This window comes from Chelon labrosus, assembly GCF_963514085.1.
Source record: "Chelon labrosus genome assembly, chromosome: 19".
In the NCBI taxonomy this organism is placed as follows: Eukaryota; Metazoa; Chordata; class Actinopteri; order Mugiliformes; family Mugilidae; genus Chelon; species Chelon labrosus.
Window position 1 is genome coordinate 4,939,209 of NC_140352.1, and position 72,089 is coordinate 5,011,297.

Sequence of the window (72,089 nt, forward strand, 5' to 3'; positions counted from 1 at the left end):
CGACCAGAGCAATGCCGTCCATCATTACTAACTAATCACCCTTCAACACAGCTGTGTTGTGTCCCGTCTGACAGCGTGGCTGCCAGCCGCCACACCTGACTGCGCGCACGCCACCAAGGGTTAACACGTCTCCAAGACACCATTACTGAGAGGAGACAGGAGCACACGGCCCGCACACAGCAAGGTGCTGCAGGGTCCACAGCTCCATCACTGATCACTTCTGCTCCCCACAAGGACAACCTGCATGGCTGCACACTTGATGGCTTATTTCTGGGGCCGCGTGCTGCTGCACTGTACATGCTAACCAGAGCTCTCAATAGCAGGTATTGAGGTTAGTATACTGAACAATACAGTGATGAGTACTTTAGGAGAATCCCTTTCATTTGGTGATGTTCTCTCTACGCTGTTAAATGTCCAGCAGCACCATCCAACAGCCATAACAATTAACAGTATTACACTGTGTAGGGTGTGACCATTCAGCTAGCCAATTAAAGGTGACTAGAGGTTAGTAAGACAGGTCAGGAAATTATGCTAATATCGTGACTTGGATTAAATGTCACACAATAACAATAACCTTCAGCAAATGACTTGTTAGGTTTTCACAAGAGGGGCTAACGCTCTAGCGGGAGGACACAGGCTTTGGCCTTTTAATTTGATATAGAGTGATGGTGGGATATGGGAGCAGGCCAGGGCACAGATGATATTTTATCCCCACCTGCCCTGGACTCAGAGGTGCCCCTGGCATAGCCACCTAAATTAATGTCAAGTTGATTTAGCAAAAATTATAGCCTGGTGACTCTGGTCCCATTTGCGGCACCGCTTAGACGGCGGACAATCAAATATTTATTTTCAACATACGTACTCAGAGCCTTAAGTAGGAGGTCGGCTTCCTTCTTCTTAACACTCTGTTAGGACTTAATGTTCATAGTATAACGTTTATGATCGGCACATGGTGCGATCAATCTGCATATGTCTTCTCATTTCTCATGCAAACTCTGCTTTCAATCTCCTAATGCTAATACATGTCCAAACAGCGTCCAGCTTGGCACGCGTTTACGTGCACGCATGTCTGGCAAGAGCTTCACCTCGCGCTCCGTGTCACTGGTCACTTCAGCAGATGCTCAGAACGGTTTAATAATACAATAACGTGGAGCCGAGCCAGTATTCCTCTGCATCAAAGCATAACCTAGTTTAGCTACTCCTGTCATGTAGGTCAGGCTTCATGCAAAAATGATTCTCTCTCATTCCTTGTCCATCTCAAATTAACGTTACAACGGGAGAAATAAAGGAGGCGCGTTGAAATTTAATGCGGGCTCATAAATAGGTAGCGCGCCCTGGACTCTTGATGAAAGGGAAGTCTGTTTTGCGAAGCAGATCGCTGTAACCCAAAATCTATGAGGAGCTTCTTTTGACAACTAACCAGCCTATTTTACATTATTCATCGCTTCAGAGGGTATGTGTACGCCCAATAACCTATTTTAACTTCCACTGTGTGAGTCCTGGATGCCTTGTTTCTTTGGATTTTTCCACTCAGTATTCAAATCCAAACCCTTTTACCCTCCCCAGTGGACACTGCAACGTGAGTAAAAACCGTTTGTGCCGTCTGACTTTGCTGAAGCCAAGGACAATAACTCCAGTTCTTGCATGAATATCTATACTGAAATGAGTTGTTGAAAGTATAAACAATCAAATGTGCACTAAAACGCTTACTTCTGTTCTTCCGTACCACCGTTCTTGCTTGAAAATAGCGAATATATTTCGGGAACTGAATCATATTCAGTAGATTTAGGACAATCATACGCACCGCTTGCAAGAAGCACACGATGAGTAACTTCATCTGCTTTGCAGAGACTCTGATCTGTACTTTAAAAATGCATTCCAACAAATTTCAGGCTGATGTTTCTTGTGCAAAATACTGAATATTCTCAAACTCTAAAAGCTCATTTCCCACAACGGCGGCGGTTTAAAGTTGCGTTGATTGTGAAACGTTCCGCTGGGAAACGCGCAGTTCAAGCATTAAAAGCAAATTTCAGCGTTTAACTCTTTAAAAGCGAACACGTCGCCGGCAGCAAGTTTGTGCGAGCGCACTTTGGATTACCGTAATTACTTCACAGTTTGTGCTTTTAGAAAATTTCTAACCGCCTCTAAAAGCTGAGACATTGCACTTTGCAGCCAACATGGTGTCACTGCGGTAATTTCACTTGTGCCTTCTCACAGAAGGTTATCACACTCTTACAACGCGCAGTAAATTGTAAATAACTGCCTGATATTGAAAGTGCCAGGTGTTCTGGCATAAACGGGCAAAAGCACAAACACTCACGGTATTTTTATTAAAATAAGCAAAAAAGCCTGGGTGAACATTTTGAAGCTTACATGTTAGGGTTAAGAACAGCTCCTGGGGTTGAATGTTTATGAATTTCTTACACAGGAGATATCTAAACTTATGTTTAAACCTTGACTCCCTCCCAGGATACTTCCATCACATTGCTAACGTCCGTTTGCCTGATTGGTTTATTTTCCTTCTCAGTTTTCTTTCAAGCACCAGGGGCCTCATGTACAAAGGTTGCGTACGTACAAAAACGTTCCGTACGTACTCGCTCAGGGTAAAGTTCAGATGTATCAAGAGTGAAATGTCCGGGAACTTTGTACGTGCCTACGCCAACGACGTGGCTGGCGTACGCTGGATTCTACAGATGTTGATCCTTTGGCGACACTTAAAGGTGATGCCGGGAAACTGTCATAAATGTGAAAACTATTACTCCGACCGATCGGGACTGTGCCAACTGACCCTGAGCAGAGCCATGCAAGCCATGTGGGACGGAATTATCCGCATGTCAGCCAGGTATATCAGATTCCCATACAATGCATCTGAACAGGTCAACATTAAAGAGCAATCTGCAGCGAGGGAGGGGTCAGGTACGCTCGATTGGGATGTACAAAGGAAATGTGCTTCTAAATGCTTCTAAATCTGAGCGTGCGCCACGTTTTAGAAGGAAATCCACGCAAGTCTTTGTACATGAGGCTCCAGGTCTGTGATCACTGCAGTGAATAAAAACTAACCTTAGGTCATAAATCAAAAACCGGGGCCAAGATGTTGTTTTGGTTTTTATGTAATACATGTTGTAGAAGCAAGCGACAGCTAAAACTAACCATTACAGCGAAACGCGTTATCTTTCACCAGTGTTTCCCAGACCGCCGTGTCGTCGCTGATGAAATACTACTTCTTGCCGCAGTTTCTTTTTCTAGTACCTCCTCGTTACTCCTGGGCCCGCGATATATATATATATATATATATACACACACACACACACACACACACACATCAGTATTCCTGCTCGCTGATGGCCTATTGTGCTCAATTGCTGAGTAAATTGCTCAATCAGTTGGCTGCAGATTGAATTTGCTCATGACAGTGTGCCGTGTAAATATCCTGCTGTTGCCCTTCCAGCAGAGCGGTAGGAAATATATCATGCACATATACTAATGTGGAAGCATGGAAACAACATATAGGAAAACTGCTGTGCCGAATCCAGAAATGGCTCAGTCTCGACATGTTAGGGTTGTTTAAATGGCTCAAACTAGAGCTATGGACGTCTTTAAGTCTGCTACTTGATTACAGTTTGCAGCCTCACCATATTCTGTAAGCTGCAGAACAACCAACACTAGTTTCCACTGCACAGCTCTAACCCCGTCTCCTGAAAATCTGTCAGGCACTGTTGTCCCAACAGTTAACACACTTCGCTCCTCCTCCCTTTGTTGCTGTGAACTGAACACAACCAGAGGCCTCTCATCTGCCGACGGCACTCAAAAGATGTGAACGCTAGACACAATCACAGACGTGACATTTTGCAGCAGAGCGTCTTGGTCCCCCGCGCCGCCGAAACCCCCGCCGACACCCAAGCAGGCCCCCTACGGCTCTTTGTTGTCCAACACTCAGCGAGTACAGATGACTCCGCGAAGACAAAGATGGCCCCCGTCTTTGCTCGTTCTTTGCTCGTTCGATGGTTATTTCATTTAAAGTGTCAATCCGAGTCTGGAAATACTGGCAGTTGGTCGGAGTCAGAGGGGGGGCTTGTCAGAGTTGCTCTTTGATGCGTCGGAGGGTGTAATTTGTATGACGAAGGTTGTCAAGGGGCCATGAGCAGAAAGGAATACTGATGACAGAGTGACCTCACAAGCTGAGATCTTACAGTCTCATCGGAGTGGAACATAAATACAGATGATCACACGGTATTTTAATTGTGTCACAGTTACAGATGAACACTCGGCTGCGTAAGACTGATTTAGAGTCGCTTTAGAATATTTAAGAGGGATCTGGCAGAAGCTTAAAGAGGACCTATGAGGCTTTTTGTGATGACTGTTCAGACTCTATGCTGGTTAGTTATTTCCTGATATTGTTGGGTATGTTGCCAGTATTTTCTTTTTTCATTTTTTGTACCACCTGTGTTCAGTCAGTCAGTCATCCACCTCATGTTGCTTGAGTGTCTTCGTACCTTGTTATCGACCATTCCAGCGTTACCTCGTATTAAATTCTCTTCATGCTGAAACCTCTCCTGTGCCTGACTCTGATCTTTGCAGAGGCTCTTGCAGATGTTCATGCTGGTTATTTTTGTGGACTGTTTGGATTGGATTTTGCCTCTCGCCTCAGTCCCTTCCTGGATATTGGTTGCCCAATGGACTGCCTACCTGTGTATGGACTTGTGCTTGAGTAATAAACTCTGAATTCTGAATTCTGGAGTTAACCGTGTCTTGGTTTTCACACTTTTCCACTATGAATATAATGTTAGGATGCTGGAAGTTCATATGAAACGTGGCCAAAGTTTTAATTCATGACTTTCATGTCGTGCTTGCATCATCTGATCCAGGTGCAGCAATCACACAAAGTCAAATAATGTCCTTACTGGTAAATATATGTGCATGTCCTTGCAAAACTATCAACTTGAGTATTATGGAGGCATTTTATGAACTCCAGCCTAGAAATATCCACCTTTTAGTCACGCAGTAAGCGGCTAATGACCATAATATCTAGCAAACAGAGAGTGAGTTTTAGGTGGCCACCACCCACAGAGGCTCCTAATGAAAACATAAACTCCCTACCAGTGATTTAGAACGGGAGAAGCTGCTTGGATAAGTCTTCAAGAAATACTACAAGTCCAGTTGATTACGTTTCAGCTTTTCTACCCCAACCTGGGTGACTGAGAACCTCCACAGACACCAAACTGAGATGTCTTGTTGTAATCTTTGCTGCCGTGCTGTGCTGTGATGTTGGTGCCGTCCTCCCTCATATCCCGGGTCAGATTTGGGCTCAGGCGTGCACAAATGTATTCGAGAAGTTTAATTTCAAATCAAGACGGGGAAATGATATTACCGAGCAGGTTTACAGTTTGCTTTCGGGAACCTCATCAGGCGAGAAGCTGCTCGTAAGCAAACGTTCCCACAAGGCTGGAGCTAATATTGCCCAATTTTAAGGAGTTGGCAAACTGAAGGGCTGCATAGCAGGTAGTATGAGATTTTTTTTTTAATTTTGTGAATTATGCAAAGCTACTCTGGTGGAGTCCCAGAAAAAAAAGAAAGAAAAAGCAGGGAATGAGCACAATCAGTCGCCTTTGAAGAAAGTGAACTCTCTTAATTACGAGTGCAGGTTAATTAGGATCTTTAAGCTTTATTTGATATAAATTTACATACACTGATATCATTTTAGAGTGCTACTGTATATATGGATCGCTATCTTTGACAAACAGCTGGGAATTGAGTACAAGGAAGCAGTGATTGTCTCTTTATATTTGCAACTAACATCTAAACAGTTGAGACCACCCACGTGATAAAGGTGTATCTGCCAAAGAGGGAATATTTACACATATATTACATTACTACATTATAAGCTCTGTTGAATATAAAAGACAAAGCCACGGCCCATCGGACACGAGATGCCCTCCCTGCTGTGTGGAGATAGATACCACACACTGAGATATCATTTTCATGTTTTTTCTTTTCTTTTCTCTTTTTATTTTTAATATAGTCCCACTAATCTGAATTACCTGCTTTTTTATTAAAGAGCACATATTGTACCACATAGACACCTGCCAACGAGAAATGATATTAACTTCTTTTTGTTGAGAAGACAGATAGTGTTGGATGTAATATCTCTTCTTCTCTGCAGCGTATTTCACTGCACTCCAGAAACTTAAACCAACTTTTGACTGTTTTACCAACAGTATAGTATGTACTGTTTATAAACCGTGGCTTTGTCAGTTGTTCGCTGATTAATGAGGACATACTTTCAATGTTTATCCAAAGAAACGGGACGTGTTCTCCTTGTTTCAGCGTTTTTTTTGTTAATTTATTTTTTGCATATACCATGCCCTGGATGACTGGGACGCTACACTCTGCTTGAAGGGCCGGAGCCGACTCTATTTTCTGAAGAGACCTTTAACATCTGCCGGACAGCACTGAGGATGTTTTACGAGTCTGTTGTGTATCCCGTTGCATGCTGGGACAGCAGGCTGAGAGCGGTGGGCGCTAACAGAACCAATAAAACTGATCTGCAAGGCCAGTGATGTTGTAAGGGCGGAGCTGGACCTCTCTGACCGCAGCATCAGAGAGAAGGACAACTCGACCCGTAACCACCCCCCCCATCCACCCCCCCAACTGGAGCACACCTGCAGCTATAGACTCATTCAACCCAAATGCTCCACAGGAACGCTGCAGGAGCTCATTCCTGCCTGTGGCCATAAAACTCTAGAAGTCCTCCCGCTGTGTGAGTGTTGGTCACTCTTAACATTTCAGACTGTTTCACAGCAATTCAGGAGCAGTAATCTCCCCTGGTGCAATATTTTTTCCTTTTTAAATTTTTAAATTGTTATTTTATTCTGTTTGTATTTTTTTTTTAATCCATCTCCTTGCAACCGTCACTTTATGGGAGCAACAGCAACGAAACGGTTTCCTTGAAGGATTAATAAAGTATTCTGCGTCGCCTTTCATCTCTTATCTGATGCAGCTAAAACATAAAACACATGGGTCTCGATTGGTGGGTCGCCTTAGAAAAGAGGCCAGCGTGTCCATTGTGAGTGGGTCGCGAGCCAAAAAAACACTTTAGATTTAATTACTGCACATTTTTTCCATATCAGCACTCTCTTAGCAGAAGAAAATCTGGATTCACAGCGTGGCATACAAAAAAAAAGAATATTCAATTTGGTTTTAAACTTAAATACAGAAAAGAAATAAGACCTGCTAATGGCAAGGTCTTTCATATATTTGCAAATGGTGCTGCATCCTGTGTGCTTCTTAAGTTATTGCGCTTTAAGTCCCTGATGTACTTCTATATTCCATTTTCATGTTGTGAAACGGTGTTAAAAGAGGGAAAAATGCAGAGCACCACTAGTATTGCATAGGGACAATGCATGAATAGAAATAAAATGAGTGGCTGTTCAGTCGGCCTGCATGCGTGAGGGGGTCTTTGATCCTAATGTTTGCCCACTCGTGAAGCCGTGATATAGATCATTTTACTACTATTGAAATTCAGTCAGCTCACATGAAATGGTTTGTTATGTGAATGCAGAGTGCGGACAGCATTTATATTAGCCCCCGCCTCTGATCTTCACAGTCCGTACAAAGAGTTATCAAGATCAGCGCAGCAGGGGAGTCGGAGGTGATGGGAATAACTTTCCTGGCTGCAGGAACGGATGAGGAGGGACAGTTTTCAGGTGAGCAGCGTGGCATATACCAACAGAGGATGCACCATAAAAACTCAGTGGGCTATAAACAATATGTATAATGTATACAGTACAGAATTAAAAATGCCTAGTTTTTAGAAGGCATAGAGGCTGCATGGTGCATCTCATCAAGAGCCACTCACTAAGATAATTAACACCCAGTGCGGTATGTGCTTTATTGTGCCCGCTAGTTCCCAATTAAACCAGAAGAAGAAAGTTAACTACAGTCAACATGTGGTGTCTTTCCACACGTCCACATTGCTTGAAAACACCGTCTGCTGCTTTGTGTCCTTGTAATGTAGTTTCTCTTACTGGTTGCTATAAACCTAGCAGTAGCAGTATTCATTCATTCAATACATAGGCAGCTTTTGTACTTACAGCTACGGTGTGTAGTTGGATTCATCGATCAGTCACAACATAAATGACCTTGACCATCTTGTGACAATTCAGTGATCTGCTGGGAAACTTCTGGACCTGGCATTCATTGGTGTGGATGTTACTTAGACATGTAGCACCCACCTAGACCAGACCAGGCACCCCCACCCCATAGCAATGACACTCCTTGATGGCAGCAGCCATCCCCAGCAGGATGCAGCCTGACACACACACAAAAACACTTTAGGAACAACTAAAAAAAACAAAAAAACATGAAGAACAGCACAAGGTGTTGACCTGGCCTCCAAATTCACTAGATCCCAAACTGATCAAGTATCTGTGGGATGATCCACAGAGGCCCCTCCCCTCAAAGGCCCCTCCAGATACTCTCCAGATTCAAAGTGTGAATGGGGCCAGAAGTTTCTGGGGAGTGATGTAAAGACGGTGTTGTTAGTACCCTCCCCTTTTTAGAGAGAGTGAGGGGCTTTCCAATTTTACATAGATGTCTTCCTATACTCCTCTTTCAAACAAACCATCAGGCTTTTCTGGCTAAAGAAGAGTGAGATGACCACCCAGGTTAATCTGGAACAACATCCTATAATTGCAGGTGAGTACTGGATCATTAACAGACATCTAGTCATGTTAGTTCTTCACCTAAAACTTGAGTACTCTGAATTAAGCATTACTGGCCACAAGGATAAAACCTTCATATATATTTCACTGTGTCTATTTATTCATTTTTTTTGCAAATTTAAGGTGATATATTCTCCTCATTTTAAGTTACATGCTTAGGAAATCTTGTATTGCATCTTAACAATGTCACAGCCCGCGAAATTATGCTCAATACTATTCTGAATAATTAGAGGAGGCCCCTGCAGTGAGAGATTGTAACATCCGATTGTCCAGAGAACTCATCTTTTCCAACAGGATATGATTAGAGTGCATGTATCAGATCCCAGGATAAACATTATTTGAATGTTAAGCAGTGTGCTCATTGTCGAGAGCAGCGTTTGATGTGCAGCAGGCATAGCTGCAGGACTGTAGCACTTGTCAAAAGCTCTGAACATCTTGACAAACAGGCTCCAGTTACACAGGCTGCAGATCAATGGGATGTCTTATCGTGACGCTTTGAAGAATGCTAACTTTCAACTGAAAATGCAGAGTTTTTCTTTTTAATTTGATAATTTGACACCATTAGACTGGTTGTTTTAGGAGGGGTGGGGGTTCATGTCATGCTCAAGAAATTTTTGCTGGGTGGTGTTTCTATTGACACGCTCCTGAAAGCATATGAAGGCAGGTATCACATTGTCTACAAGTCAATCTTTGTGATCAAAAGACGAGGAGCTTCTTGGGCGAGCGAAAGACGTTCAAATGCACCGTTCCAACTGTTATAAGTTTAACTGTTTAATGGAAATGCTGCGTTGTATTGAATTAACTCATTACCAGTAACATTCAGAGATAAATCCATTCACAAAACTCTAGCTTCTAAAGTCATTTTCAGCCTCTTCTGCTTCTTTTCTAAACTGTAGAAAGCAATAAACCTAATAAGGGATATAACTGCATTTCCAATCCTCAGTAATAAAGTTGGTGAGGAAAACATTACAATAATAACAATACAGGAATGATGAGCGAAACAACAAAAAAACAAGACTCAGGTTATTAAAAAAAAAAAACAGTCAATATTCCCCTCAGGAAAGCAAAAGCAAGAATAATAATAATAAAAAAAAGGGTTTAATTAAATATAGTTTGTCTTAAGGCACTCAGTTACAATTATAAAGGATTCTTTCATTCTCAGGGTTTCTATTTTTCCTCAATTACATGGCAAATCTAAACTGGAGGGGCAACTTTTGGGGGGTTTGTGTGAAGATGGCAAGTGTGGATGAGCTTGTTTCCACATTCTGACAAACAAGCCACTGGAGACTCTGGACTGGCTTTCTGTGTCGGCTCTTTGAAGGCCGGGCTTTGTGTTACACTGCCTTACACTTAACAATATATACCAGATACATCCCCGTCCATTAACCTGAGTGGCGACGTGCAAGAAAATGTATTAAGCAACGACTCGACTCTTGTATGAATGGGCTTGATTTGTTAAGGGACTGCATTAAATCTTAAAAGAAGCTGCCATTAGTGCAACTTAGATTTCCACTCATTTTCTAAATCCAAGCTACTGTAGCTCCTGCACTCCTGCTGCTGTAATAAGGCATCCCACCGCTAAAGATGTAATAGATGGTGACATATTTTATCTGCGCCCTCACTTAAGGCATTCCTGTATGAATACAACGATGAGGAGATTCAGCAAAGACGGCAAGAAGGATCCGCTGCTCTGAGTCAAACCGGTTCCCTGGGGAAAGATATTGCCAGGACGGATGGAGAGACAATGATTGGTGAAGCATGTGCAGATACTGCACAACCACACTCACGGAGATTAAAATTAGAGTATATACTGCAGAAAATCAGACAGTACTTGCTCGAATCTGTGGCTGACGCTGGAGAAATGCTCAACAGGCCTCTCAGATACGGTTTACAAGAAAAATGAAAAGTCTTCTTACCTTGACTGAACTCTGGCTGTCTCATATAACCCAGCACACATCTTCCCTCGACTTTGATGTAAGACTGGTTCTGCACATGTTCAGTGTGCAGTGGAACAGAATATCTTACGTTTTCACTTTGCTGTTATTTGCACTCGTCTTTGCGAGAAACACTGGCGCATATCCAGGCTTCCATGAGACATGCACAATGGATGTGTTTATGTCTATTAACTGTCATGCAGTCATCTTCTTTTAAGCTTGAGCTATGGAGAATGATAATGATAACAAAAAAAGTATTCTGTTCCCTATCCTTTTTCCTCTCATTTGCAATTCATCACGGGTACTGATGCATACCCCTACTTTTTCTCAGCCCTGTCCTCATCTGAAAGAATCAAGCTTTGCCTTTGCTGCTGTTGAAATGCTTAAGATTTATATAACACATTAAGAATCGGCGGTCAGTGCTTTGGAATGCAGTAAAATGCCGTTGACAGACATGCCTGTGAAGCCAAAGTGCTTAAAAATTAAGCAAGCGTTCAGTCCAAACTGAACAGGTGTGTGGAAACCATTGAGCTTTGCTTGGCAATGGTTGTTGTTTAATTTAATTAGCATAATTTAAATATAATGCCAATGCTTTGAAGCAGCTTAATATGCTCTGGGCATGAAAGTCAGTGTTTTGTTTTGTTTTTTCAGTCCCAGATTTTTGGTTGGAGCCCAGTGTGTGTGTGCATGATGGAAGAGTGCATGCAAGTAGTCCACATGCCACCTTTCAACCACATTGTATCTGCTGTAGTGCAGCCTAAACAAGTAGCAAGTGTCATCTGGCGAGCTGGCAGTATCTCATCTCGTTTATCTGTCTTTTGATTTATGTGCCCACTACACGGCTGTGCTGCGGTTCTTATCTTCCATCAAAAGCACATCGCGCACTTCCCACTGGCTGAAGATCTCCAACGGTTTAAACCACGACATGCTAAGCGTTTTTTTTACAGAGATCACGTAGGGTGTTTAGCCGTTCTCTTCAGGACTTTATTCTTAAACTTTACCTGACATTAACTGCAAAATGTCACTATGCTATATTCCATTAGTCAGTCTGGGAGTGTTGAAATCTTGCTCCTTTCATCGACGCCAAAACAACAGAGATTGTTCTAATAGAATTAATCAGTTCTGCGTTCCTCTGGGATCACATATTGTGTGCGGGGTGACATTTGTGCTGCCAGACACATTCATTTGAATTTTCAGGAAGATGGATGTGAATCTCCAAGAGTGACATTAGTAAGAATAAAACAACAACAAAGGAAACAGAGGGAGACTTATTGTTGTATCTAATGAAGCAATATTTCACACAGCTATGGATTCAGCCTTAAAACAGCCTTTAGTCGAGACCAAATAAATAATTTCAGAACTTAATGTGACCTGTAACCTGTACAACAAAAGAGAAATAATTTAGGGGGAGGGCAGCAAAAATAAAATAATAAAATAATGTGGTGGCATAAATTTTACAGGACTTTTTGGGTAGGAGTCTATCAACATGGCACATCTGGATTTGGCAATGGAGAGTGTGAGCATCATCTTCAGATCACTCCATAGATTTTCAATGGGATTCAGGTCTGGGCTCTGGCTGGACCATTCCAAAATCATCTTCTGGTGAAGCCATTTTTTGTTGATTTGTTTGATGTTTTGGGTTGTTGTCGTGCTAAAAGATTAAGTTCTTCTTCAGCTTTCTAGCAGAAGTCTAAAGGTTTTGTGCCAACATTGACTGGTATTTGAAACTGTTCATAATTCCCTCCACCTTGACTAAGGCCCCAGTTCCAGGTGAAGAAAAACAGCCCAAAGCATGATGCTGCCACCACGCTTCACTGTGGGTATGGTGGAAGAAGTTCAACCTTGGTTTCATCAGGCTATGACACATTTTCCCACATGCTTTTTGGAGACTTCAAATGTTTTTTTGCAAAATTTAATCCACCCTACCCTATGGCCCAGACATATGAGGAATACGGGAGATTCCTGTAGCTCCTTTAATGTTGTGTTGGCCTCTTGGCAGCCTCCCTGGCCAGTTTTCTCCTCATCTTTTCATCAGTTTTGGAGGGACGTCTAGTTCCTGGTAATGCCAATGTTGTGCAATATTTTCTCCATATATATCCGCATATCTAATGCCTTGGAAATTATTTGGTACCCTTCTCCTGACTGACAGGAAAAGTCTACTAGATCTGCTGAACTTTATGTGGGTTTAATAAGAAGCATTAAAGGTGGAAAAAGTTCTGAAATGATTGATTTTGGTCTCATTTTTTTCCATCACAATAAAATAAGATTAAAAAGGGAGTGTAGACTTTTTATATCCACTGTATATCTCCAAAAGCTCTAATTAATGGTGATGTAGATGAAATTAAATGATTTACAGAAAAACTAATGAGGATAATGTAGAGAAGCCCATTCAATTTTCTTCTTCTCTTTTTCTCTGGGAGTTATGCAATCCTTTGGATCCAAGCTTTGGCCAGAGATAAATACCAAATTTGCAATGTTTTCATGCAGGAGGAACATCATTAGTCCTGCCAAATTGAACTGGATGATGAACAAGGCAAAGTTTTTTCTCTGTTATTCCACCCAGTAGGAATCCTTGAGTGGAAACACAGAGATGTGTAAAGGTAGGGAGTCGCTTTAGCAATTTTGTAGAGTCAACAAATGTGTCTTGCTACAAACAGAGAGTGCGAGATATTATCAGCGTTCTCTCAGCCAAAGCTAGAGCACTCTAATCTACCCAGTGGTGTCTCAGTGACGACGGAAGTAGATTCGAGTTGCTGCCTATGCAACACCTGTCAGGTTTACAGCTTATTCCTCCTCTGCAGGTAAAGCTCCCTTACACAGGACGTGTCAATCATCTTGATGTGTCATGTATCTTGAAATAGAGTGTCGTCTAGTTAAGTGGGCAGTTAAAGCCTGACTGCTTTAACTGCTGTAAAGCCAACACAGGCATATCTGCAGGACAAGAAAATAGCTATGATTTCAGTTCATTTGCAGTCCAGAGGATGTGACTTCAAGTTGGCCATCACTTGAATATCTTACTAGTTCATTTTCTACTTTGGCCTGATCACCTGACCACATTGATTTGAGGCCAATAAACTAAAAATTGCCTAAAAGAGTAGACGAACAAGACTCTTTATTAGATTCAGACCAAAAAAGGTGACAATGCATAACATAGTACCAACAGTTATCGCAACGTATCTTTCCAAGCAGCACGTGTCTTGGAGGGAATATATAGTGTTTTTGTAGAACAGTGTGATGTCACAGAGAAACTGACCTATGGATGTGTGTGAAGGTCTCAAGTTCAAGTGGACGTTTATCCATTTCCGCTGCATACATTCATTTTCATTTGCTTATCCAAAGTTGGGTTGTGGTGGCAACAGGACAGACAAAGAATTCCAGATGTCTCCCGAGCAACTCATTCCAGTTTTTGAGTTCCTTCCGAGGCATCACCAGGCTTGTCGAGATATTAAATCCCTCCAGCAAATTCTCGGTGTACCCCTGCAAGCTGGCCACGCCCGGTATACCTTCAAATGGAGGTGGCCAGGAAGTACCCTCACTTAAAGCTGGCCCCTTTCATCATCAAGGAGCAGGGGATCTACTCTGAGCTCCCTCCAGATACCATCTCTAATGCTGAGCCAAGCCGGCCTATGAAGGAACCCCAGTTCTGGCTCTTGTATCTGCCACTGTTTCAGTCACTACCCAAAGTTCATGACCGTGGATGAGAATCGGAACATGGACTGAGTGGTACATCAAAAGCCTTGCCTTATGTCTCAGCTTCTTCTCCACCACGCCACACTGCCAGTCCATCTCTTGCTCCATTCTACTGTCACTCATACCTCGACATGATCTCCTTCAAAGGAGCAAAGGAAGTGAATGCTTGTCACAAATTTAAAGAAATTCTTAAGATGTTCCTGTAATACAAAACCTGACGAAATGACTGGCACAGTGACAAACTTATTATTGGAGATGCTTAAGCTTATTTATAATTGTACTATAGTGCTATAGTGTACTATGTGCATTCGAGTCTACTATGTATGCACAGCAGATTTGTTTACAAAGCACAGAAACAGGCACAAATTAAAACCAGCCGCTTTGATTACACATTATCTTATTATCTCTATAGGGAATCTTTGGGGTATTCTTCAAGATTCATGCAGAGTGGAGCTTTGAGAGATGAGATTATAGTCAGAGAGATGGTATTTGAATGGTAAAAGATGGATCTGTTAAGTTGCCCGAAGCATTTTCCCTGTGCAATCAGAGATCATAAAATGCATTATCAACTTAAATGGCTTCAGATATGGTATTATTGTAGTCTGACTGATGAGTACTGTATTATTTGAGAAGGGAAATTGGTTCAGCCAGACAGCATTTAATGTGTGCGTGTGTGTGTGTGTGCGTGTGTGCGTGTGCGTGTGGGGACCTGGTCACAGAGCGAAAATGAAAACGCCGCCAAATAAATACAGGCATACCTCTGTCTTTGACTTTAACGTGCTTGCTGCCTTCCAAAGCCAAAACATAATTATTTCTTGGGGTCAAATGGAATCAAATCCGGAATTTTTGAATCTCCAATTTCAGTTTACGCTACCATGAAAATGCATAATAATGGTTAGAAAAAATATATATATAGTAATACATTTTGCAAAAATCGGAAGACAGAGATAGAACCAAAAGATTATGACTAGTTGAGGTTTGTATGCAAGAAAACCTAAGCAAGAGCAGGTTTACCAACCTTTCACCATTTCTGGTATGTGAAAAATCAGTTTTGGGTTCTCTCCGGGTACTCCGGTTTCCTCCCACCGTCCAAAGACATGCTCATTAGGTTCATTGGTGATTCTAAATTGGCCCTAGGTGTGAGTGTGAATGGTTGTCTGTCTCTCTGTGTTAGCCCTGTGATAGACTGGAGACCTGTCCAGGGTGGACCCCGTCTCTCGTCCAACTGGGATAGGCTCCAGCCCCCCATGACCCTCCAAAGGACAAGTGGTTACAGAAGATGAATGAATTAATGAATGAAAAATCAGTTTTGATTAGAAATGTCTTTGCATCACATAACTAAGACAGTAGATAAATCTGATCAGACCAATGAAAACAAGAAACACCAGATATGGGAATCCTGCTTACGTGGTTTCAAACAGGCATTAAAAGATGAAGAGGAACAATTTGCGCACATTTGTGACTGGGTTCAAATTTGCTGATTTAAGCCACGACTGAAACGCCATTATTTCAATCTTTCAATCAGTTACTTAATGAACAAATAGCTCACGGTGAGGCCTTCTGTGAGTTTGTGATTATTGTGTGATTTGTGAATCAAGAACTTATTCTCTGCGACCACGTTTTGTTTTACCTCTGGCGTCCGCAGTTTTAATCAATTTTACTGCAACACTACAAGCCTATAGGCTACTTGCCTCCAATTAAAAGGTATAAAATCAGCCTCAGAGCCATAATAAGCCAAAAGATATCAAGACAGGCTGAACAGCTGTACAACACAAGTCTGAAGCCGACAGATGAAGGACACCTCTGTTAGCAGACTGTAAATGAAGCAACAGGTGGGGATAGCATATGCTAATAAACGATCAAGGTGCACAGCTGCAGGAAGAAGTTTTTGATTTTATTTTTTTTTTTTTAAATATAATTCATCATTTGCTTTTTCGGGACCAATCAATCACACAGCAATTGCCGTAAATTGGCTTAACCGTCATGTAGCCACTGTCCTATTTTGAGAAAGACTAGAAAAATTAGTGCAAAAAGAAACTGCCAGTTCCTATTTTATTAGCACGCTTTGATTATCACTTTACAAACTAATTATCAGAAGGCAAAACATTAAATTAGTAAAATCAAAAGATAAAAAATTGTCTCCAAACAAAACAACATACCGTGAACCTGATCTCAGACAGGCACATTTTGCAAGTTCGCAAATAAGATTTTCTTAAAACTCAAACATGTGATGCATGTATCATCCAAGTCCAACTCCACCAGTTTAAACCAAACATTTTTTAAAAGTGAACAGGAGCGCTGTCTGTTGGTACATAGTTTGATACATGTCCTACATTGGAGTTATCTTAAATTATGCACACGCCTGCATCCCCTTTTCCAAACACAAGTTGAACATATTTGGTGTCACAGCTGTTTAATAAAAGATAGTGTTTTGCAAGCTCACGACAGCCCACGGAGTATATGTGCCAACTGTAATGTATAATGTACACTGAGCCTGAAGGAAAGGCCATGTGGACGAGTGGGGTAAGACATGGGAATCCAAACGCGGTGCACAAGCTGACATATTTTCGAGACGCTGAGAGGAGATTTACAGCTGTATTACAGCATAATATGCAAATAGCATTCATGGCAGGCAGCGCAATTTCCTCTTCAGCCTTCAGTATGGCAATGGAGCTTATCACAGGGCATCAAAGTGTCTGGCTGGAGGGGAGTAGGGTAAGGCTCCAAGGAGGCTGTACTTCAACTTCCACCAATAGTAAATTAACAGTGTAAATGCATTAAGAGCTGCAGTGTCGATTAATAAGTAGCTACTGTAAATATGGAAAGACAGACTTAAGAAACTGAACTCCAGAATATTTACTGAAATCTGATAAAACTGAAGACGAAGAATTATAATTGCGCCCAAAATAATCTAGAAACAGTATAAAAAGTCGTCGAATCCCAACAGCTTGACCATAAAAGCAAACAAAATTTATCTCCTGTGTTATGCTCCATATGCTTTGGTTATCAACTGACTAATTAAGAACGAAATCATTTTAGGACACTGTGCAAACCGAGTGAGACAGCTGCTGCAAAACCTCCTACACGATGAAGTACAGCCTGCGTGATTTCAATTTACATACAAGGAAAGGAAAGAGATGCAAAGAGCTCCCTCCGCAATCAATCACTAAAGGAAATAAATACTTGACATTTAATATAAGTTCTCAGTGAACATAAGGTTGGCAGTATGTTTCCCTATAATAACTTCAACAATAAATGCAGCAACAACAACATGATAATTATAATAGTTATTATTTATTTTATTGGTCCAAAGGGGCGATTCAAGCATGCAAGGAAAAAAAAAAGTGCTCTACTGAACCTCTGAGGACTGTGTATCTCTATTTAAAGGGAGCTTGCAGTATATAATGTGCTCCGTTGCCTTGATTAATTCAGAAACTGACTGAAAAAGCCATTTTCTTGATAGCAAAATTGTTACAGCGCATAAAAAGACCTTGAGTGCAGGCTGTAGCTGAGAATTTTAAGTAGACCTTTAAGTAAACCAAAGTCAGTTTAAAGAGTAAACGCGGGGAGTACGAAGCCGCCCTTCATCCAAACCCTTCATCCAACAGAAATTAAATTTAAAAAGGGTTGCCTGGATCTTGTCGAATCCTCTGATGGTCTCTAATTCCAATCAATTGGTCAACGCCATAGACTGTATAAAAATATGGACAATACGTCTCCACTTCTTTGCATTGGCCAAACTGACTATTTTCCCAGAAATATGGGCGGCGCCATCTTGCGACTTTGGAGCCAGAGTCTGATCAGTACGGTCCAAGTTGTGGAGACGCGATATTGATGCCCCGCCCACACTTCCTCCAGACTCACTCGCATTGTCGTTTAATTAATACTACGCTCTGCCCTACCTCCACCAGTTACAAGGAAATGTTGGATTATACACTGTACTTTTTAAATTTATTTATTTATTTTTACAAATCTCACAGTCCACAGACCGCTTTACAGAGCAGTTGGCATGGCAACTGGTAGTCGCCATTATGTCACATCCTGTTTCTATAGCGTCAAATGGCTAACCAAAAAAAAAAACATTTGAACATGCATCAACATTATATTAACTACCTAAGAAACCAGAAACCATCCTTGAGAAAATAATATTTAACGTGTTTTAGTTTGGCCCAAGTCCCGCCCCCTAACACGGAGGGGGCAGAGCTTTTGACCTATACTGCAGCCAGCCACCAGGGGGAGCTCTACTTGCTTTGGCTTCACTTTCGAGGAGCAGTTCCGCCGTCCGTCTTTATACCGTCTATGGCAAAAAGAACATACGACCTCATGACGCTCATCCACCACGATCACATGAAGAATCTGTTTCTGGAAAATAAATATAAACTATTTTGCCGAGCTTCTACTTAGACCGGCGCAGACAATAGACAACCTTGAATTGTAAAAGATAGCGTCTCGCACAGACTGAAGAGCTGTGATTTGTTTAAGCCTGCCCGTCTGCAATCTCCTTCCCTCGATCATCCTGCCAAGCTCATTTCAAGTGTTGGTATCACAGATGCTGTGCATGTCACTTGACTCCGTTTATCGTATATTTTGGATATACATCCATTGCCGTGTGAAATATCAGTTCCATTTCTGACACCCTGGTTTTGGGGAGTTAGGGTAATATTTTGCTTGAAGTTCTGTGCTGTGTGGCCAAAGTATGATAGATTTTTATTTGTCAATAAAGCTGTAAATTTTCAATTAGAGGACTTTATAGAGAATTTAGGTTTTGCAACCAAATCATAAGTGAATGAGAGACCACTGGATTGTCTTATGATTCAGAGGACACAGCACCAAGACGTAAGGCTGGAGAGAATGAATTTCCTTAAATTTTGAATGACTCTTTTGTTCTAAAACTTAAAAAGAGAAGAGCCACTTGCGGCTAAAAATAAAACGAACTGAAAGAACACTAGGACAGTCAAGGACACCCACTTCCCATAAAGCGCAAGAGCTGAAGACAAAAGTCGGGGTATGGCGCTCACGACTGGGCTCCTTTTATTGGCTTGGTAATTTTTACAAGTTGGTAGAATAATAAATTATGCCACTAACTCTAAGCAGTAATATAGAAAGTGAAGAAACCCTGAGGAGTGAGAAAAGTGGATGAAAGGGGCCTTTTTGAGTTTCACTCCATGAATACGCAGCAGAACAGCTGAAGCAGCAACACAAGCAGTACAGCTGAGTTCACACACATTCAGCAAGCGAGACGTTTCACTGAAAAGGACAGAAAAAGATTGTTCACAGCTACAGAGCCAGATTTCGGTGCACAGCATAAGGTCACTGTAAGATGACTTTTTGCTGATCTCTCACTTTTTTTCTGAGAAATTCAATTGTGACATGCTTACACGCGCACGCTATGACTGAGAGCTTTGTAAAATCTGTTCTGTCATACCTCCTCGGCTCATTCAAAGCCTAAGGAAACAACTCAGGAGATGTCTAATTCAGACGGTCAAAGCAATCCATCAAAGCGAACCCGAGGCCACCAATCACATTTCTCCAGACTCGCATCAGAACAGTAATGGGGCATAAACATCAGCTCCACTCAAAGGGCCAGTATGGTCCTCATTTATGACTGAAGAACACAATGTTATATATCAACTGAAATCCAAATGCTTCAGACATTTTGACCACAAATAAGGCTGGTCCAGAACCTAAAATAATATTTCCTATTAGGATTTCAGATTGCTGAAAGGTTGGCAGTGACTGGGTTTAACCATCCTTAGATCTAAAGTGTGGGAATGGTGCTGTGGTCAAAATATGTTTGCTACAGTATGACTGGCTCTGTGGTTCAAAAACAGAACGTGAGAGCTTGAGCAAACTTGCCCTGTCAGACTTACAAATGTTCAGCCCCACTCATATTCATCTATCTATCTAATCATCAACCCACCAGGATACTGTACCGCTTTCCTAATAGTGTGTAGGTCTCCCTTGTGTCTCCAAAACAGTTGAGTCTCATCAGAGAATGGACATGGGTCTTCTGAGAGTGTCCTGTGGTGTCTGGCAACACAATGTTGTTAGTGGGGGGGCCTTTGAGGGGAGGGGCCTCTGTGGATCATCCCACAGATACTTGATCAGTTTGGGATCTAGTGAATTTGGAGGCCAGGTCAACACCTTGTGCTGTTCTTCATGTTTTTTTTTTTTTAGTTGTTCCTAAAGTGTTTTTGTGTGTGTGTCTGTGTCAGGCTGCATCCTGCTGGGGATGGCTGCTGCCATCAAGGAGTGTCATTGCTATGGGGTGGGGGAGCCTGGTCTGGTGTAGGTGGGTGCTACATGTCTAAGTAACATCCACACCAATGAATGCCAGGTCTGAAAGTTTCCCAGCAGAACACTGAATTGTCACAAGATGGTCAAGGTCATTTATGTTGTGACTGATCGATGAATACAACTACACACACGGTAGCTCTAAGTATACAAAAACTGCCCATGTATTGAATGAATGAATACTGCTACTGCTAGATTTATAGCAACCAATAAGAGAAACTACATTACAAGGACACAAAGCAGCAGACGGTGTTTTCAAGCAGTGTGGACGTGTGGAAAGACACCACATGTTGACTGTAGTTAACTTTCTTCTTCTTCTGGTTTCCCAGCAGAACATTGAATAGTCACAAGATGGTCAATGTTATTCACTTCTCCTGTCAGTGGTCGTAATGTTGTGGCTGATCGCTGTAATTGTGCATTTTCCTCATGTTAATCACAACCAGTCCAAAACTGAAAACTTTGATGTTAGACCTTGATTTTTTTATATTTACAGTATTTTTCACAGAAGCATCCAATAAATACTGACAGTGAAAGAAAAAGCTGCACAGTGAAGACAGAACAAAAGCAGAAACTCCAATCATTCTTTTGTTTATTCCTTTAAATGGACCCTACCTTAAGAAATAACAGCATGTGGAGTATTTCCCAGCAAGGAGAGGAGAAAAAACACAAACACAGACTCAACACTCCCCTCCTCAGACACACTGTGAAAACAGCCAACACGGATCCTTCTACAACATTTGTTTTATTAAATTTCTCTTTTGCAGCCGATGATCCAGCTTCAGTCTGTGCTGTGGTTATCAGAATTTCAACGTGATGACGTTGTATTTGGTGATGACAGTGATGTGGTGGTGATAATGCATTGTAGCCATTGTAATTTATCAAACAGGCCAGCAGTGAAATGAATAAACCACTCATCAAATATGGCAAATTACAGTTCGGAGTCACACGTGATCCACCGGGGAAAATCTCATTTTAATATGTGCACATGTAAAAAGCTACAACTATGATCGTTTCCTCCCTCTCTAGGGCTGTTTAACATTTAAAAACCAGTAAAATGCAAAGATCCTATTTAAGAAACCCTGTTTGGCTTACAGTATGGGCTGTTCTTTATACTTGCTGAAGGTGCACTCTTGAAAACACTGCATAAGCACATAGGAGGGAGTCTGTTCAGCTCAGCTGGCAAGTGCACAACACTGTAACCCATTACAGTTCAGAGTTCATTGCCTGTAATGTGTTGGTAAATTAAATACGCCATTAAAGTCCATTAAGTGGAAGGAAACTGAGAAAAAAAAGCACATATACAATTGTCCTCAGTTAATGCTCATTGGTTTAAGCTAGCTAAACAGCACCTAATGTAAACATAAACTAAAACTTGGCATATTCTGAAAACACAACGATTACAAAGCATCTGTTGCAGGCTATGGAAGGTTCTTTCACATTATTGTTGTTGGTGTGCACTAAAAGTGGTCAACTGGTCTGCAAAGCAATTAGATCTACAATGAATGCATGATTTCAGCCCATTCTGCCCACCACAGAGCCATAAATGGAGCCGTTTCATCTTTAAATGTCTCTACAGTAACCTCTAAAACCTCTCCAAAATAACAATAAAATAATTAACTGGGTTTTTGAATGTAATTTAAAAGGTCAAACCTCATTTAACCCCCCGCAGTCAGTTTCAGGGAAGGTCCGCTGTTGCAGGATTTAAACAGACATTCCCACCAGAAAGCCTCGCCTGGGCAGGTTTACTTCATTTTAAGATGTTCAATTAAGGTCCGGCGTTGTTATTGTTCTGACTTAAAAGACCAAACTAATCATTTCTTCTTACTGAACTTGGCCTTCATTGAAGTTTATGTATTTATTTTTTTAACAGGACCAATGTGGAGGTGGAGGTGTTCTTCTGATGAAACATCCCCAACCGAATGAGAGGCGGCAGAGGTACAGTGGAGTGGTACAAGATCGAGTGCGCTCTGGAAATTGGATGCTGGAATGGGCAGCAAAGCCAACCTAAACTCAATCAGGTGAATCAATGTGTTTGTTCATTTGTGGGCAGAGCTTAAAGCGCGGGGCAAAAGTTTGTCTAAGGTTGAAGTCAGAGCGCTGAGAGGCTTTAAATACTCAGAGCTATTGAGCAGTTGTGTTACTAAGGAACATACGGGATGATGGGATATTAACTGAATATGATTATGGTCTTGATTATAAAGCATCTGTTTTATCAGTGGGTTCTTCTGTTGGTGTTACGGAGCTCTGATCATTGCCACGGACATGTATTGACTTGCTAGGTTCATGCAGTGCAGTTCATTTAGTTAGTATGCAGGTATGTCGGTTCACGACACAGAACCAATGACAAATAGTCCACGATAGATTTGCACAAAGTCAATCTGAGGGATGACACCAATATATTCTACGTACAAATTGGTACAGGCCGATATTCAACTTTGCTGACAAACCTTGTTGACCCACATCGTTTATCCATTTGTGGCCTAATCTGGACAACCAGTTTATAATTCTCTTATATTGTATTGGTTTTCCAATTATTTTACATTTAAGTTGTAGAACAAATATTTAGTTGGGACTAGAAGCACTGATGATTAAGTGAGTAATTGTATAGAAGCTAAAAACCTCTTGAAAATGAAGTTCATCTCAAAGGTAGTTAAATAAATGTATATACTTGAATTTGTGATCATTTAAAGAAGGGAAAACATGTTTAAGTAAGATTATCCTTAAAGATAATCATTTAATGTATCCCACAGAGGGAGAATAAACGACAAAAATTGACGTAGATGTGACTAAAATTGTGTACGTCCCATTTTTTGCAGCCATAACAACCCTTCACCCGTCTCATCACGGACTCCACAAGAGCTCTGAAAAGTGTGCAGTGGTATCTGGCACCAAGGCGTTTGCAGCAGATCCTTTAAGTCCTTCCCTCGGACTTGTTTGTCCAGTACAATCCCACAGATGCTCGATTGGATGAGATCTGAGGAGTTTGGAGGTGGGTAAACATCTCAAACCATTCCCTGAACCATTCTGACTTTGTGGCAGGGAGCATTATCCTGCTGAACGAGGCCGCTGCTATCAGGGGACGCCGTTTCTATGAAGGCATCTACACGGGCTGTCAGAACGTGTAGGTAGGCGGTACATGATGACGTAAGAACTGCATGAATGACAGGAGCCAAGGTGTAACAGCAGAATATTGCATTGCACCAAGGATGACACTGCCTTCGTCCCATAATGCATCCTGGTGCCTTGCTTATCCTTCCTCTGACCACCTAACCACTGCAGACTGGCAACACCCCACAAAAGCTGCAGTTCTGGAGATGGCTCATATCTTAACATAATGTTATGGCTGATCTTTGTATATTCATCTGTATCGGCCATCTGCCAAAAATGACCTAGATTATTACAATCGGTTTCTTTGCTGCAGAATGGTTATTGAATGGACATCAGTGCGGTTATGGGTCGTTTGTAAATGGCAACAGTACAAATGTTGGATATTTGATGATTCGGTTGGACGAGGCTCTGTTTTTTTTTGGTTTTTATACATGCAGAGGGAAGAGATGGTCCAGGGGAGATCTGTCTCTAGACAGAGTAGTCGTTTACCCTTGTGTCTCGCATTATAGCGTGTTATCACGTCAAGGATAATTGGAAGTGTGGGAGGGAATACCAAGTACGGATACTGAAGTAGAGAGGGTGGTGAAAGACGACAGTGAAAGCCGTGAGCAACATTCAAGCCGCGTGCACAGTACTGACACAGTGTATATTACATGATCACAATGTTAAGTGCAGTATACTCCCAATATACACCGATCAGGCATAACATTATGACCACCTTCCTAATATTGTGCAGGTCTCCCTTGTGGTGACTCATCAGAGAATGGACATGGGCCTTCTGAGGGTGTCCTGTGGTGTCTGGCAACACAATGATGTTAGTGGGGGGGCCTTTGAGGGGAGGGGCCTCTGTGGATCATCCCACAGATACTTGATCAGTTTGGGATCTAGTGAATTTGGAGGCCAGGTCAACACCTTGTGCTGTTCTTCATGTTTTTCTTTTAGTTGTTCCTAAAACGTTTTTGTGTGTGTGCCTGTGTCAGGCTGCATCCTGCTGGGGATTAACTTCTCTTGTCATACTGTTAATATTAATTTAGCACTTGAATAGAAACTCAACTGTGTGATACATAATGGATGGAATAGCAAGTGTCACTATTGTTGTTACTGCTTTAGATATTAACCATATATAAATACAGATATCAAAGTAAATGTTGTTTCTGGCCTCATGTTATCATCAGGATAGGATAAGAATACAACAGGAAATTTAATATTTAAAAGCTCACTCCCCGTTGCTCCCACCCTTAGCTGTGTGCGCCCGTGAATACAATTAGATACTCCAACATTTAATCACTGCAGCCTCTCGGTGCTCCAGGTAGCCTTATAGCATGGTTAGGAATAGACGGTTTAAATGGTGCGAACGGACTCTTTAAATATTGCACTATCCCCGTGAAACTGTATGCAATCCCCAGAAAATACTGTCTTATGTAACCACTTTGGAAGGAGCCCAAATGAGAGCAACCCGCGAGCAGCTTGTTATAATTGCTCTACCAGAACGGAGCAAGTTTATAACAAACCTAAATATGTCTTGTTCACTTAAAACCTACTGGAGGCCAAAAATAAAATCCCAGACATCAGAGATGGAGGTAAAGCAGCGTTGGAGCCTCGCATCGTATACACAGACTCTATAACATGGCAGCGTGGCTGTGGTGCAGGAGCAACCTGGAGCTGGACCATCCAAAATTAACATATAGAGTATAACAAAATAGGCCTGTTTTATCATCATAAAGCTAGGTAGTCATGTTCCTCTAGGACTGTGGCTCTGCCCACACACTGTCTATGAGTTAAAAAGGAACCCATAAATACTGAGCTTATGGGGGGAAAAAAAGAATTAACTGTTCCACATGACTGGCTCTGACACCTCGACTGTCAGTTCTGTTCAGCGTTAACCGGAGGAGAGAGAGGATGCGCGTCTCCAAAATGAAGCTCGTAAGATCGAGGCGTGATGGCTAAATTCTCTCGGAGCATTTGAGGCGGTGAGACAATGGCGGTGCAGCGCTCAGCACTATTTTTAAGATTATCTCCACTGTGGCGTTATGAAATACACGGCCATCTTCATTTCCAAGTTTTTGCATCGCTCCTAGCGGTGTAGCAACACTGCCACCTGCTGGTTTTTATCATGCACAACAGATGAAAACACCTGCACAGCATTCAGGTATGTTTGCTGTTCTCAGTAAGCACAGACTTGACTTGGTTTGTCATCAGAAAGCTTCTGGCATAATGTTATGACCACCTGCCTAATACTGTGTACGTCTCCCTTAGTGGGAGGCTTTTGCGTCTTTATGGGTTGAGGGGAGGGGCCTCTGTGGATCATCTCACAGATACTTGATCAGTTTGGGATCTAGTGAATTTGGAGGCCAGGTCAACACCTTGTGCTGTTCTTCATGTTTTTATTTTTTTAGTTGTTCCTAAAGTGTTTTTGTGTGTGTGTCTGTGTCAGGCTGCATCCTGCCAGGTCCAAAAGTTTCCCAGCAGGACACTGAATTGACACAAGATGGTCAATGTTATTCACTTCTCCTGTCGGTCATAATGTTGTGGCTGATTGATTTCTATCCATATGTTGAGTGCATGTTATTTTAACACAGTTTCACACAGTGGACAATAGGACAGACTTTAAGCAGAACATTCACCAAGAATATAATTAAAGTCTGCGTCCCGTTACCATGGTGATCAATTCATAAAAATTACAAATTCAAGAGACATCAAACTGAATCATGGCTGCATCCCAAAGGCTTTTTACTACTGCACTTACTTCTATAACAGGCCCACTTCTGGCACTAAAACAAGTTAAAGTGGAGGAGCAGCGGGTGAAGAGGCAGGTAGCCAAGGAAAGGTGGAGGCAGAGGAAGTGATGTTCAGGACGGGCTGAAAATAAACACACATTAACCTGGAACTCCTGACTCCTTCCTCGTACGTTTTCACTAACACTTAAGAGATGGCAGCCCCCCCCCCCTTTCCCTCCCATGTCATATTCTCCCTTTAGTCCCAGATAAGAGAGACAAGTGCCTCGTCTTCCATATCCTCCATTACTGTCACAGCACGAAAACGTGGCAGCACAAACATCCTTTTTCTGGGTCACAGAGGAAAGATGAGTTTTAGAGCTCAAGGATACGTGTCTCAGCTTGTTCTGTCCGTCCAGACAGAAGCGTTAACTGTTCCCTCACCCCTTCCTGTCTGTTGTTCATATCACTTCAGCTCAATCGCAGTAACGTTTCCCTGATGCTAATCGATACCAAGCTGACCTTGTTCTTGCCTCGGGGAAGCTGTGACTTAAACATGAGGCGTTTGAGCTGCTTAATGACCTGCCTTTTCTCCCCTCTACATGCATCTCTGATATGCAAATTAATGCAGCAAGGTCCTCCCAAAATCTAATCAGATCGTCGGTTCTCCGGGGGACACCTGTGGTGAAAGTATTAGGCTTCCGTTTTGAATTGTTCTCGAGTTATTATGTTCAGAAGAATGCGTCTGTGAACAGAAAACCCCAAATAGTAGGTGTTTGATATGCAAACAAGTAGACAGATCAACAACTGTTCAGAAAAACCACGAAGGTAAATAGGACTGGCGGTCCTCTGGGATCACTGCGGAGAAGGTGAAGCACAGCACAAATAGATGTAGCTGGTGTCAGAAATAGAACAAAACAAAAAGCATTTGGGAGCATGTGATCAGAGGTAGGCTGAGGAGATTAGATGTTGAATTTGAGGCAGCAAGGGGGTCAGACGGAGTTATTTTCTCCTAAATGAAACGCGAGCCCGACCACACACATTTCTCTTATGTCTCAAATATTTTTTTTTTAAACCATGGGGAAATTTGTTCTCTGCATTTCATCCATCAATCCAATCATTCAATCATTCAGTCACAAAGCAATGTTTGCACTAACCCCTAAACCCAGGAGTGGTTTAGGTGTTAGGGTCATCTCAGCCACAGGCCTATAGGGGGATGCAAACTTGTGACCTTTGAACCCAGAGTTGCTACTCTAACGACTAAATCTTGACTACCCAAATATGAAAAAAACAAAAAACAAAACTGGAGTTTATTATGAGGTCAAAGTGGAGATTTAAATCAATCATATCTCTAAAGGCAGACAATGATTCAGCAGCTGCAGAACAGCTTGTGCATGGTTGTGTCTTCCACTAGGTGGTGCCGCAGTCTCTCTTTAATTCACTGGGGGCTACACTGTCAGAAAATCTGCCTCATAAATAGCTCTAAACTAATAAAAGTCACTCACCGAATAAAAACTACATCCTCAGAAGAAAAACAGACACTCTTCAGAGACACACGATAGGTATAAAAGCATCAGTTTATAAGAGAAAATGTCCTGAGGCTGAAACATAACACGTTTAGGTCTTAGTGTGGTTGGTCTGTTGGGGTTTTAGGATAGAAATGAAAGCGTACAAGAGGAAATAAGAAATAACACAATTATTTCTGAGATCTCTGTGACTGAACTGCCAGCAGCTCATAGACATACAAGTGAAGGACTGTGAATACACACAGCTTTGCCAAGTCTGGAGGTTAAGGAGCTGCAATGCTATAATGTGCACAAAAAAAGTTCCATACTTTTTTTTTTTTTACTGTAAATGCCAATAAAGTTGTTTTTTCCCCCCCAACGTTTCACCTGTAAGCATAGATCTGGTCCAGCTTTGGCAAAAGTGATTTGTAGGTATCTTTAATGGTATTTTAGAGTTGGGACTCTTCCAAGAAAACAATTGAAAATGTTCATGACTCATCCTGCACTTCAGGGCGTAAGAAGATGGCGGGTTTTTTTGCTGTTCACCACTGTGTTTGGGCAGTTGGAGACCTGAGATCTCGGCGACCGAACTGCCAGCAACTCATAGACATACAAGTAAAGGACTGTGAGTACACTTGGTTGTTTGTAGGCAAAGCCACTATATTGCTATGATGTGAGATATGCCACACAATGGAACGTGTATGCAAACTGCAATGTCATCTTGGCGTCATGAAATAACTGCACACTATAAACAATGGGTCAAATGCAGAGAATGACAATCTCGTGTCACTGAATTACAATCTAATCTAGCTCCTGTGACATTGATGCCTGCTCTGTTCTGTTTCTTCTCACCGCTGTCCTTTTAATGAAGGCACATGGAAGACATGGTGATCCCAAAACAGAGCCACACCTCTAAGAATAATTTACTGTAAATGCAAAAATTTTATATTATATCTTGCACTGCATGTCACCTTTAAGCAAGGATCTGGTCCAACTTTAGCAAAAATCATTTGTAGGTATCATTAATGGTTTTGCAGAGTTGAGACCAAGTTAAAAATGTTGATGACTCATCCTGCACTTCAGTGCGTAAACAGATTTTTTGCTTTGCAATGGTTTTGGAAATTGGAGCCAAACATCCAGAGCTTCCTGTTAGAGGAAACACATGAATATTTGAAATCAAACAGCACCCTACGGACACGAAGTATTCCTCAACCAACACACCTATTGGTCGCTGATGTGCTCACAAGTGTTTGGTCAATACTCGGCCAAAGCTTCCAGGCTTCTATTTCTACATTGCAAGTTGTTGGTGTTTCTGGCATCGATGTAAGCTGTGTATTAAGCCACGGTCTGGCACACCAGCGGGAATCTGGAACCTGGTGAGCATACAGATGGACAGAGAAGAAGTGGATTCTGCTACGGGAGAGTTTTAAGAGGTTTATACAGACGTTTTTAAACTAAACTAAACCCATTTGACCACAGGTTCTAGAGTCAACCTTAGATTAGCTTTGAACAGCCACCTTTTTACTCTACTGGGGGTGAGTATTTCATATTTTAAAAGTCAATTTTCATTTACTATATAATAATTTTAATAAAGCTGTCCGACGCTGTAAAAGCTGACACACAGTATCCTTCCTCTACGGCCCATGTGCAAGTCAAACACTTCAATTTATCATCAGTAATTTATATGATCAACGAAATGACTGGCTGGGCCTTTAACAAGATATTAATCCTCTCAACGTGAAGTGAGTTACGGCATCCTGTCAGAGATGCAGAGTCTGGCCCAGGGACCCGGTAATTGGTTAATGTTGATCTTGTGATATACACAGAACAATGAAATCGATTACTCCCTAATAAATCTCAGCCCCCTCCCCCCGCCCCCTTAGGTGTTCTTGTGCAGCGACTGCAGCAGCGTTCTTGGGGCACACATCAAATGAATGATTACCATAAAGGGTGAGGAGATGGATAATGCTGAAATGGAGCTTTTGAAATGTAATGAAGACTCCTTCCTGTTGCTGAGTCTGTATAGATTTCCCATCTGTTTAAGTGCGGCGTATCATATGCAGGAAATACACCGTCACTGGAAACTTTACAGCGGATGGCTTCTTCACCTCCCGCAGGGCTTTAATGAAAAGTAATTAATCACACTGTAGCATGCTATATCACTGAACGGTTATTTAAATCACATGCAACAGTTAATGCTTTAAGCGAGCGATGATAATGCAAGTCAACGTTTAATAAGCAGACCTGTTATTTGTATCCCATAATTAAGCTTCGTCACAGATCCCTCGACTTTTAAAATGTGGACAAAGATTTCAATTGACATGCGAGATCCATTTTAACCACCAGATACCTCCGTGTGGCAAATACATACTTAATCATTAGCGGCGCCCGTGAGCAGGAGCACTCAAGCAGCTCAGACTTGACAGATAAATACTGACTTATCGGTCTGAGAGTCCGGTGCGTTCACGAGTAGTCGTTCAATAATCTGCAAACACTTGATGGGAAATTACCATGTGGTTAACAATACAAATAAACTGCACAAGAAAAATCTCTAGTGGGCCATCTCTGTTGGGTCAACATATGGTAATATCATCACGTCTGCCTGAGGCTACATGGATGCCTTCTCATCTTTGCATCATTCTATAGAAAAACAAATCAATGCCTGTAATGTCTCCCTTTTACTTAACTGGGGAAATGTGACATGACTTACACCTAGTTGAATGCAGGCTTTTATTTACATTCTAACGTAATGCAGTGGCCACTCACGATTGATTAATCAGTCATGCTCCGATCGATTCAATCTGCTGGCAGACTCTCTTCCAGTTAAATCCTTTGCATTTATGCAGGATATTCATGTACATTACACGATTATTCGATTTTTCTCTCTGGAGCCTGAAGAGGCTCAATAATAATCCAACAATAATCCCTCCAAATCTTTCATATTTCAAAAAGAAATTGTTCTAACTGTCAGTTACAAACCACACGTAAAAATCTATTTAGTGCAAATCTACTCAGGGATATCAGAACAATCAGCAACAAGTTTGTCTTTGCATCCTCTGCTTTCTCAGCAGTCCTTTCACTCATTCATTCATTCATTTTCTGTAACCGTCCTGTGAAGGGTTGTGGGGGTGCTGGAGCCTATCCCAGCTGTCTGACAGTCTGTCTTACTGTCAACTTACAGTTTCTATACAGTAGCATCTTATGAACATGAGGAGAAGGAGTTTAGTGTCAGGAATTGAGTGCAAGAGGTGTCTGTCTTTTCTTAACGGGTCTTAACACTGATCTACAGTCATTCATTCATTCATTTTCTGTAACTGCTTGTCCTCTGGAGGGATGCAGGAAGGTTCACACCTACGGCTAATTTAGAATCACTAATGAACCTAACCAGCATGTCTTTGGATGGTGGGAGGAAGCTGGAATACCTGGAGAGAACCCACGCAGACACAGGGAGAACATGCAAACTCCACACAGAAAGGAACCAGTCGGCCCATGGGTTAGAACCCAGAACCTTCTTGCCGTGAGGCATCAGTGCTAACCACCACGCCACGGTGCAGCCGCTCAGCAGTCTTGTAGAGATTTCCTTTTTGACCTGAATATATCTTCCCGTTTCACTTCTTTATCTTTCCCATTCAGACACAGTTATATGTCTCTTTGCTGCTCCACTATGAATAAACACTTGTGCTTGAACTTGGTGTAACTGCATCCCCTCTGCCCCCCTCTAAGTTTTGGGCTTGTTTTTACACATGAGCACTTTGATGCTTCGGGGCAAACGGAATGGCCTCGAGGCAACTATGAAAGAATAAAGAGGGTAATAAATAAGTGAAAGGTGGTTTGGGACTGGAAGGACTAGGTTTTGTAGATTTGACAGATGGTTTCACCTTAGAAAGTTGTTCTAGCAGAGATGAGAAGCCACCCAGGTCCTCATGCAGTCCGTCTTTTGATTTACTCTGGTTACAGCTGCACTCTTAAAACCCAGAATGTGTCATTTGCTTGCTATAGAATAGAGATGTGTTAATGTAAAAAGCTACAACTGAAGCTACTATACTGTTATAGGACTAAAATGGAAATGTATGCAGCAACTGGGCTCCTATCATCTCCTCACTTGGTCATGCATAAAAATATTACACTGAAAGCCTTTCCTTTAAGTTTAAGATCTGGAAGAAACAGTCTTACAACGTGTCTTCAACCCTAGAATAATCTTGTACACAACGTAATGCAGCGCTTCCTGTAAATTTAAGCGAGCATAGAGAGGCAGAGTCTCCAGAAAAGCTGCAAGATCCCAAATTCTCATGTGCTTCCATCTCATTTTTCACCCATTCTACATCTGATCTGTTTTTTCCCCCCCATTTATTGTGTGCAGAAAAACAAAATTTGATAGAAAAAGTTCTGTCGGCAGTTATCACAATTTATACGGTAACTGCAATTTCAGATAAAAGCAGCAATCTAATTTTTTCACACCTGCCTCTGCTCAATTTGAAGGAGAGGAATATGTTAAAACTTTAAAAATAGACCTAAAAAAGTTGCAGGGACATTAAAGCGTTAAAGCAGCTCATATAGGGCAGCTCCATACAGATGGAGGATAAAGAAAAGACTTCCCTCATTCACTTTTAATTGCAATTTAGGAGATTTATTTCTAATCTGTTCTGGTGCTATGTAGGCCTGCAGGTTATATAAATATATGATGAGCCATTATAAATGTTGATTTTCCACGGAGCTAATAAGTGGACTCTGGACACGTGTAACCTGCTCGCCGCTGGCCATCCATTAGTTTGGACCGTCTTAGCAGCTTGATGTAAATTGAGGCTGTTAATGGGTTTATTAAGGTTATTGTGCGCATTGACGCACGACGTCACGCCATCCTGCGTTGCACCCCGAGCTTCTCAGTTTCTCATCAGAGAGGAGGACAGTCCGGATCAAACGGAGGTACTTTGTCTTCCCACCTGCTAAACGGATCTTTTTTCCCCCCTCCTCCAGAGCTTTTGGAATGTACGCGCTTCTTTCACTCCATTTCGAGCCGTGTGCGACGGACAATTAAAGTTTAATTCATCCCTTCATTAAGTTGAGCAGATTGATTTGGCTGATTTCCATTGACTCTGTTCCGACTTAAGTTTTCTGTCCTCAAATCCAAAGATTGTGTCGGATCAAAGAGGAGTCGATGGGAGCGCGGTGAAGTGGAAATGCTCCATCGGCGCGCTTCTTTGCGTCTTACTTGCTTTTTGAAGCGTCCGAAAGTCCGCGCAGCGTGGTTTTAGCTGCCGGACTCGAGTGGAAGAGTTGGGATTCTCACTGTTGGATCTACAGAATGCATCTTCATTTGAGCCCATGCGATGTGCAACCCGAGGGAAAGTGGATCTGTCTGACAAATTCTCTTGAGATTTTATTCTAATCCCTGAATCACCTCTTTAACTCGTACAATCGAAATCTCCTTTAGCGCAATGATTTTACCAACTTGTGTCATTATATTGTCCTTCCTGGGTAAGTGACGCATTATTTTTTTTGAAATTCTATATATTTTTTTAAACTCTAATACCTTAAAATGTGCACACACTTACATTTGATCTAATACAGAAAGCAGTGGAAATGGAGAACAAACCGCATTCCTCGCCAAAGCCCAAAACAGATGTTAATTTGTCTGATTGCCGAAGCATGATAGCTCTCTCAGGAAACATTCACGGCTCATAAAGTTTGCTTTACGCTCAAGACACAGTTGTTTATCATTTGACACGAGTATTCTCCGATTAAATGGTGTTAATTGGCTCAGTTGTGCGTAAAACGGTGTCCAGAGACGAGTTACAAACCATTCACCTCTTGTAACTCCCAGATTCAGTGTTCACCTTGAAGGGGGACAGTGGCTCAGCCTCCCGGCCCGTTCAGCTGGACTGCGTAAAGGCCAGTGAGCAATGTCTGAAGGAGTACTCCTGCAGCACCAAGTACCGGACGATGAGGCAGTGTGTGGCGGGGAGGGAGAGCAACTTCAGCGCGGTCACCGGTCCCGAGGCGCAGGGCGAGTGCCGCAGCGCCATAGATGCCATGAAGCAGAGCCACCTTTACAACTGCAGGTGTAGGAGAGGAATGAAGAAGGAGAAGAACTGCCTTCGCATCTTTTGGAGCATATTTCAGAGTTTACAGGGTACGCTCTAATTCTAAAGGATTATTTTGTGTGTTTACGGTGAAGAAAGCTACAAGTTACAGCTCTGGATTTAAGAGTTTAGGTGCAGAAATATCAGAAAAATGCGTTAAAAAAGTGAATTTGCTGTAGATATTATGCAGACAGAAGGAGTCCTGTTATTGCTCTATAATAGTTAATAATACTTGATCATCACTACAGGTGTATTCATATGCATTAAGCAGTATTTTCAATGTTGTAGCTGCTGAGAATGAAGCAACTTTGCATCTGAAATGCAGTGAAATGTCAGTCTAAAGTGGCATAAAATGCAAATTATATCACTTAGTCCTGAACTTGACCTAACTACTATAGATTTTGGTCATGTTGCCGCCTACAGGTTACATGTTCTCAGAGCAAATGCATGCACTGTAATCCCACTGATGCAAGACGAGTGACACATATGACGATGCAGCCTGAGAACATGCTGCATATTTGTTCCCCAAGCAAGATATGTAAATGAACCTGTAACAACTTGAAGTCAAAATGCATTCCAGCACAAGAGTTCTGCACTAAATCCTAGTTTCATGGCCGTTGTGGTATCCGGCATCTGTCTTAAAAAAACTGCGAGAGCTGTTGACTCTACTGTGTTTTTATTTTGGAGGCTGTAGCGTTCAACGATAATGTGTTGTACCGACACATGTTTATTATGTTGACAACCCCTTTTCAGTCCGTGGGCGAGACTCAATCACTTTTGTTTTTGATTCCACAAACTACATCCTGCAAATTGATCCTTTACACAAACACAACAGTCATGATGGAGGATTTAGTGCAGGACTGCGTCATCAGAATGCATTGGTTTTCACTAGTGTACCTAATGAAGTGGCAAGTGAGAGTATACTTGCAAGAAAAAAGCAATGTGAGTAATTAACAGGACTCTTAAAGGATATAAACTTTTATATACACACAATTTCCAGCACACATTATGAACACTGTCTGTTCTGTCACACAGGTAATGATCTGCTGGAATACTCTCCATATGAACCAGTGAACAGCCGGCTGTCAGACATCTTCCGCCTGGCTCCCATTATAGCCGGTAAGAGGCTGCTCTTTACGTTCCTAATGTTCGAGTTTGGACGTCGCGTTAGGTCACCGTACACGTGGCTATTATTTCTCGCTTTAAACGCAGCTTAAGTCGCCACGTCGCTGGTGCTGTGGATCTGTGACTATTTGACAGCCACTCTTTTCTATTGCCGTCTAGTTTCAGGCTGCAGCTTTCAACGCCCATTATCCATCACAAAAGCTTTTATCTGCCTCTGTGACCCACCGTACACAAAGCAGAGTCATTTAGTATATTTCACTTTCAGCCCTCAAAGCGATGACGAGAGGTCTGCATGTTTTTTGTTTTTTTTGTGCGTGTTATTTTCCCCCCACTGTCACAGTCCTAATGCTGGAAGTAGTATTTATGTGCTAGTTTTGAATTAATCATCCTTTTAGAGTAGAGTCTGTTGTGTGTCTGGGCTCGAGTGTCCTGTTAGAGCTGCATGCCTGGATTCAAAATAAATAAATAAAAATGAAAACAGGAAGGATTTGCTGTTGTACATCTAAATGCCATATGTGTCCTCAAAATGTCAAGGTAGTGCAGGTGGACCTGGGAGCGTACACCTAGTCAGGCCCATATTTAGATCTGCTCAGATCACACACGCACATTCACAGAGGAGCAATTAACCATCTGTCTGAATTCAATGGCCCGGATAGAACAAGAGCTGTGTGTGTGTGTGACAAGTGCAACTCTCTGGCACTCCTCTGGTTTTGGGCTTTCTGGCTGGAGGAGGGCGTTTACTCCACTGGTCCGCCACTATTTCAGTGAAAAAACAAAAAAAGATTGTCATTAGATTCTCCCTCTCTCTTGCTCGCTGCGACTGAATCCACTTAGCGTATCAACAGCGGCTCTGCTCCACGTACGATGACATAATGGTTTCAAACAAAGAGTAAAGGAAAAAAACATGACTGGAATCCACATTTGTCTCGTTTAAAGCAACAAAACAATTTCAAATGACGGGACTACTAGTAAAACAAAATGAAGGACATATCTAACGTGGCTTAGACAAGACAGCAGATGCCCTAGAAATCTGATTCATTACTAATGTGCTCTTCCAGTAAAGCCAGCGACTTAGCACCTAGTAACGATGAGCCATCCTGTCAGGTCTCCATATTCTATTATTATTATTATTAAGCCAGGTAATATCCATTAACTGGGAATGTGGAGATGGAACTGGAGAAGCTATTTTAATGTATAGGAGCTTGTAAACAGCCGCTGGGGCTTCTAAGAGAGAGAGAGGGGGAAAAAAAAAAAAAAAGTAAAATCACTTAATGGGTTAGATATCAGGAATCCATTTGCCATAAGTGACCTCATTCCCGTCAGCAAGTAAGCCAGGCCTCGGGCGATCCACAGCGAGCCAGGATAGGATGACCCATACTGTATCCCACGGGTCTACTGTCAAAACATAACTCGGATTATTCTGAAAGTCTAAAAAACAATGCCTCCTGTGCAGTGGTTACACTTATTTGTTCTTTAGACTGCACTAAAAGTGAAATGCAAAGAAGATGCAGACCTTTTAACACACAGTACCCACCGTTTAGGGCTCTGAAGTAACTGGACAGATATAAACGAACAAGCGGAAGTCGATGACTGCCTCAGTAGCTGCACACTGTATCTTCTCTGGTGAGGCTCTCCTAGACCTTCACTTCTGTTGTGATGACTTTCAGCCTTTAGTTACATCTTCAGTGAGTAGAATGCAGTCAAGAATATTTCTCCTCTCCACCACGAAGAGATCTTTGGTTGGTTTGGTCACCAATAACTGGCATTAGGTAGAGCTGCAGCAATTAGTCAATGAATAGATAAACTGATCGGTATCAGTGGATAAATCCAGAGAACTTGCAAACTGTCATTTTCTGGTCATGAAGTTTGTTGATCATTAAAATTGATAAGAAACGTACATCCTGGAGAACATCCTTGACTTTTTTTGCACTATAAATGAATGCTATCCAGAAATCTTTTTTTTTTTTTTTCCTTGCGAGCACTAGGAGTTGTCCCGACTAGTCGACTTTACTGGTGTACCATGACGCTTTAAGCAGGAAGCCAACTAGTCTCTGATCATGTGACAATAACATGGACAGGTGAGGAGCACAGTGGGTCGTTGCAGCAAACTAGCAGCGGTTCATCAAGTGTGTGAAAATACTTCACTAAAGATGAAGCCCATACTACTGTGACATGTCAGTCCTGAAATACAAATAAAGTACTACTGCAATGCATCTGAAAAGGCTAACGCTAGCAGAGGAACAGTCCAAATCCTGTGGACAGCAGTCAGTTAACAACTTCACCAAACGTCCTGTGGTAACAGAGAGAAGGAGGCTGTACATCAACTATTTGATAAAGTTATTAGACCTTTAGCTGCAGTACACAGAGAAGGCTTTGGATATATACCTCATTTTTTATCCCGGCTACATTATCCCATCTAACAACACGTTGTGAAATACTATTAAATGTCCTTGATGGTGCAGATTTATAGGCTAAACATATCTGCAGCTCACAATATTGATAAGCTCATGTGTTTATGTTCAGGTCTGTTGTGTTCTTCTATTAGTTGACATTGTTCCTGTGGTTGTTTTTTTGTCCTTGATGTCAGTGAATGCACCATGCAAGATATTGCCGAGCGAGAGCCGCATATTAGAAGTGTCAGACTGACGGTGTTTATGGTGTTGACGTGGTCTACGGCCGACAGTAGTTTGTGTTCAAGCTTCAGTAAACTTGCAGGAAAGCCTCCGTAGCTTCTTTTTACAATATGTATTTAGGTCAAGGAACATAGATTTCTTTGCTGCAAAGCATTACTTTCTAATTTCTAAAGTTGTACCCAACAGATCATTGCAAACCAGCTACCTTTTATAAGCTTTACCGTTGCATGGTCACCTCTTTACTACTAAAAAAAAAAAAACTCCACCTCCAATCAAGATTAACTCTAAATCAACAGTTTCCTTAACCGATTGATGGCCAAGTTAACAGTGAAGACGCAGTTGCTTAAAATGAGCTGAAGGTGTACCTCTCCAACGGTAAATAACCTCAATATAAAACCTAGATTAACCCAGTGCCCTTGTTAGATAGATCTTAACATGTTTATAAAGATATACGTATGCTAACATTGGTAGCTGAATCTAGTCACTAGGTTTGCAGGATAGAATGACCCATACTGTATCCTATATGTCAACAGTTAAAAACATAATTCTGACTATTCTGTAGGTCTTACAAACAATGCCTCCTGTACAGCCCTTGTTGGATGGTTACACTTATTTGGTCTTCAGGCTGCACTAGTGCAAAAATGTGCTGTAATGTAAACAAATCAAGGAAACAGGAAGAACTGCAGAGACCTTTTTAAACACACAATACTAGCCATCTAGGCCTCTGAAGTAACTGGACAGATATAAATGAACAAACATCAATAAATAAATGAATCCAGCTGTTGTTGAGATAAGAGCCGACACACTAACATTGTTATCCACAGATAAAACAGACACAACAAGGGCAACACAATTATATTAGACTACTAGTATGAGTATTCTCCATTTATGACATCTGCAAAGAGCTTCGCTCAAGACGTATTGATAACATTATTAATTCAAAGTGAAAGCCCACTAACTACAGGAACGAGGCCTCCAGGAACAGATGAAATTAAACGCTCTGTCATTTATAAAAATCAATGAGCAACGATCAATCAGGTAAAGTGGCTTTCAGAGACGTAACGCAACGCTGTTGTGCCGACTGAGGGAATGATGGGATTACAGGACAGCCCTCAACGCACCACATTCATGTCTTGGAAAAGTCTACCAGGGTACTTCAGGGTACCAGTAATTCAAACTCAACATCACAGAGCTAAAGACAAGTTAATACCAGTTGATGGGTTGATTCCAGATGGATCTGTATATTCTTGGTTATACAGATGAAAGCAAGACTGTTGTAAGTTATTATTAATTCTCAGCTAATAATAAGTCATAACTACAAGCCTGACATCATATCATACATATACTGTATTTGCATCCATGGCTGGTAGATCAGGGGGCGGCACAGTGGTGTGGTGGTTAGCACTGACGCCTCACAGCAAGAAGGTTCAGGTATCTAATCTATCGGCCGACAGGGCCATTTCTGTGAGGGGTTTGAACGTTCTCCCTGTGTCGGCTTCCTCCCACCGTCCAAAGACATGCTCATTAGGTTCATTGGTGATGCTAAATCGGCCGTAGAGTGTGTCCAGGGTGTACCCCGCCTCTCGCCCAATGACAATCCCCTCGCGACCCTCCAGAGGACAAGCAGCTACAGAAAATAGATGAATGTAGATCAGTGTTAAGGCCCTTTAAGAAAAGACCCGTCTCTATGCACACCTCTTGCACTCAACTCCTGTCACTAAACTCCTTCTTCCTCATGTTCATAAGATGCTACTGTACAGAAAACTGTAAGTTGGCGTGAAATCTTTCAAAGTGACACATTTAAGAAGTTTTCAAAAGAACCCCTTGAGCCAAATGTTCAATTTAATATAAAAACAGTCATTCTCTCAAAAAGAAAATCTCACTAGCACTGGCGGTGATCACCCCAGTATCTTCTTTCCCCTCTCCTCTCAGTCCATCCTCACATTTCATCAGCACTCTCTCCCTGCGATAGTCGGTGAACAAGAGATGAAGCCTTGCTGTGACGACTTTCCATTGCAGGGATCTCAAAAATAATTCAGTGGGTCCAGTTCCACCCCGAAGCAACAGATTAATCGTCAGCAGTCTCTGTCCACTGCCACTGGCTCAGTCAGCTCCAGTTGAACGTCAGTGCAGCTATCAGTAGAAGAAACCCTTTGAATCTGCTGATCCTTCTTCTATGAGATGGCTTTTAGGCGTATCTGCAAATCATCGGAAGGCCTCTCATTTCATATGCTTCTCTTTTGTTTTTCTTCTGCCCCTCTGTAACCGCAGAATAACACGATTTATTCCAGCCGAATTAAGTTGTGGGGCATGAGTTTGAGATTCACTTATGTGCTGTGTAATCACATAGGCAGCAAGAGAACTTAGGCGTTCAGTGTCGTGAAGTAAAGCAGAGTAAAGTATGTCAAAGATTAAGCACACCTCGTTCAGAATGTGGAAGAGGTTTGTTTTATAGAACGTTAAGACACTGGAGCTGAACGATGCAGTAAACCTTTGTACACAGTGCAACATGTGTACAATAGAATGCATTCAAAGATGTTAGATGACCTCCTCCACACATAACACTGAAGAGATGTTGCATTATTCTGGATTAGATTATATTAAGACAGCATGTAGTACGAGTACATACCAGAAGCCCACAAAGGAGCAGCAGGTGCAAAGTTTAACAAATAATAAAGAGTAAACTATGACTAGTGTACAGCTCAGCCACAACATTATGACCACTGACAGGAGAAGTGAATGACCATCTTGTGACAATTCAGTGTTCTGCTGGGAAACTTTTGGACCTGGCATTCATTGGTGTGGATGTTACTTAGACATGTAGCACCCACCTAGACCAGACCAGACACCATTATCTAGTCCATAACCAGATCCCATTGAGATCTGATGTGTTTTCATAGTGTTCCTTTAATTTTTCCTGAGCAGTGAACATGGGACCAATCTGAATTTTGTAAGTTGCTTTAGCTACATTATGATTAACCAAAATATTTGAACAGAAACAACCCCAACATTATTTTTTTTTTAGTTTAAAAACATCTCATCTGCTTTGCTGAAAACTGGCCAAAAGCTACCAAGAGATGAGCTACTCCTGCCAATTCATGCACAGCGAAAATATCTGATGACGTGAACCATGTCAAGTATATCACAGAGGAAATACTCTCTCCATAAGCTACACAAACACACTCATGGAGTCATTTGCATACTGACTAACATACCTCCAGCATCCCCTGCCCTGCCACTCTGACACATATGGATGTTATTTGAAGTCGAAGGCTGAGTAAAACGGCTCGAAATGCGGACATCCCTCATCGAGATGAGCGTACCTGATGGCTTAGCTATGACATGCTGTGTGCAGGGAGCCAAGTGTATATGCATCCGTTAAGTGATGCAGGCGATGGCTCATCATGGCTGCGAGATAAGAAAAAATAAAGCGCTGTAGGCAGCAGGGGTAACGTTTTCAGGCATGTAATTATTTTATGTGAGTTAACCACACCCTGGCACACAAACACAGTACTAATGCATGCATTACTGCTGCAGAGAAAAAAAAAACCTCATCTACATGCAACTCAGACAGAACTCCATGCATTCACAGTAACATACATATTATGAATTTTCTGAAATATCTCAGATAGAACTGCAGCAATTAGACGAATCGATCAGAAGAAACTTAGCACATTTAATAGTGAATGGAATATCTTTGGATTTTGAGGAGACCTGTTATTTTACAGACAACAATCGTTCATTAAATACAAATCAGGGTTTCCCCATGCGATGTTAAAGGGGAACTGCTGTTTTTTACAATCTTATTTCTGGCATAAAATACGCCATATAACTTTTATGTGATTTGTATTCCTTCGGGAGATATTTAGATCTGCGTATATCCATGTAGTGGGAGTGACTGGGGCACCGAAACGCAGCCTCTAAATAACGCATTATCTGCCGCGAAACACGTTCATTTCACCAATATTTTGTTATCGTACGCTAGTGCTATTCCCCGTTGAGTCCGGAGTAGCAAATTACAGGTAAACAAGCCGACCATCGCGGGTGCATGCGGCGCTCAGAAATGACATCATCCAGGTCAGAAGACATCATCCGGGGTCTGTAGATTGACCTACAGACCCCGGATGATGATAACAGGTAACTCCAGACTCAGCAGGGAATAGCACTAGTGTATCATAACAAAATATTGGCGAAATTAACGAGTTTTGTGGCAGATAATGCATTATTTAGAGGCTGCATTTCGGTGCCCCAGTCACTCCCACTATATGGATATACGCTGATCTAATTATCCCCCGAAGGAATACAAATTACACAAAAATTATACGGGTGAGTAAACTATCATATTTTATGCCAGAAATAAGGTCCAGGTTGTAAAAAACAGTAGTTCCCTTTTAATACTATGGTGGTCCGCTATACGTCATATAGCTAATCGGAAATATTTTTGTAATGTGAAGCTATTTGTGTTGTTCACTAATAATAATAAAATAAGACGTTATCACCACTGTTTAAAATCTGATGTTTGTGCTCTTGATTATTTAACCCATGGAGATTTACAGTTATTTAAAGAGAGTTGGTTAAAACCCGGAGGAAACGACTTCAGACATAACGTGAGCTAGCTTAACTTTATAAGACCTCGCTAGCAAAGTTAGATTGAAAGTCAAGTTTATTCGTCGATACTTTAATGTTGCATACATTTGTGCATAGAATGCCACGTCTCAACAGCACTATGTTTAATTTTCCAGTTTATGAACTGCACAGGCTGCTAAATGCAATATATTTGATGCTAAATGCAATATATTTGATGTTAAATGCAATATATTTGATGTTAAATGCAATATCCGCGTTATTACGGTAATTAAAAGACTGACAGATAAAAATGCATCTTATTCTATGAGCAGACATTTTATATACTGTAGTTTTTAACAGTTGAGGTAACATCATAGTAATAACAGTAGAATTAACAGTAATGTTAGACCCCCACAGGGTCTCAAAGTCCTGTGAAAATATACATGCAATGCATATGCAAAAGTATAAAACTGGTGCTGTATACTAGGGTTATTCTCTTATATATTTTAATTGGACAAACTGAATATTGCCTATTTGGAATGAGTCACATGGTGCACATCTACATATCTGACTCATAGCCATCAGTGCTCATTACTTCCTGCAGGGACATTCTGCCATGTGTCAAACTTCCTCTACCACATCTAATAAATCAAATCTGAAGGAGGAGCCGTTATATCATAACGCTTTAAACCACCAACAACCTGAAACTTGAAAGAAAACTTGTTTTTGTCTGTAAATTGATGAACTGCAAATGCAAACACTCCCACATGAGCGACCCTCCACGGCCACCGTCACCAATTACTATAATCACATCACCGCCATTACTGGCCTGTCTGTGGGGACTTCCACATGCAGCGAGCTCAACTGCCATTCGTTAAATCAATACGGGATGAATGACTGACTAGAGGATTAAATGGAGGGATGGAATAGGTGTGGGAGGAATTAAGAAAGGTTTAGTTAATTACTCGGCGCATTTAATGAATGGTTCTTGGGTCTGGTCGTAAATATGAAGACACTTATGTGGATTTAGCGACGCTGGCTGGAAGCCCGACGGGAGACTGGGGGGACGGGGGGGGGTGGGGGGGGGGGGGCAGGTCTGACCACGGCTTTCTTTCCAATTGAGTTAATGACAAAGAGGGCACTAAATAGGTTTAAAACGATTAAGTAAACCACTGATACACTGTGAAGGACGATGATTTAAACCAAGTTTTAGAACTCAAAGTTCTCGGCTGTGGACTTTGAGCCAGTGACCTTTGAAATACAGTAAATATTATAGCTGAAACAATATATTCAAGGTATTTGTTGCCTAAATTAATTTGACTTATCATTCAGCTCAAAGACTTTTAGCATTACTGAATGTAATAGAAAAGGTAGGCTATTATATGCACAAAGAAGACGGCTTATCCATACTTAAAGACTGATAAAACAACAATGCACTTGTTAAAATACCAAATAGCATTGTAGCCTCCAGATCTGCAGACACACAGCTGGCTCTGGAGGCTCAGTTTTAGAATCACACCAATATTACATATTTAAATAATCTGCATTCCTTGGACAAGGGAGGAATTTTCATTTCATACAAAAGATAAAAAGGGAAAGTCCATGTTCAGCGCATGCTCCTATTAATGTTCTTGGGTTATATTCAAAGGAGCAGCTTGAGCAGAACATTGTTATCCAGAACTACTATAATAAAATTATAGAGGAGGGAGTTTTTAGTCCCAGCTCAGCTATTACTGAACTGACTGCCCATGTGTTCAGTGGCAGCATCAGTCCAGAAAATCTTGGCGTGCTTAACTCCACATGTGCTGCAAATATAGATGATGGATACGAAACATCCATCATCTATACAGACGGCTGCAGAGGAGCTTTATGAAGACTTCATGAGCATGACATATTTGCACACGTCATGCAAACTGTATGGTAGCTCATATTTGGAAAATATTTTCGAAAACACTATCAATGATGGATTTAACAATTAGACTGCTAGTGATTTGATGAACTATACACAAATTCACGGTTTGGTCTCAGTTTCAGGTTATGGTTGCAGGGAATCTCAGCAGCTAATACAATAGAAATGCATAAATTTATATTGTGATTATTTCCACAAATGCACCATTTTGAAACTTTAACCTGTAAACCCAAGAATATAATATTAAAATCTAAATATTAATTAACCTAACCATTAAAAGTTCCATGAAAACCAGCCTCCCTATGCACCAGTATCTGGCCCAACAATAATAAAAGACATATGGGGATTATATTGCATCCACTGAAATATTTCTCTCTTCCTTGTGGCTCTCCTTCACCAGCAGCATGGCTGGCTTCAGCTCTGGCTTCAACATGTATGGCAAAGGTTATTGGAGCGTATTTGGGCTTTTCAGTGGCGGGGAGGGCCCTACTCCCTAGCTCTCTTAGTACAGAAAACATGTAAACGTGAAAAAAAACAAATGGCTTTTTGTCTTCTTCATAGTAGACAGCACTGTAGAGAAGCCAGGATCTATATCGTGTGTCAGATTGATTTTTATCCTTTAGATAATTCCTAATCCCTGGGTGCATGTGGTAAACGCAACACTGAACATTTTTGAACATTTCATTAAGTCAAACAAATTTTTGTTCAGGGGGCCACATACAGCCCATTTGTTTTAGTGCAAAGATCATCAAGTAAATTAGGAGAATGTTTACATTTAATAAACTATCCTCTAAAAAAAAATTAAAACACATTGCTGTCTGCTGTTTAGTCCTGGGTCTCAGTGTTGTGTTCTGTCCACTTCTCTTTCTAAAACAAACTAATAACAGCAGTTATTTTCATTGAAAAACTGCAGTCTTCATGTGATTTTTGTGAACACATGCTGTGGGCCAGATTAGACCCTCTATTGGGCCACTTTTGGCCCACGGGCCATATGTTTGAGTTGAGGCATTTCAAAAACTGAATATTTAAGCAGGTGCATGCAAGGGAGTTTAGTTTCTCATATTCTCACCCTCACAACCCCATGACGGATTTTCTAAGTTCCTTTGTATCAACCCATCAGAGGTCAAAGGGTCAGATTCTTGTGTTTTCTACACCGGTGGCCTCGCTGAAGGGGAGCAACCTAAGAAGGCCACGTTGGATTAGTGTTTCCTTGGCAGAGGGCCTCTTAATGGGACGTGATGTTATGGCTAGTTATACCATGTGTCACACAAATCAGTTTGTTTTTTTCCCTTCCTGGTTTCACCATGAATTTTACAATAATATAATAATAAAGCGATCTTGGATGTTCCTGTATCAACATCATTTCAGACATGAGTGAAGTGATTTGAACAAGTGTAGTAGTAAGGCAGTAGCTTGGCCAGTCTAAAGCCCTATTCGCACAGGACTAGTTTTACCTGGGGACGTCTGGTTATTTGAATTTAATCCGGTGCGAGTCGGCATCTCTGTGATTTGGAGGTGGGTTTTTACTTTAAAATTTAGTTTAATTTGCAGCTTTTTGCTTTTTTCCCCTCTTGTCCCTTAAGAATTATGAAGGATGTGCTGTAAATCAAAGTTTGGACAGATGTTTGGGTCGAAAGTCGAAATGTTGCCGAGCCAATTCACCTATTTGGATGGATGAAATTGTTAAATCAGGCATTAATGTGTTTATCTGTGTTCAAGGTGGGGCTGGTTTTAACACCGCCAGGTCGTTCGTAATTTCTTCCCCGGGATGGATAGCTTCATCACATTGTGTTTTATTTTTAAAAATATGTTTTAGTATCCATTAGAATTTGCAAAATAACTTGCACTTTCAGAAAGTGTAAATTATCCGCTGACATGCAGTGCAGTGAAGCAGAAAGTAGCAGAGACATAACTATGGATGGTAAATTAGAGTGAAACACAGACATGGGGGGGGGGGGGGGGGGGTCATCAGAGGGCGTCCTCAGGTAAAACTAATCCCGTGCAAATAGGGCTTAATCCTTATTCTTTTTCACAGGAGCACGTCCCACCACATTCATCACAGCTCTTCAAAGTAACACAATTCAGAAAAGCGTGCTCTTAACACAACTTAGTTAAGCATTTTCTCTCGGGGCTACAGTAATTGAGGTAAAACTGTCACACCCATGGCCCAAAAAGCTACAAACAGCCACTAAAGGATCACAGCCCACATCTCCAGGCACTTGTCAGATGTAAGTAATGGATTTTGTAATATGTGATTAACCCGAGGTTCAAGAATGTATTCAGATCTAATCACGGCTCATTCTGTGGTGCATGAAAGAGTGCAGCGAGCTTCAATTCCACCTCAAAAGGCAAAATTACAGGAGGCATTCTTCCATGTCGAGGCTGAGGATACAGTTTGTGTTGCTGCGCAGAAGTCAGTGGAGCAGGAAGGACTTTAACGACAACAAATGAGAAGTGAGAGGCATTATGATGGCCGTGGAGAGCGTTTGCTGTGATGGAATGAAAGGCGTGCTGGGACGGAAGCGAAGATGAGTGACTCGGTGTCCCCTAACTCAAGCCAAGGAATATGCACTGCGTTTGAGTTTGTATTTTCAAGGTGTGCATTTCTAGATTTTGTGATGCCGAGGACAGTAAAGAAAATGACTCATCATGTCTGAGATTGGACACAAAGAGAGCAGCAGTCACGCACATAACAGAATATACGAATAAGAGCAGCTTTTACGAATGCTCTTATAATTAGGGTATTAAGCTTTTAACCTATTTCTGCCGCACATACTGTTCATTACGCCACTTTAATCATAAAAAGGGAGACCTGCTGAGGTTTGAAAGCCAATAACAACCAGATTTGCTCTGGTTTAGCCAGAGAATTTACAGCTCAAATGCAGCAAAGCCACTGCAACGAACGAAGCAACTGGAGCGCCACAATTGGTGAAATAATTCATCCTCAGTAAGATTTCTACATCTGACCAACTGTTGTGTTGTTGTGGGTATGATTTATTTCTGTTTGACTCAGCTTCAATATAGACGCTCTACAGTAAGTGACGTACACTATATTACCAAAAGTATTCTCTCATCTGCCTTTACACACATAAGTGACATCCCATTCTTAATCCGTAGGGTTTAATATGACGTCGGCCAACCCTTTACAGCTAGAACAGCCTCAACTCTTGTGGGAAGGCTTTCCACAAGGTTTAGGAGTGTGTTTATGGGAATTTTTGACCATTCTTCCAGAAGCACACTTGTGAGGTCAGACACTGATGTTGGACGAGAAGGCCTAGCTCATGGTCTTCGCTCTAATTCATCCCAAAAGTGTTCTATCAGATTGAGGTCAGGACTCTGAAGGCCAGTCAAGTTCTTCCACACCAAACTCTCTCATCCATGTCTTTATGGACCTTGCTTTGTGCACTGGTGCTCAGTCATGTTGGAACAGGAAGGGACCATCCCCAAACTGTTCCCACAAAGTTGGGAGCATGGAATTGTCCAAAATCTCTTGGTATGCTAAAGCATTCAGAGTTCCTTTCACTGGAACTAAGGGGCCAAGCCCAGCTCCTGAAAAACAACCCCACACCATAACCCCCCCCTCCACCAAACTTCACACTTGGCTCAATACAGTCAGATAAGTACCGTTCTCCTGGCAACCGCCAAACCCAGATTCATCCATCAGATTACCAGATGGAGAAGCGTGATTCGTCACTCCAGAGAACACGTCTCCACTGCTCTAGAGTCCAGTGGTGGCGTGCGTTACACCACTGCATCCGACGCTTTGCATTTTACTTGGTGATGTATGGCTTGGATGCAGCTGCTCGGCCATGGAAACCCATTCCATGAAGCTCTCTGCTGTTCTTGAGCTAATCTGAAGGCCACATGAAGTTTGGAGGTCTGTAGAGATTGACTCTGCAGAAAGTTGGCGACCTCTGCGCCCTATGCTCCTCAGCATCCTCTGACCCCGTTCTGTCATTTTACGTGGCGGTCGTTCCCAGTCGCTTCCTCTTTGTTATAATACCACTGACAGTTGACTGTGGAATATTTAGTAGTGAGGAAATTCCACGATTGGTGGCATCCTATCACAGTACCACACTGGAATCACTGAGCACCTGAGAGCGACCCATTCTTTCACAAATGTTTGTAGAAGCAGTCTGCATGCCTAGGTGCTTGATTTTATACACCTGTGGCCATGGAAGTGATTGGAACACCTGAATTCAATTACTTGGATGAGTGAGTGAATACTTTTGGCAATATAGTGTATAATGTATTAGAAACTGATTTTAAAAGATCTATCTAGGGGACATTTTGGGTCCGTTCTGGCTTTGACTCTGGGATAAATTCACATAATTAAGACTTTATATTAACTTCATATTTTCCACTGCACCTTCTTTGGATGGAAATTAAGATTTTTAAAGCCGTGTCCATGAAGAAATCGTTTTAAAACGCATGCACTGTAATGAAAAATAGCTAGAGGTACATGCAGAGATAATACACGGGGAAAATAATTAAGGAAATGAGGTTTGTCAGTGAAATATTCCTTTAAGGAGTTGCAATTAATGACGGGATCCTTCCTTTCTCTTAGCAGATGAGAAATATTTAATAATATTCTGTGCGTCTCTGCTTTGTCTTAGTTGAGCCTGCATCCACCAAGGAGAACAACTGCCTGAACGCTGCCAAGGCCTGTAACCTGAATGACACGTGTAAGAAATATCGCTCGGCTTACATCAACCCCTGCACTAGCAGGGTGTCCGCTTCCGAGGTCTGCAACAAGCGCAAATGCCACAAGGCTCTGAGACAGTTCTTTGACAAGGTAATTAAGCATGTTCATTTCAGAGAACTATTTCTTTCGTTGACAGTCAAGCCAAAATGCACACCGGGTGTCAAATGTCTATTCATGGTGAGCGGCAGCCATATTTTGTCACTATATTTCCACAAGCTGTTCATAAACCTTGTAAGTTAATACTCATACAGGTATAAGCTGTGCTGGAAGATAAATAAAAAATGCTTTTCAGTTGGCAAAAAAAGATATGTTTTGCAGACACCGACAGACATCTGGGACGGATTCAACAATTCTGTCCCCATAAGCCAAAGCAGCACCTGCATCAACATGTGTCATTTCCTTTCCAAAAATCCAAGGTTCCCACTAAATACAGCTATGGGATGCTGTTTTGCTCGTGTCCAGCGGGGGATCAGACGGCATGTGCAGAACGCAGGCGACAAACCATTGTGCCAGTCTGCTCCTACGAGGACAAGGACAAAGCCAACTGTCTGTCTCTTCAGAACTCATGCAAGACCAACTACATCTGCAGGTAAGACGACACACGGGTGTCCTTCTTACACTTCGGATTTAATCTTTATTCATATGTAATGTTACGTTCTTATTTCGGTTATTGTTTTTGCCACCATAGGAAAATAACTTCATAGCCAAGGTGTTCCTTACATAATTTGCCTCTTCTTATATTTATGTATTAATAGGAGACTTAAAGGGGAAGTACTGTTTTTTTACAACCTGGACCTTATTTCTAGCATAAAATACGATCGTTTACTCAGCCATATAACTTTTGTGTCATTTGTAGTCAATCGGGAGATATTTAGATCTGCATATATCCATATAGTGGGAGTGACTGGGGCACCGAAAGGCAGCCTCTAAATAACGCATTATCTGCCGTAAAACTCGTTCATTTCACCAATATTTCGTTATGACACACTAGTGCTATTCCCTGTTTAATCTGGAGTTACCCGTTATCATCATCTGAGGTCTGTAGATTGACCTACAGACCCCAGATGTCATCTTCTTAGCTGGATGATCTCATCTCTGAGCGCCGCTGGCCCCCACGACAGTAGCTTGTTTACCTGTAATTTGCTACTGCTAGTTTTTTGCAACATGGCTGAATATTTTTCCGATTCTGAGGTTGTGGACAAACCATAGTAAATACAAAATATTGGTGAAATGAACGAGTTTCGCGGCAGATAATGCGTTATTTAGAGGCTGCGTTTCTGTGCCCCAGTCACTCCCACTATATGGATATACGCAGATCTAAATATCTCTCGATTGACTACAAATGACACCAAAGTTATATGGGAGAGTAAACAATCGTATTTTATGCCAGAAATAAGATCGAGGTTGTAAAAAAAAAAAAACAGTAGTTCCCCTTTAACACTTTGACTGTTCCAGTACAAAGTACAGTAGGTACATTATATTAAATTATCGTACACTGTGCAGGTTGTAAACCATTTTCACTGAAGTGAGGTTTTGACCAAGACACCTCTTTGCTTCATGAATCTACTTCTGCACAAAACTAAGATTGCACTGACTTATTATCTGCACACTGAACGATATTCACCTTATTTATCAGCTAATGAGATAACACTCACCGATGGCAGCGACCAACGCTCGTCTGATATGTTGCCTTATTTGTCACCGTCTGGCACAGACAACCATATTTTGTTTAGTATTTATTCATTATCAGTATTTTATATTGTAATTTTAGGCGCACTATAAAAGTACCTATGTGCAGCAGCATATAACAATCTTTTCCATGTGGAAGAAGGTTTGATAAATCTGTATTTACTTCACAAACATTAATATCAGCCCAGAAAGTAGTGAAACCCCTACATTAGAGTGTGTATACTGGCATTAAATCACTCAACCTCCCCCCTAATGTGACAAAGCACCAAGCCTGGTATAAACCTGTCACTTGTGTCTCTCTTGTTGATAGGTCAAGGCTGGCAGACTTCATCAGCAACTGTCAGCCAGAAGCTCACTCCATATCTGGCTGTCTCAGAGAGAACTACGCCGACTGTCTGCTGTCTTACTCTGGTCTCATTGGTGAGTAACTTTGAACCTAAAGCTGGACCGCTCATGGTAATTGCTGTCCGTTGCTTTGCGTCCATTTAGTTCCCAATCTATTCAGAATTTGCAGCCAGAACATAATGAAGAAACTAATACTAATTAATTCCAGCTTTCCAAATAGAACCAGTTCATGAGCTATTTCCATTCTTTATTTATTTTATTTTCCATTTATTAGCAGCTGGAAGCTTTTGTCAGCTTGGTTAGAATTGATGTAAACAATTTTAATCAAGTTTTTTTTTTTGTTTTTGCTAAATTAAAAGCAAACATAAACCCATTAAAAGTGTGGAGAGAAAAGTCTAGGACAGCTGCACAGGAAACAAGAGGCTTTTATTCTGCACAGATGATTTATCACAACCTACTGTTAATCACATGATTATGGATTAGCAGACACCTCATACGTACGGCTGCATTTGGCATTTGCTTTTATTAAGCAACGTCTAATGGAAGCAAGTAATTTAATTTATAGAACAACAACATGAAGCATGCATACCAACCTAGAGGCTGTTTAACTACTGTTAATCAGCTTCGCCCCTCATACATTCACCAGACCAGAGATTAAAAAGGTGCCAGAAGGTATGTGTCATTGCCGTTCACCCACCATGCCACTGTGAAGAAGTAGTTCTTGTTTCCGTCTTTCATCCATCAGCAGGTTTCATTATGGAGAACGGAAAAACGGCGTCCCGCTGAGTTTTCGTAATGAGATTTGAACGCGGGGCAACAGTGACCAATTGCAAACTCAACGGGCAGATATTTTAATCTACACCATTCATAACACGCGTCACACCACTTACGCCCTCTAATGGGGGCCCCCTCTTTTTATTTAACCACTCATATCTTTCTCTACAGACAGAAATTTGCTAATAACTATAAGAAATCCGTCAGTCCGTACACAAGGACGACCGTATTATTCAGCCAATATCCAAAGTGTTGAGTTGTTGCAAACAACTCTCTCCAGAGCTACAGTTGGCGACCTTTCCTGACATGGGCGCTTGTCTGAATAACGTGGACGCCGCTGAACAGACCAGGACACGTAATTAGGGGATACTGCACAAGTCAGTGAGAATTATAATCATGATGCGGCAGGTTGTCAGTGTCAAGTGTCAGTGTCAGGGGTAGAGTGGATGGGTTGCGTCTGGTAAAGCCCCGTTAAAAGGTTGAAGAAGCTTTTGTAAAACAGAATGACAGTAATGCTCCATAGCGCGGCTCTCTAATGAGTAGCGCGGGGTAAAGGCTGCCTATAATGTGGAATAAGCTCATCTTCACTGGCTGACCTGAACATTTCAATTTCAGCGTGCAGAGCTATGAAAAAATAAAAAATAAAAAATGCACGATAACCAAAAGGTGTCCTGTTAGAGCGGTTCAGCTATGATAATGGGACTAACAATGCTCTTTTTACGCTGCAGGTACGGTGATGACACCCAATTACGTGCGATCTTTTGGTATTAGCCTGTCGCCCTGGTGCGACTGCAGCAGCAGCGGGAACAGCAAGACGGACTGCGAGAAGTTTGCAGAGTTTTTCACCAACAACCGATGCCTGCGTGAGTTCACATGTTCAGCCATTCTGCAGAAAAACAAGTTCACTCCGACTTTGCATAACTCTTCTCCGCATGACATAATTTTACTGATGCGTGAGCAATAATCTCTTGAATATTTTGTTTTTCCTCAGTTATGCCAGTGTGAGCAGCATTCATGGGCATTTCACAAGGACATAACCCAGAGTAGTTGCACTGACAATATCTCGTGCCCTATAATTTTTTACTGTGATTAAGACTATATCAATACAAAACCAATTAATTCCCACAATCTATTCTGTTAATGCAAAGGTGATTAATAACAAAATCGATTTTTTTCTTCTTGTTCGAAAAGTATTTTTTTGTGACGCACGGATATTAAATGTAGACACAGCTTTTAAAGAGGCTGTTGAGTAAGGTCGAGTTATTTCTTCTCCTACCCAATTATTTGAAGTATCAATTATAAGAAGCTTTTAGTTGGACAAATGTTTGTCTTTCCCCCCCGATGTGCAGAATATACTTTCAAAAGTGTAGCTCAGAGGGCATTCGGATGGATGATAATTATTGGTGCACATTTTCTCACAGTTCTCTCAATTAATCCTCACATATATAATGTTAATATAATGTTTAGGAAAGCAACAAATCTAGACACGCACAGGATCACTCCTCCCGTCTCTCCTCTCGCAGGTAACGCCATCCAAGCATTCGGAAACGGCACAGACGTCGGCGTCTGGCAACCGCAACCGCCGATTCAGCCTACGGTCGAGCCCAGCAACACTCGGAGGGGTAAAGAGCGAAGCGGCAACGCTCTGGACACGCTGACGGACATCAGCGACTCTTTTTATCACGTCTGTGGGACCTTACAGGTAAAAGGTTCAACTGCAAATTATTTAAAATATGTGGAGTGAACGACGAATGGTTTTCATAATATTAAAATAAAAATGCATCTTTTTAACTCCATTCTGAATCAGAGGGATGACATCTGGCCACTGATCCTCTTATTTCTCATCTAAATGCATGGGTTTATGTGAAGTTAGAAGCTGTGCCTTTTGTCCACGCTAAAAAAACAACGTGCATTTTGGAGGATTTAGAAACCAAATTGAGAGCTAAACATCAGGTAGAGATTTATTTGGGGCTTCTGTCTGAGTGTCAGACGTCTGCCACTGTCACCTTGATGGATCTGGGGCGGTTTTATGATGGCATGCACTGAATCCCTCCCCCCTTTCCCTCCCCTCCTGGGCAGAAAGATGAGACGTCAGTGTGGAGTCAGAGTTTCCTAAGCTGTCATGCCAAAGCTAATTGGTTGCCACTGTAACATCAGAAACTGCCCACAGGGGTAGAGTGTGTGTGTCTATGGATGTGTGTGCAGGCTTGGGGACAAAATATCATGAACCAAATGTTTTATCCAACAAGGCTGCATGGTTTCAGGTAGGGGAAAAAAAAAAAAAAAAAAAAAAAAAAATCGAGGCTTATGTTTATGGAACACTTTTGCAAAGAATTGGGAATATGCCAGTGCAGATTTTCAGTCATCCTGGACACGGTTTATGCAACAAACCACCCATCTAAGGGGCTTCTCTCTTCTGGTGAGGAGTTTACGGTTTTATTAGGAACATCTGTGGGTGGTGCACACCTGACACCAACATGACTACAGTCAGACACTCACCTGTAATTGGAGGAATTAGTTTTGTTCCCATTAACGAGTCGAAAAATAGGAGCTAGTCACATGAGTTTAGAGATGAACCACCCACAGATGTTCCTAATAAAAACCTAAACTCCTGTAATAAAATCAAAAGCTTCTTAAACTATTAGTTTAATGGCTACTTGTGCAGTTGGGTTTTTCTAAAAAATTTTCACAATGCACGTCATTTTTACCTTGGAATTTATAGTGGACTAAATGTGGTTCGGTTAAAGGAGAACTATGTTTTTTAACAACCTGGACCTTATTTCTAGCATAAAATACAATCGTTCACTCACTCACCCTCATCTGGGGTCTGTAGATTGACCTGGACGATGTCATCTCTGAGCGGCGTGCGTACCCACGACGCTCGGCTTGTTTACCTGCAATTTGCTTCTGCTAGTAGGTCAAGCTACAGACCCTGGATGATGATAACAGGTAACTCCAGACTCAACGGGGAATAGCACTAGCGTATCATAACAACATATTGGTGAAATGAACGAGTTTCGCGGCAGATAATGCGTTATTTATAGGCTGTGTTTCGGTGCCCCATTCACTCCCACTATATGGATATACACAGATCTAAATATCTCCTGAAGGAATACAGATTATACAAAAGTTATATGGGTGAGTAAACGATCGTATTTTATGCTAGAAATAAGGTCCAGGATGTAAAAAACAGTAGTTCCCCTTTAAGTAGATGAACTGCAGCTTTTTGGAACATCAACACAGACCTCGTCAGAATATTTGCAGAGCTTTTAATAAATTGTCAGCATTTTGTCAGCTCCAGTAACAGATGGACAAACGGCATTTTGTGGGTGAGAGTATATTCAAAAACTGTGTGAGGTCAAGAATGAAAACATTTCAGACATTTGTGTTCACAAAAAAAAAATAAATATCATCTGTGATATGACTAGAGTCTCAGAAGCAGACCTTTTGTTGGTGTTTTTTATGCAGTATCTCATGTTGGTCTAACTTGTTTTGTTCCATACGTATTAATAATAATAATAGTTCAGTGACTTTACTAGAAATGTCAATGGCAGTCACAGAAAATTTGAGGCAAATGGGTAAATCAAACATCAAATGCAACTGAAATCGATTCATTCTGACATTTAACATATTTTTGCTTAATTGTACTTCTAACCCCCCAGCAGCTCCTTCACTACCTTCTCCCAACACATTTCTGATATATCTGCGTTTCTCCTCTGATAAATACTATGGGGCTATATATATATTTTTTTTTTAAATGAGATGATATCACATACTATAAGCGAGACGATCTATCATATTGGCTTTTAATAGCGATAATATGATTTATCACCAGTAAAACATCCTCGAGGAGGAAAGACCTCCGATGGAGCAATTAATCATTCTTCTCCACAATCCTAGTTCCCAGGATTCTTTCTACTTAAGAACCAACACATGGAGTGTTTATTCTGTTCCCAATCCACTATAGAGTCACTTTATCATCCCCCGCACTCCATCTCTGTATCTGTGCGTTTGTGTAGCTATGTGGGTGCAAATGCATGTGGGTATTTTTATTTTTTTATGTGGCTGAAAAGGTTCGGAGAAAAGTTTTAATGTAATAAAGCATCGTAACCTTGAGCTAGCACAGACGGAGGATGCTGCACAAACTTTCACACAAACACACACTTGAATCGTACACACCTCGCTCAAGGAGAACAATTATACAAAGAGGTGGGACCTCTACAGTGTGGGATGGAAGGATAAAGTAGTCTGCTGTATATTTCTTTTTTTTTCTTTTTTTTTTAAGCCAGACTGTGATATGGAAGGACAGTCAGTCAAAAAGGAATTAAACTTAATGTCTCTCTGCCTTTTTTTCCCTCCTTTTGATTTTTCTCCAAGGCCCAAAAACTGGTGTCAAATCAAAGCGTGGATACAGCTCTATGTGTGGTAAGAATTGCTTTATTTAAAGGTCTAGTAATTCTTAGAAAATCAAATGATAGTGACAAAAAAAGTCACAGTAAAGTGGTGAGACTGCAGGTTCCAACCAACCTGAATACCCCTCCCTCACCTGTCCCTCTTCAAAGCACATTTAAGAATCTACAGCGGGGGAAAAATTCCTCTCTAGTGGCTTTATATAGTTTTTCCATTCGGTAGAAACATGCCAGCACGACATGAAGCTCCAAAGGAAGAAGCAGGATCACTGCAGGACTTGAATAAGAACTATAAACTAACCAGCCACAACATTATGACCACTGACAACTGAAGTGTATAACATGGACCATCTTGTGACAATTCAGTCTTCTGCACCTGGCATTCATTGGTGTGGATGTTACTTAGACATGTAGCACCCACCTAGACCAGACCAGACACCCCCACCCCATAGCAATGACACTCCTTGATGGCACGGTTGATGGATTAACGGTTTAGGAACAACTAAAAAAAAAAAAACATGAAGAACAGCACAAGGTGTTGACCTGGCCTCCAAATTCACTAGATCCCAAACTGATCAAGTATCTGTGGGATGATCCACAGAGGCCCCTCCCCTCAAAGACCCCCCCACTAACAACATTGTGTTGCCAGACACCACAGGTTTTTCTCTGGATTCTCAGGATGGAAACTGCCAATGTATAAGTCTCTAGTTCTAATGGGACAAAAATCCAAAGTGGCCACAAAGTAGTAAGCAATAGCTTTTCCGACCTGAATTTCTAGCTGATTGTAGTTATGCAAGGTACATATAATGTGTCAAATGAATGTTGCATCAACTTTCCATACAGGATAACAACAGCACTGTGTTTTTGTTCTGTTTTTTTTTTTTTTTTCCTCCTAGAACCACCAGCTGGATGAGTCCAGTGGCTCCAATGCCATCGCGAGAAGCTCCCCAGCCGAACCCGTCTGCTTACGCCTCCCAACCATGCTCCTCGCGCTCGCCTTTACTTTTGCACCAACGGCGTTACGTCTGGAAGCTCTCCAGCTGCTGTAGGATCCGAGGACGGCGGATCAGCGACCTCATCTCGAGAACCGATTTTAATTTAGACATTTGCCAAAGTGTTACGCCTAGATTTTAAGTGGAAAGAGCAGTGAAATCAACAGTGGATTATATCCGAGGACTACATGTTGACTGTCGCTGTGTAGAAAAATCCATTGTTGAGACATCAACTCATTCCCCTTCCATTTCCCACAGGGGCAATTTAGTGACTTCAGTAATCAGATTCACACTCATGAACACTCGTGTTTTTGTTTATTTTTGGTGGGGGGGGGGGGGTCTAAACTCTGATCTGATGTGAATAAATTAATTTCTTTGGAGCGTGCACAGTCACTGCACATCTGACTGAACGGACCGTTTGTCTGCAGGATAACGTGGAGCATATTGATTTCTCCTCTCAATAACCTGGCTTGGGAAAGCGCCGCACTGAAGGCAGACAAAAAAATTATTAAATTAAAGACAAAAAAGGACATTTCATAGACACACTGTGTGAAATGTGACTCATTAAAACATTTAAAAAGTCCAAAATGTCAGAGCATCCTCAAAAAGGACAGCAGTTTTCTCTTCTACATGTCCGGTACTAGGTGTAGATACGTTTTTGTAGATTTGATTGTCATGGTGGTTTGTGGCTTCATCACATCGCCTCTAAAAAAAATAATAATAAAATAAAAAAAGAACATTTTGTACATATGCTACATGAGTGAACACTATTCCAGTACGCTGCTGTTAGCTTGTAACATATTGTCTGTAATATTTTGACAGTCTATGTTAGTATGTGGTGACCGAGGCCCCTCAGCTGTATCCGGCTTAGCTGTGATTTATGAAACGTGACGGGGTCTTCAGCTCTTTGCTCATGTGGTTAACAGCTACGACTTCACTGTGTGATTATGTTTTGATGGCAAAGTGCATAATGTTATCTTAAACGGTATTTTCCTTTCCTTGGAGAAAAAAAAAAAAAATCAATCTGTAACAGCGACGTGAAGTTTTGTTAGTTTGAGACGGATTTTCTTGAGACTGCCACAAATTTTATTTTATTTTCCTCCAACCACACACACACGTCATTATATCTTGGTAGAGAGCAAGAGGACAGGGGGATTGACGAATAAAGAATGTGAACTTACCCGCAAGCAGAGCAGATGCCAAAAGACAAAAGCCAGAAGACATTAATTGCCAGCAATTACCGCTGATGCAAATGGAAAAAGATGAAAACGGTTATATAGTTATTGTGTACTTAATGACACCGTAATTATCAGAGCCATTCAAAGAACGTACAACATAATGAAAAGCTTGTTTTAAAGACATCCTCACCATTACCAGAAATGTGCAAAGTGTGTCTGTTCTAATCACTTCTGTATGATCCTTGTTGACATCTGAACTGAAGCCTGTAATGATGCACTTCTTTAAAAAGGAAGGCATTAGATTTGTTTTTGTTTTGTTTTTTTAAAAGGGGGTCATGGTTTGGGACGCAAAAATCTACTGATGATATTTCGATATGACCAGTTCGGAGCTGAGGATTTTATGTACAAGTAACCACGAGCAAACGTTTGGTTATCTGTTCAGTGTTTGCCAAACTGCTGAAATAAAAATGGTGAACAGTGACCCATGCTGGTTTCTACAATCAACAGCAGATAACACATCCCGGGCTCGTATCGCCGTATCGCCGCTTCCCCTCCTCCCGTGCTAGTTTATCTCGTCTCTCAGTGACTAGGAGGGACTCCTGTAAAGATAGCACCTGGCAGACGGGCAGCTATTGTCAGTCAGATCACATCAGCCCCGGAGCAGAGTGACACAGGCGGACAAGGACGCGGCCCGTGGAGGACACACACTCCTCCGTGGACAGGAGGGGGGGACATGTATCACCAAGAATATGTCCCCACCTGTTTTTGGAACAGTGATGGAAGACTTGACCCAGAGAGAGAGCTAAAGATTTATTGGATGTGTCAGAGAACAAAGACAAAAAGAAAAAAGGGTGAAATATCCTCCTGGTGTTATGGATGAGATGGAAATGACAACTGTTGAAGTGATACAGGAGGGAAGTAAAGGGTTTGACTTGAACACGCTGAAACTGCTACTGTAGCCTGGCTCTGTAACAAGATTAGTCACGCTGACTAATCATTACACGTTACATCTCATCTTGCCATTTCAAAAGTCAGGTCATGCAACGGATCATTTCTTGGCTGCGACGCCGGGAAGTTACTCGTCCCTTTAGTCAGACTGCAGGGAAATCTGATTTGTTTGTGTAATCAGATCTGCACGGGTTGCTGTGGGAAAGACACATAGACATCACCCACACACCTATGACGAGGATGCAGCTTTAAAATCGTCTCGCCCCGGTATCCTCCTTCCAGTTTAGCTTGTACAGAGGCCTCACTCCACAGTGCAAAGCAGACACAAATCTGATTTGAGCAGGCAGAGTGCCCTAACCAATTATCTGTAGAGCTCCAATTTGTAATGAAACCGCTGACACTTTTAAAAATTGATTTTAGTTTTTTTTAAGTTTTTGGGGTGGTCGTCTGAACGAGTATGGACACACCAAATCAAAGGACTACCGGCAACAAAGGCAGACTGTAACATCACTACATGTTGCACTTAAACACAGCTCAAAGAAAGACCAGGCCAATGGCACGTACATTCAGCGCCCAAGTATAGAAAGAAATTTTGAGGAAACAGGAAGAGCCTGAAATAGGGGTGCAACCATGCATCCATAGACTGTACATAAAGATGGACGCCATGGACAGATCCAGCTCCTCAAAAGCGGCTGCAGTCATATAAGCTCCGCCCCCTCCATGTTAATGTTGGTGGATAGGAGTTGGGTGAAACTAAAACACTAAAGTACACTTGGAGTTATTATTATTATTATTATTTTCCCCGAAGGATGGTTCCTGCAGGATGTGACATCATAATGACTAACAGCTGCCATGACAACCGCTATGTGAAAGCTGTCCCGTAGGGCCACGAGAGTAGGAAAATATAAATCCATTAAACTAGTACTGTGTATAATCCAACATTTCTTTGTAACTGTTGGAGGTAGAGCAGAGCAGAGCGCATGTCAAAGAGCGTTTATCTGAAATACAATGTGTAGACATCTACACGTCATGTAAATTAATGGCAAACTAGATCAACGAGCGTCTAAGGTGATCCAGGTTGGGCCGACTGGGTCCTTTCTTTCTGTGTGGAGTTTGCATGTTCTCCCTGTGTCTGAGTGGGTTCTCTCCAGGTTCTCCAGCTTCCTCCCACCATCCAAAGACATGCTGGTTAGGTTCATTAGTGATTCTAAATAGGTGTGAGTGTGAATGGTTGTCTGTCTCTCTGTGTTAGCCCTGAGATAGACTGGAGACCTGTCCAGGATGTACCCCACCTTTTGCCTGATGACAGCTGGGATAGGCTCCAGCAGACCCCCCCGGCGACCCTTCACAGGAACAAGCGGTTACAGAAAATGAATGAATGACTGATATTCTATGCAAACAGATTCATCTCATTAACCTTTATTGTAAAGATAGCCTAAACCCATCTTTACTGCTCAGTACAACACGTGACTTGGACCTACATTATGCTGAATATGGGCACTGCATTTTATTAGTCCCCCATGTGCTGTAAATACTCACTGGTGCACTAAATGTGGATTATTTTTGCCCCTAACAAACGCTGAACGCGCTTGAGCAACGTCGCTAAACACTACGGCTAAGTCTGTGTCAGCCAGATCTATTTAGGGTTTGTTGAGACCATCCTTGTTCTTTGAAGGGACTTATCCTCAATTTTGCATCAGCAATTAAGCACGACTGTTTTCAATATGGAAATAAACGACTTTTCAATGTCCTACACATTTAACATAGTTCTTGTTGTCGTTAATGGGAGTACAAGTATCTTTAAAGACGATTCAGTTTTAAGAATGTGACACACATACTAGTTAAGTTAAGCCTTGAGAAATACAGGTGTCATTAAACCTATGATAAGTATTATTGCTCTCCTGGTTTACTGTTCTCTTGCCATAAAGCCTTGAGAACAGGAAGATAGTGCTTTAATACCCCCCCCAAACCCGCAGCCCTGCAGCCCCAGAACTATAAAACCACTCCAGGTCTACTCGAGCCGAATGTTCACCCTTGGCGTAGATTAAAGCGGATGCTGATAACACGGTTCAGTCGCAGTTGCGCTGCCCGGTAACAATCACATCTAATTACTGCAACTTTGACCTCTTCAGCCCCTCGAAACTACTCGGCGGGTTTCACCTTTCCCATCAACGACGACAGAAGACAGAAGCACCAATTCCACTTTCTTGCTTTCTTGCTTGTTTTGTGTCGTGGCCACAAATGTCAGGGTGTGCCCGACTTTAAACAAGTAAACACTTCCTGGTATCAGTCAAGTTGAGATTCCTCCCGTCAAATGTTTTCAAGAGCAGGGCAGGAGCAAAGACCGGAGATAATAACGGAGGTTCTTGGTTTATATATATTAAAAAAAGAGGCAAAATCCACTAAAACATTTTAAATTCCTCTTGGAAGAAAGCGATAACACAGCAGCTCATGTTGATTTTTACCTTTCAGGGTAAAGTCTCTGCACCGACACATCACTCTGTCTCGACCTTGAAGAGATTTAAATCAATAAAAAAAAATAAAAAAAAGGTGGTATTATTTTGCTCTTTTGACCTGCAACTGTAAACTACAGATTCCCATTACTGATGGAACCTTTTGATATTTCACTTTTATGTCTTAGATTCTGGAAAATAAATAAAAAAAGATCTAATAAAGTGGGACAGGATCCAATATAACACCTTCAAATGTCTCGTTTTGTCTGAACCCAGAGGCGGAAAAGCTGTGATTCCTCACAGTAAAAGCAGCTGGAACCAGAGAATGAATAAAGTTTCAATATAATAAATGAATTAAACAATTAATCCATTTACATTAATGATTTAAACCACTGCTACCCAGAAGCCTGACAGGTATTTAGCTGAAGAAATTAGTCAGGGCATCTTGTACGATCCATGTGACCTATTCAGGTTTATGGCACAGTTCATCAATCACATTATCATTACTCTGCTAACACACACGCTAATAAAATGACTTCTAGGTGGTTTAGGCTTCCACGTTAAGTCGACACAGAAGCTACGGCGACAGCGCAGACCCCAACGCCGTAACTGACGTGCACCTCCCCAGAAATGTAACTACGCTTCACGGTGACACAGACCACGAGAGCTGTGATTGGTCCACTTGGTAGCAGCGTGTTTCAGCTTCAGTATTTCTGGTTGCTTCTCCGTCTCCACAATTTTTAAATTGATTGTTTTGGATCAATAAAGATGGAACAGATGGAGGAAAGGTTGACTGAGGAGGTTCAGAGATACAAACATTTGTACGACTCGTGTTCGTGAAAGTCTCCATTGTTGAAAGTGAAGCAGGAAGTAGAAACAAGAAACAACCCGACTGGCAAAAAAAGACAAAGCACCGACTAGCGTTTAGGTGGCGTTGTTACAGAGCGAGTGCACAAGAATAAATGCCTCGCCCTGGCGTAGGCTGCAGGTGTAAGTTACAGCGTCCATGTCCCAGAGAACTATAAAAGAGCCTTTACTCCGTTTGTTTATTCACCTTTATTAGTTTAGTAGTCAGTGTTGAACATGAGCATATTCATATTTTTGTGAACCGAACGCATAATTTTTCCGACTGTGAGCGTAGAGGTGAGTTTTGCTCAGTCTGGAGGGAAATAACGACGTTCACCCTCGTGCAGGAATAAAAAGATTTACGGCATACAGCATGGCTGGTGCAGCTGAAAGAGAAGCTGCCTCCGGCACCGCAGAAGCAGCTGATGCACACAAACAGGCTAGTTCTTTCCTAGTGTATACAGTCAATGGTTATTCAAAGAAGCAGCACAGATCCTGGAGGAAAAAACATGACGGGCTGGGGATGGATGAGCAGGTCAGTCAGAGATTATACTGAACAAGAACAGCTGCTACGTCACTTTGTGTATCAATGTTCACTTTTACCTGTGCAAACTGAACTTTGAACTAGTTCTTGTTTAGTGCGAACTTGCACAACACTGTTGTTAGTAGTGAACTATAAAGTCATTTGTAGTGAAGAGTGTCACCGTCAGAGTGATACCAAGTACAGAACAGAGGAGTGTCATGTCACTTATCCAGACGTTCAGCACCACGGAGAGCACCATTTCCACAAAGGGCAGCCTGGGGTGAAACTGGAGAGCATGACACCAGCTGTTCTCAATCAAAGTAATGAGTTCCCCACATGAGAATCTAAAAAAAAAAAAAACAATTACTAAATGTCCATCTATTTTCCATGAAAGGTTCAGACAACGTCGGCTCTTCTTCTTCCCAGTGTGACCAGCCTTGTGTCTGGGCGTTTTACAAGGTCTTCTTGGACTAGTCACAGTCCTTCAGCCTTCTTATCTCATACTGCGTGTTTTAGTTGCTCCTAAATACTTAAAGGATATTCTTATTCATGGTTGCCGTTACCTCTGGGACCATGACAAATTCACCACGTCCTGCATGAGCAGGGGCGTGGAGCCGGCTGCTGGCTAATCGTTACAGAAACATGATACCTTAAATGAGTCTAGAAGACTTGTGTTTATCAGCAAACGAGTTCAGGCAGCCAGTTCACATAGAACACATTATTTATGTGATTAAAAGGGCGTGTACAGATTTGCTATCGGCAAACTAACAAACAGTAAAGTCAGCACAGCAGAAATGGAGATGCAGCAAGAAGAGAGACGAAGCAAGAAAACTTCGAGCCAGACGCAAGAGCACGCCGGAGGTTCACGTCGGTTGCACATGTGTGGCAACAGAAGCGGCTGCAGACTTATTTTGAACAGTAAGGTCTTGTCCACATGCATGCCCAGTAGAGGTATGACCTGTGAGGGCTTTTCATTCTTAGATTTCTCAGGTGATGCTACATATACATTTTTTTTGTACCCAGGCGAGCATTGAAAAGAAAAAAAGAAAACAACATGCTTATGGCTCCCTCTTCCTCTTGTTAACTTGGAATAGCTGCACAGGAAGGTTTGCTAAGATGGCTGCAGAGTGGCAAATCTTCCTTACAAGAACTTTGGGGATAATAATCACCCTCTGCAAACACGGAGCTGGATACCGGCCATGTTGCTCATCACACAGAGCAGAAAGTGTTCATGCACCTGGAGGCTCAAATGTGTCAGATATGTAAATGATAGAATACTCCCTGGATACGCAGGATGTAATAATTAACAACATAGCCAGCTCATTAAAAAACACAGCACCGTCAGTGCCCAGCAATATAATCCATAAAGCTCTCAATTTTAGATATGCACTCCCTGGCCATCTTATTGGCTGATTAGGTGCACCTGTTCAGTTGCCAACAGGTGCACCTAATCAGCCAATCATATGGCAGTAACTCATTAAAGAGCATTTAGGCATGAAGGCGTAGTTGAGACGATCAGCTGGAGTTTAAACTGGAAATAAAAGTGACTTGGTATGATTGTTGGTGCCAGACGGGCAGGTCTGACTATTTCACACAGCTATCTCTATGGTGTACAGAGAATCTGAAAAAGAGAAACCGAGCTGCTGTATTTTAAGAAAATGTGTTGGCCAGACTGATTCAATCCGATGGAAAGGCGACAGTAAGTCAAACAACCACTAGTCACAACTAAGGTATGCAGCAGAGCATCTCTGAACGCATCCAACCTTGAAGATGACGGTCTACAGGAGAAGACCACACCCAGTGCCACTCCTGACAAATAAGAACAGGAAACTGAAGCTACAACTTGGAAGGACTCGACAAAATTAAACATCTAAAGATTGGAAAAAAGGTTATTCTGATAAATCTCGATTTCTGCAACAATTATGTGACACTATCATGTCAATATGGACCAAACTCTAAGGATTATTTCTAGTGCCTTGTTGAATCTTTAGCCAGTTCTGGAGACAACATGACGTCCAAACATGTACTAGCAAGATTAAATAAGGAGGCCAGAGAGTGTAATTTGGAAAAAGGCAGGCGCTAGAGTCGGAATTTGGGATAAACACCATGAAAGCATGGATCCATTCTGCTTTGTATCAAGTGTTCAGGCTGGATGTGGTGGTGGAACGCTGTGGGGGATATTTTCTTGGAACCCTTTGGGCCCCTCAGTACCAAGTATTGTTTAAATGAGTATTGTTGCGCATCCTTTATGAAGACATGTTCTGAAGCCTCCTCCCAGCAGGATAAAGCTAAAATAATCTCAAACAGGCGTCTTTAACCTGACAATGAGTTCACTGTACCCAAATGATCCTCCACAGTTATCAGATCTCAATCCAACTCTCTAAGGATGGTTTCTAGTGCCTTGTTGAATTTATACCATGAAGACGACAACAAGAGGTCCAAGCTGGTACTAAGTGTAAAGTGAAATAAGGAGGCCAGTGACTGCAATTCAAAATTAAAAGAAGATTTCATGTAAATTTAATGTTTGCGAGATCCTCAAACGACAACAGCAACAGCCACGGGGCCCACAAATACCAAATAAAATAAAATAAGCTCAGCCACAAAACATGAATCATTATTACACACAGAACTGTTGTAAAATAAGGTCAGAAACCAGAAAAACTATAAAAATCAAGGCAGTTCTGAAGACTAGCAAGACAGAATAAGGAGGCCAGTGAGTGTTATTTAAAATTAAAAGAAGCCCTTTTAAATAAACCCAGTGATTAAATGTTCGCAAGACACTCAAACGACAGCAGCAGCAGCAGCAGAAGCCTCAGGGGGGTAAACAGGCTTCATGTCAGCCCACAATACTCATGATGCTCAAACGTAAGTGTGTCATTATTATGTCAGTCAAAACACCAAAGAAGAAAAGAGCTCAGCTACAAAAACATACGAATTATTACAAACAAAACTAACACAGACGAAGAAGTTCAAATAAGGTCAGAAACCAGAAAACCCCAAGAAAAGAATACCGGACAATAGCAGACTGAAATTTTTCCCAGGCTCACAAACTCAACCCGAACATGGATCACAATGCCACGAAGAATCAAGGAAGTTCTGAAGACAACAGGAGGTAGAACCTGGTCCCAGCAAGACGGAATAAGGAGGCTAGTGATTGTTATTTAAAATTAAAAGACTTTTTGAACAAACCCAGTTATTCATTGTTCGAAAGACCCTCAAAAAAACCAGCCAACAGGGAGAGAACTATGCTTCAAGTCAGCCTGCAATACTCATGATGCTCAAAATGCCATTGATATGTGTCAAAATACCAAAGAAGAATGAGCTCAGCCACAGGAATGAGCATAGGAATCCTCAACACAAACAAAACTAATGAAGAAGAACTGTTGAAAAACAAGGTCACAAACTAGAAACTCAATGCGCAAACTGATTTTTCCCAGGCTCACAAACGCAACCTCAAACAACAGACCACGACGTTAACTGTACAACTAGTGATGGGAAGTTCAGCTCTTTTCTGAGACATGGCTCATTTGCCACGGCTCCCGAAGAAGAGCCGGCTCGGCATCGTTTATAGCCTGATATTTTAGCCCAACACAGCGAATACACTTGGTTTGTGCGTTGATAAGCCCTTTTGCATTCAATGTTTTTATGAGAAGCCTAATAATTGTCTCATTTTGTGCAGTTATTCTCCAACAGAGGTATTCTTACTTTTGTTTAACATTTCAATAAAACTTCAATTGTGCAAATAAATGAACAAAACACTGCAATCAAATTCACACAAGCAAAAGAACCAAGCTCTATTGCGCATGACACATCACAAGTGTACACACCGCAGACACATTGGCAGCATAGCATAGCAGAGCCTTACCTTCGTGAAGTAGAAGCAGATCCTCCACATCTCAACAGGTGACTCCCAAAGTTCTCCACAGTCCCAAATAAAAACGAGCAGCTTCCAACTTTTTTAAAAATATATAAATAAAGTATTCATCCACAAACACGTCCTGGAGCGAGCTACATTAGCTTGGTCCGCCATGTTGCAGGTGTCACGTCAATTAAATAACGTGACCAGCACGTTAGAGGGAAAAATATCCACATTAGTCCGGGAAGTATGAAGAATTCGTGACGGGAAACATTACCCACTTAAGGAAAATAAATCCTCTGTTCTCTTGTTTTACACTGAGTATTAAATGACTGTGAATAAGTCCCGTTTTTTCACGACAAACGTTGTGAATTTCCGCAGCAGGTGAAGCACAGCTGTTCTTAATGATGGGCCGCGTTCCATTCAGTGGAGTTTCCGCGTCTGTGCGATCCGGTTCAACAGCGAAGTAAACTGCTACACTAAATGGAACTGGGCCGTCATTAAATAGCCACACCTGGGGTTTCACAGGAGCAAAAAAAGTCTAACGAGGCAGGAAAGCGGATTAGAAGGGGGTTGAAATCATCATCACACATCTGAGGACAGGTCATAAAGGTCTCAGGCTCTAGTGTGTCCACTGCAGCCAACCAGAAACAACTGAACGTGTAATAGTCTGTCTTGGGTCTATCTTTTGTTGTTTCGCAGATGATTTACAAATTTATCTGCCAATACAGAATAACAGCAACGCCTCCATACAGGCTTTGCTGAATTGTCTGAAGGATGTACAGTCCTGGGTGGAGGCAAACTTCCCTAAACTGACTAAAAACACAACTGAAGTTATATTATTTGGACACCCGGTGCCATCAGCCCTCCAGCATCCTACTGTCACCCTGTCGGAAGAAATCTTTGCATGATTGTTGACTCCACCTTTAAATTTGATAAGGAGATTAGTTCAGTAGTCGAGATGCGCTAATAACGACATCTCGTTACACCAGGACTGGCACTGGCTTCCATTCCATCTTAGGATTCATTTTATCATCTTACCTGACAGAATTACTTTGTCGCCACACTCCAGCCAGAGCTCTGCGATCAACAGACCAGCTTCTACTGGACCTCCCTAGATCCAGGCTCAGAAACAGAAGCGATGGACCCTTTTATATCAAAGCTGCCCAGAGTTTGGAGCGTTTTAAATCACTGAAAACCCACTTCCTCTCGCTGGCCTTCAGTCCAAGTTGAGCAGGATATCTTGTATTTTTATTTTGCAAACCCACTTTTTTAATTGACAGTTTTACTTTTGTTTGATTTGATGTTTTATTGCTTATTTTAACGGGGACTGTTGACTTATTCAGATTTGTTCTGCTTGCACGGCACTTTGGTTCAGCTGAGGTTGCTTTTAAATGTGCTTTAGAAATAAACTTTGACACTGACTTTAATAGTTTGTTGCACCAAATGGAGAATACAGAGAACAACGTGCATAATACAAAGTTAAGCAGTGGTTTTATTTGTCCAATCTCTTGTTCTACACTGCAGTCCAGTTGGAGGTGATAATGCACTTCCATGCTGGTTTGCCAACTGCCATTAAAATAGAAGAAGAAGAAGAAGAAGAAGAAGAAGAAGAAGAAGGTTTCAGTCACTTGAGAAAAAATAATTTATTCTGTTTTTATGAGATAACAAAGAAATGCAACTGAAGACACAGATAGGTGCTTCAGCCTTTAAGTTACATAGATGGTCAACTTTTTGCAGGCACCTAAGATGTCCTGGATCAGTGACTCAAGACAAAGGTGATGGTTACTTCCTGTAGTGGTTAGGCGACCTCGTGCCGCCCAGAAAAACTGAACAACTCATCTTTTTACATTATACAGTCTAAGAATATGTATATTTCTAACAGATGAATTGGTCTTGTCTCCATGAACTTTAATTCGTTTTCTGTAACTGCCTGTCCTCTGGAGGGTCGCAGTGGGACTGGAGCCTATCCCAGCTGTCATTGGGCGGGAGGCGGGGTCCACCCTGGACAGGTCTCCAGTCTATCACAGAGCTAACACAGAGAGACAGACAACCATTCACACTCACACCTACGGCCAATTTAGAATCACCAATGAACCTAATCAGCATGTCTTTGGAGAACATGTAAACTCCACACAGAAAGGGCCCAGTTTGGCCATGGATTAGAACCCAGAACCTTCTTGCTGTGAGTCATCAGTATACTAACCACCACACCACTGTGCCGCCGCCGGTCTTTTGGTGGCCCTACACAGTGCCCGTCTTTGTCAGTGCATCATTTGACTGCACACACACACACACACAACAAGACAATTTCCATAGCTGTGATGAAGTGGCGTAAATAACACCCACGCATTCATCGCTTCATTTCTTTCCCTCTCCCCATTACATGCGAAGCACGCCGACGTGAACATCTCCTGAAGTTTCTCTCCTGGACAGTTTGATTTAACGCTGGCGTTGGCAGCCGTACCCTCCCAGCGGCGAGAGAAAGCCCCGGCAGGATTATATCGGATGGTTTGGCAGATTTGTCCTCCGAAACCCCCTCCTCATCATGAATTACATTGCTGAGAGTGACAGATTAATCGCCGTCTCTTGGTTGTAGTAGAGCCAAAACAAACATGAGCAAAAATCCATACTCTCTCATCACGAGTGGATCTTGGAGTACACGTCTTGATTTCTGCACAGACCAATTATCTAGCCCCGAGGCAGTCAGGACAGTCAAATTAACTCTTAATCTTTGCAGGTTTTTATTTATGAACATGAGATCCCATGTACATTTTTTATAAAGTGCCCTTTAATGGTTTGATGGTATTAATTGTCCGGTCTATGAACCAAATGACATGTAGAGGGATTAAGTACCACGCCATTAGCTCTAGCCACTCATCATTTAGAGGTTCAGTTGAGAAATAACCAATGTAATGACTAGGTTTGAAGCAAGACCCTTCTTGTCTGCTCTGCACCGCCATGCCCGCCAGGGATCAAGTTAAAAATCTGAATTTTGCCTCAGCTCTGAAAAATGAATTCACGTATTTAGAGAATGAGGGAGAGGCTGGCTAGAAATTCAAATCATTTTATTTTAAAATAATGAAAGTAGCTCAACTTAAAATCATCTGAATATTCCTTACCTATAGGGTGATTAATCACTTGGTGGCCTGAGGTTGAAGGTATGGTACATTTTAGAAAGTCCAATGCATTTACACCGATCAGCCACAACATTAAAACCACTGACAGGAGAAGTGAAACTGGGAAACTTTTGAACTGGCATTCATGATAGATAGATCAATATATACAAAAATGTATAAAATGCAATATACAAACTAAATACAAGTATATATACTGTAATATACTGTGGAGTACTATTAAATTTTATTGATGGTGCTGAGGTGCTGCCTGTTTTTATACAGGCTATACATATCTGCAGCTCACAGTGTGTAGCACATGAGCTGTCTGTTCTCAGCACATGTATTCAGGTCTAGAATATAGATTTCATTACTTTCTGTTGGGTTTCTATTAGTGATGTCATCAGAGACTAGTCGGTTCATCACATAACAGTCGACTTTAAAAAATCTGAACTCGGGCAACCCCTAGTGCAGACGATGTCGGTGTGCTTAAAACATTTTGGTTTCATTTCCTTACTTTCTGCATGTGTATGTCCCTGTATGCCAGAGGATGTGTGTAAGTTAAAGTATATCCTAAAACCATTTGAAGAAAACTCCCCACGGGTCAAAGGTTACGTTGCCATTTATCTTTCAGTCATGCATTGCTGATTGCACGACATCCGACACACACACACACACGGCATAAACAACATGCACAAGGGCTGAACTACGCCATTCTAAAAATACTAATACTGGAGCAACCGTTGGTTTCTGGCTACGCGGACAACACATTTTTGCCCCGGGGATCCAGAGGGTAATCCAGCGATGACAATACACTCACACACACACACACACATGCGTTTTATCAAAACGTCCAGATATAATTGGCAAAACGTGAATAGAAAAGCAAATGCGGTGGAATGAAAGGACTATAAACATCATTAAATAACAGGTTCAGTGGAATAAAAAAAAAAAACAGCCAGACAATGTGACCATCAGGGTTGGACCGGGCCGAGCGTCGGTTTGCCAGCAGCGGCTCCGGTTCAGCACAGCAGTCGCTCTGAATATTTTCAGCTCATCCCTCTCCAGTACTTAGCGCTGACCTCTGTTCACTTAACTGTCGTGTTTGAAAAATAGCAGCCGGTCCAGGAGCACACTGGCACAGCAGCCAGCCTGTTTGGTAAAGAGCCATCAGATTTTAGTGCCTTCCTGGATCCTTTTCAGACAATTAGCCGGCCCTGGCGATCATACGCAGCTTAGCAATAAAAACAAGGACCTTCTCAGTTAAGTGTGTGTGCTTAAGACGTTGCCAAGTTTAATATAGATGACATTCACTGTAGATTCTCTTGGTGTTTGGGATATCTGCTCGGACGTAGCTCTTCATCAGTGTCGGCGCAGCAGCTCCAGAGTGCTGGGATAGAACGTCTAGTTTTAAACTTCTGCTCGCTCTCTGGAAATCAATGCAACGGTTCCCGCTTTGGGTTTACTGTAACACAATCTGAAATGGAACAGGGGCATTTGCTCGGCACAGTAACGAGGACCAAAAATAGCACGTTTGTGATGTGGAAAGTTCTCAGCATCTCAGCCGGCCCTTTGCTCGGGGGGTTCATGAATCGATAATCGAGTGCTCACAAATTCTCTTTTGCGCGTTGTTGTTCTTCAGCTGCGCTTCGTAGTTTCACAGAATGAGTGACAATGTGCACATTTTCTGCAAAATCTGCAAAAAACTCAATTAACCTTTGCATAATACATAAAAACTGCAGTTAAAGCAATGTAGAGTTTGTTCTTTTTGAAATGTATAAGCTTATTATACACTAACCTGAAATCCCAAAAACTGCCACCATGTATGTACATCGATCATCCACAACATTATGACCACTGACAGAAGAAGTAAATAACATTTAAACCATCTTGTGACGATTCAGTGTTCTGGTGGGAAACTTCTGGACCTGGCATTCACTGGTGTGGATATAACTTAGACATGTAGCACCCACCTAG

The 72,089-nt window shown here is 41.7% G+C and overlaps 1 protein-coding gene across 1 annotated transcript; it reads left to right on the forward strand.

Annotated features, from left to right (window-relative positions):
• Nucleotides 1-33,153: 33,153 nt before the first annotated feature.
• On the forward strand, nucleotides 33,154-57,249 carry gfra1b (gdnf family receptor alpha 1b; the record flags this gene model as incomplete). Its single annotated transcript, XM_084567277.1, has 10 exons — nucleotides 33,154-33,440; nucleotides 33,787-34,095; nucleotides 35,081-35,164; nucleotides 48,895-49,073; nucleotides 49,400-49,572; nucleotides 50,983-51,092; nucleotides 52,520-52,654; nucleotides 53,315-53,493; nucleotides 56,169-56,216; nucleotides 57,097-57,249. The coding sequence occupies exons 1-10, from the start codon at nucleotides 33,401-33,403 to the stop codon at nucleotides 57,247-57,249; spliced, it is 1,410 nt and encodes a 469-aa protein (XP_084423403.1). The 5' UTR covers nucleotides 33,154-33,400.
• Between the last annotated feature and the right edge of the window lie 14,840 nt (nucleotides 57,250-72,089).